Source organism: Microtus oregoni, unplaced genomic scaffold (genome assembly GCF_018167655.1).
Source record: "Microtus oregoni isolate MIOR12 unplaced genomic scaffold, Mior012 000203F_ref0000192, whole genome shotgun sequence".
Lineage (NCBI taxonomy): Eukaryota > Metazoa > Chordata > Mammalia > Rodentia > Cricetidae > Microtus > Microtus oregoni.
In genome coordinates this window covers 68,514-135,000 of record NW_024544862.1, presented here as the reverse complement: position 1 = coordinate 135,000, position 66,487 = coordinate 68,514, and the positions used below count along the sequence as shown (strand labels likewise).

Here is a 66,487-nt window from a genome sequence, read left to right as displayed (position 1 = left end):
ATGGACCAGTGGGTAATGTGACTGTTATGCCAAACATGAGGATCTGACTTTGGATCCACATCACCTACATAAAAAAGGCAGATGTGTAGGTGTACGCTTATAACCCCATCACTGAAGGGGGCGGTGAGAAAGGTAGAAATGGGGCTTAATGGCCAGCTGAAATGCTGAGCTCCAGGTTCGGTGATAGGCCTTGTAGTCCCCTTTTCCCCTCCAAAAGGTAGAAAGCGAGAGAGATCATGTGTATACAACAGATGAGTGTAAACACAGAAACACACACACACGCATGCATGCACGGAGTTAACATTATACAGTTTTGGTTGTATAGTAAGAGCATTCTCAAAGAGACTTAACCTCTCCTTTGTTGAAGGCATCTAGATATCACAAATGGTTCAAGTTTGAGAGTTGATTAGTCAGTGAGTCTGTTTTGGTGATTCATGTTAGATGTTGTTCACTTAAACTAGAACTCTCCCACTTTTACTGATCAAGTAGGAATTTAATAACCAGCCCCTCTACTTCTCTTTGGTCACGAGGATTAATCATGGCTGGGGGAGCTATATACTAAGGTAACATATCCTGACACACCCTTTTTCTCTGTTTCTTGTCTGCCATGATGGGAAATGCTCTGCCACACCCTCCCCACTATAACACTATAATGTACTGAACATATTAAACTCTGAGCCAATATAAATATTACCCATTTTAAGTTGCTTTTCTGGGGTATTTGGTCACAGTACTGCTAAAACAAAGGGAAATCAGTTGAATTTATCCTTGAGGGTCCTTTTCCTTTTTTTTTTTTTTTTTAAATAAGACAAGGTTTCTCTGTGCAGCCCCTGGTCTTGAACTCAGGGATCTGCCTGTCTCTGCTTCCCGAGTGCTGGGACTAAAGGTGTGCATGACCACTGCCTAGGGAGGGTCATTTCCCAAAGCTCCACATTGACAATCTATATAATACTTGATGATTGGCAAGTGTTTGGAAAGATCCCCATTTCTTCAACCTTGTTGCAGATTAAACAACTGGTTTTGTTTAGCACTCCTGTAGCGTGAAAAATCCATGTAGGCAAAGGCTAGAAACGCGTATAGGCTGTCGAAATACACTGTGAGAAGCACTCAGGAACTGAGATCACCTAAGTGAGCAGTAGCTTCAGGTCTTTCCAGTCTCACTCATTGTGGGACACACACTTGCTTAGGGGAATGGCAGGCAGATTCTCCTACATTATTTATGTGTTTACTTTTCACGTGCATGTCTAATATGACTGTACAGCCCCAGAGAAAGTCACAAGACCTCAAAAAGACATATTTAGGAACAGGTTTAGGAAGCAGTTCCTATGTTAAAATGATTAGGAGTCAGGAGGGGTTGTGCCCGATGGCTCATGCCCACCACCCTAACACTCAGAGGCTGAGACAGGAGGATTTCTACAAATCAAGGCCAGGCTTAGAGTATGTAGTGAGTTCCTGGCTATCCAAGGCTATACAGCGAGAACCTGTCTCAAAACATCCAGAGGAAAATAATTGTTACCCCTTATTCTGGAGATTATGAAAAAATAAAAAAGTAGCAATAACCCTGCCAATTTGTAATATGTGTTGTAATAATATTGTTGAGCAGCTGGCACGATGACTCTGTGGTTAAAAGCAATTGATGCTTTTGCAGAGGATCCAAATTCAGTTCAAAGTACCCATATGATGGCTCACAACCATCTGCAACTCCAGTTCCAGGGAATCTGACACCTTCTTCTGGCCTCCTTGAGGACCAGGTACACATAGCACCCATACACATATGCAGGCAAAACACCCAAAGACACAAAATAAAAATGAGTATGTTTTAAAAACAGGAATGTTACTCAAGCACTTCCCTGCAGTTCTATAAAGACTGTATGTCTTCTCAGCACAGGGATAACAGGGTTCTCCCAAGTTCAACCAGGTCGATACTGACGTGGAAACAACTGGAATGGGATTCATCAATTCATCGGGGGCAGGGGGAGCTATCTCAGTTCAGCTGTAATAAGGATGAAGTAATTGTTGTGTTGTCATAACAAAAAGAAAGTTTGCACAGAATCTTTAAGAAGTAGGGCCCACACCCAAGAATGCGTTAGTGTTCATTTGCTGTGTCACAGGGGAGTATTGTATGCAGTCGACCTAAATCTTGGTTCCTAGGGATACATATTCTGCTACAAATTGGGATCCTTGCCCAAGTCCCTTTATGTTTTCAGAAACTATTTGCAAAGATTATCCAGACTCTATAACTTGGACTCTAACTGCGGTCAGCCTTTCCTGGTGTCCATAGTAATAGCTAACAGTTTATGTGTATGTACTATGTGATAGACGTAATTGTATTTTGTTTTGATCCAACACATTAGCTGGGTGGCTAACCACTTTATTTCACTGCTTCTTCCTTTTGTTTTTAATCTATTCGTTCTCACTCTTAAGGGATTGAAAACTAAGAGCATTCAGAGAGAAAGCAGAGCCCTTTGGGACTTGTCCTAAGATTCACGCCCTCTGGTTCTGAAGAAAAATTGTTTGGCCATTGGGTGAATCCATTTTGGAGTGACTGCACTTCACATAGCTCATTAAACTGTCTCGCATTTTCCATTACTTTTCTTCTAAGGGGAGGGTCTTTGTAGTCTTTTGAGAAAGGGTCACTATGTAGTTCAAGCTGGCCTGAAACTCCTGATCATCTTGCCTTTAAAGATGGGCACTCCCACTCACGCTGTGGATGTGGCTTCCAACTGCTATTCCTACTTACATCTCTTTGCTGTGTGAAACCCTCCTGTATGCCGGGGATATGTGTTGCACTCACTGGTTGATAATAAAAGCTGCTTTGGCCTATAGCAAGGCAGAATATAACTAGGCAGGAAAGCCAAGCTGAATACAGGGAGAAAGAAGGGTGGAATCGAGAGAGATGCCAGCCAGCCCCCCGAGGAACAAGGTGTATTAGAGCACAGGTAAAGCCACGAGATATGCGACAAAACGTAGATTAATAGAAATGGGTTAATTTAAAAGTAAGAACTAGACTAGTTAGCAATAAGCCTGAGCTTTTTGGCCAAGCATTTTGTAATTAATATTAAGCCTCTGAATGATTATTTAGAAGTTTCTTCTTACTGGGTGGTGGTGGCGGCGCACACCTTTAATCCCAACACTCGGGAGGCAGAGGCAGGTGGATCTCTGTGAGTTTGAGGGAAGCCTGGTCTACAAATTGAGTTTCAGGACAGCAAGGACTGCTACACAGAGAAACTCTGTCTTGAAAAAAAAAAAGAAGCCTCTTTGTTGTTTCTGTTTTGAGATAGGGTCTCTCTGTGTAGCCCTGGCTGTCCTGGAACTCACTCTGTAGACCAGGCTAGCACACATCTTCTTTAGCAGCTTTTCTAGCAGCAGTTTCCTTGGGGAGATTCCGTGCTGTTGCTGAGCTTCAGGTGGTAAACAGTAGTGAAGGCAGTGCCTGGAGTATAAGGAAGCTGATTTCCCTGTGTGTTCTGAGGAGTAGACAAAAGGTGCTCACCATGGAGAAGGAAGAAAAAAAGAAAAGAAAAAACCCAACACAATAAAGACAATGAGTGAGGCTGTCTCTTGTTTGAGCTTCCGAAAACATTGCAATCTCCTGTTATAGTCCATTCCTGAGGTCTAGCAACATGCTTAAGCTTCGGTTTTACGAGGCATCTCTCACTTGTAAAGTACCATCTTTTAAGTTCAGTGTGGTTGTGCATGCCTGTAATCCCAGCACTTGAGGTAATCCTGGGCTACATAGTGTGTTTAAAGGCAATCTAGAATACACAGCCAGAAAACAAAGTAAGATGAAACAAAACAAGCAAACAAGAACTCATTATTTTTCATGAGGTTATACATTGACTTCTGCTATGCTTATAGCGGAAGAGTGATGGTATGGCCATCTTAGGATGACCATCATGCCTACATTGGTCTTTGGACAAATTTCTTTAATTTGTATTTCTTATTCTTTTCAGACAATGTCCAGTTAAGCCCTTTATACTGCTTCAAGCCCTTTCTTTCCACTGGCCAACAAGCTGTTGTTCGTTTAGTTACTGCTGCCAGTGCCTCAGGGATTGAGCTGAGGCCAAGTCACAAGTCAGTGCCAGTAGTTAGTGTATGTATTCATTCCCATTCTGTGGCAGTGGGTGATTTATATATGTATTTCAGATGAGTTGGAAGGCTGTCATAGATAAAGTGGAAAGGCAGAGTTCCAGATTCAACGTAGTGGGTGAAAGAAACATATTTACTAGGCAACCTGCAAAATCTCAGTCAGGGAGCTCAGCGAGGGTAGAGCCAGGAACTCTTGGCTAGGTCTTTGAAATTCAAACTGCTTTATGGTGCTTGGATTTGTTTTTTAGGCAGGGAGAGGAAGACAAAGAAAGAGATAAAAAATAGTGCAGGCAAGTAAGAAAGGCAGTGTAACACATGGAAATTCAGAGAAGTGGAGGGACAAGGTACTTAGATGACAGGAAGGGGAGATAGAAAGTCCTAGAGATAGCCCGGAGCATTCCAAAGTATCAAGTCAGGAAGCAGTTCATTTACTAGGAGGTCAGTCAAGCTGGCTAGGCTAGCAGCATGTGCTGATATAGCCGGCAGAACCAAGAGCTTTAAGGGCAGTGATGGGCTCGTCTGACCATTTCAGTGAAATCACCCTGCTCTCCCATATGTGTATTTAGTGAGTGCCTTCCTAATAGCCACAGCAGACCCTACAACCTCTGTAGAACGACCCTGCATGGCATCAGAGTTCTGAATTTCTGTCCTCTGTTCCAGGCCACCATGCTTCTCACCATGATGACAATAGCTTAAACTGTAAGCAAGCCCCAATTAAATGCTTTCTTTTATAAGAGTTGTCATGGTCATAGTGTCTCTACAGCAATAGAACACAGATGAAGACACACAGTGATGAGGACGTCGTGTGAAAGGTGGCTCAAGATCCTTAGCAGCTCTGCTTTTGTACTCTATAGGGAAAGCTCCTGTATGGGTGCGGTGTGGTCCACAAAAGACCGTAGCTGTGGGGAGTGACTGAAGTCCAGAGTGAATGTGTATTATTGACATGGGCACAGCCGAGTCAAGGACCTCAGTCCCTCAGAGCCATGGAAATCATAAGGTCTTCCTAAGGCTAGGCTCAGAGGAGTAGCAAAGGTTCTTCTGGTTCAAGTACAAGTGTTGAGAAATGATAAAGTTTTAGCTTTAGCTAGGACCAGTGTGATGGCTAATCTTTGCTAATCGACTTGACTATATCTGGAATCAGCTAAAACCCAAGCCGCTGGGTACACCTGTAAGGGATTTTTCTTGACTGGATCATTTGAGGTAGGGAAGATCCATCTTAAATCTGAGCCACATCTTTTGGTGGCAGCCTATATAAAATGACAGGAAGAAGGAAGATTTTGCATTTGCCTGCTGGTCCTCATTCCTCACTGGCAAGTTCATCCACCCTGCTGCGGAGGCACTCCTTTGCTGGAATTAGAACCCCTTCCTTCAGGATTCTAATGTACATCAAAGACCAACTGAGACACCCAGCCTCATGGACTGAACAACTATCAGATTTGTAGCTTTTCCACTGGAAAGACAGCCATTGTTGGATCAGCTGGACCAATTCTGTAAGCCACTCAAAATAAATCTCACATATATTAATCCTATCAGTTCTGTTCCTCTAGAGAATCCTGACTAATACAACCAATGTACAGAAAATATGGACCTCAGTCTCCTTCTCCCAGATACTTATATCCTGAGACTTCTCCCCTACAGAAACCTCACACCTAGATTAGCCAACTGTTATGAAACCATCTTGTATGTTTAGAATATATATTTAGAAATAATATGCTTAATGTGGGATTCCCCCTTTATATGCTGTGATTATCATTAATGAATAAAGAAACTGCTTTGGGCCTATAGCAGAGCTATAGGGGAACAGAGCTAGGTGGGGAAAACTAAACGGAATGCTGGGAGAAAGGAGGTGGAGTTAGGGAGAAGCCATGTAGCCCTGCCAGAGACAGATGCTGGTTGGAATCTTGCCAGTAAGCTACAGCCATGAGGCCATACATAGATTACTAGAAATGGGTTAAATTATGATGTAAGAGTTAGCCAATAAGAAGTTAGAGCTAATGGGCTGAGCAGTGTTTTAAATTATATAGTTTCTGTGTGGTTATTTTGGTTCTGGGCGGCTGGGATGAACAAGCAGCCTCCTCCTACACATGCTGCCTGTAACATAGGAGCTTGCCATCAGGAACCTCAAATCGGAACGCATCCCTCAGCATCAAGGTAATATCTGATGTGTTATGGACTGTCCACAAGGCAGCTAGCAACCAAATCCAAGACAGGCATTGATTATGCTAATGAGCTAACCCCAGGGTGGCATTAATAAGTTGCAGGAATATTGTCTGTGTTGTGGTCTGATGTTCAGTGAAGTCAGGCATTAGTTCGAGAGGTGGGGTTCATATTCAGCTGGTTGGAATGGATCAGAGAGCTCCCCAGTGAACTTGAGAAAGGCCTCCAGCAAAGAGGAGGAGGGGCGGAAGGTTGTGAGATCCCTTTCGAAATGGGAAGCAGATGGCGACAGTGTGCCTCGCAGTCATTGTGACTTGTCTTGCATAGCCTTATATTTTCCCCTGAATTTTATTATATAATAAACGTTAAAAGGAAATGCATTCTTAATATGTTAGAAAACCAGCCCTAAGCTGTGAGCCCCAATCGAGCAAAGCTACTGCCCAGTGAAATGATACAAAAATTGGATCTTTGGAAGTGCCCTTAGGATAGCACTGCTGTGCTCCTGAGATGTGGCTTCTCTAGTCTCTGCATTGATACCCATCAGCAAGACGATTTGAGACTGGAGTCCGTGGCTCTGGCTTCAGTGACTGTTGAACTTCTGGCACCATTGTCGAGCTCACACATGCCTGCCTGTCATCACTACTGCTGGTTGACACTTTCAAGGACCTTCTGGACCTTCCCCAGTGTCATCCCTCTGGCTTGCCACAGCTCAAGGAGTTCATTGCAGTCATGGATTGAGCCTGCAAGGCTTCAAAAGCATTCTCGCCAGAGAAGACTCCCCAGTGGAACTCTGCGGCAGCATTTTCTGAGCAACTAAGTGTTCCCTGCTTGGTGAGATGTTTAGTTTTTATATTAGCATGGTATTATAAATGTATGCTTATGTGAATAAAAAAAAACATATTTGAAAGACAAATCTTGTGTGCCCATCCTCACTGCAGAGTACCTCACAGACCATTGGCTGTGCTCTCCATACTAACCCCTCTTCCTTGTGCTGTACATAGTGAATTGGCTTAATTTCCCAGTAGTTTCATAGCTGCCCTTCATTAGAGTGAACACACAGACCACCTCATTATAGCTTTTCTGTATGTATATCTGTTCAGGTGTCCAGGACCAAGCCAAGCAGGACACAGTGCCTAGCTTAGCTCCGGTCACTTCCATGCTTCCATAGTTCTACACTACTGAACTGGTTCTGAGTCTTCTTTGGGGCACAGAGCAGGCAGGCAGAGGAGGAGCAGGTGCTGACTCCAGAAGCAGGAGGTAGACTTTCTGGGAAGCTAGGGGGTTTGCTTCTGTGTTGGTATTAATGAGTCCTGGCCTTCAGCTGCTTTTCCCTCCTAGAACCTTCTAATATAAGTTACTAGGAGCTGTGCCTAGTTAGAGAGGATCAGAGGATGGGATTATCACCTGTTGACCATTGACTGCAGTGTATTTAAGTCTACATGGTGTTACTAAAGAGGGGCATTCTTGGGGCTTTTGGTATCAGTGTTAAAAGGTCTGCATGTCGATCTGTCTCTGCGTCTGTATTCTCAACCTCCAGCCCCTTGCCTGAAGCTCGTGAACTGGGTTCTAGCGCACAGAGCACAGACATGGGGGCGCGGTGCGTGGCACTTCTGTTCTGTGAGGTGGGTCAGAAGGACTTCAGAGAAGAGGTCCAGAACCTGGAATTCACCCACCCTTTTCCAGGCCTCAGTTTTCCCATCTGTAAATTGGGTCCAATAGTTGTTGCCTCCCAAGGTAGAGGAAGGATCCAGTGTAGTGTGGGGGGACAGTGGGAGCTGTGAATGCTTGTCTACAGGAGAAGGAGCCTTGGCTGTCATGAAAGGGAGCCCCCATGTTTACACAGGGTAGAGGGATCCATGCATTCAGCCACTGGGGAGCAAAGGAGCACGTGCCTGAGCACTGACAAACCAGCAAGCAGCTGGCTGAACAATCTGGGAGGCAATCCTGGCTTTGCCCAAGCCCAAGACAGAGACAGAGGCAACCTGCAAAGCTGGGCTCCCAGGACAGCCAAAACCCTGGCCGAGATAGTGTTGGCAAGTGTGGGGACAGCTGGAGAGTCTGAGGGGCCTCCTCTACTAGGCAACTGGCTGAAGGGAGCCGGTCAGTAGTGATTTTGTGGGGGAGCATGTGGTGTCTTCGGGACAACATGGGACTTCCCCCTATTGCCAAAGCTCATACTGCTTTTGGATTCTCCAACCAGGCAAATCCTGTTTGCTCCCTCGAGGGACCTCAGAGCAGCTGTTCTGAGTGGGATCTAGGGAGGATCTGTGTGTTGGAGGACCTGGCCTGAGCTCCCAGAATTCTGGGGCACGCACTTGTGTGTGTGTGTGATGTGTTGGAGGCTTCAACCCAGGGTACGGTGCATGGGAAGCCATGCTGTAACACTGAGGTTCCCAGAGGGGACAGTTGAGGAGGCTGTAGTGGGGAGGCTGAAGGTTAGGTTTTCTGGTCTTCGGCAGAAGCAAGCCGCTGCCCTGACCCTGAGTGGAGAAGGTGGGTGTAGCTGCCTAGATTGGAGTTAAGTGAGAGGAGCTCATGGAGGATGTTGGCTGACTGTGGTAGGAGATTTGGTCCAGGAGGCCCTTCAGTGCACAGACCCCTTAAATGCCCTTTGCACTTTCAGCCGGGCCTCATTCAGGCCCTTTGCTAGCAGTGTCTATAAGTCACTCCTAGGACCTTTGAGACCATGCTCTTGCGTGGAGTGAGGAGCGGGTCCCTTGGAAGAGGGCCTCTAAAGACCCAACCAGGATCAGGCTGTAGGCTGGAGACATAGGGTGTGCGACCGTGGTCACCACAGCCACTGGTGGCGGTAGCAGGGGCATTGGCATCTCTGGGTGGAGGATACAGGGCATCTTGGTGTAGCTGAGCTAGGAGCAATGGCAGCTGTAATGTGTCCATCGGGCTGGGGCACAGCTGGACGAGTGCGAGGCTGCTCCCGGTCTCTCTTCCACAGGAGCGGGAGCAGATGCGGCCGTTTCGTTCCCTGGCACGGCTAAAGGGTTGTCATCCTTCCCAGACTGGGGAAAGGATCCAGGCCCGCCAAGCAGCCAGGACACCTGTCCCCGCCCCCTCCACGTGTGTGTGTGTGTGGGGGGGGGCGTGACCAGGACTCAGCCCTGGCCGCAGCCGGAGCGCTGCCTGCACCCCCAGGTGATCGCAGAGTGCGGGACTCAGGGGCAATGTCACAGAGCGACGTGCAGTCCCGGGTTTATGCGCCCGGTCACTGCAGGGACCGAAGGGGTGCGTGTGGTGGGAAAGGAGGGGAGGGCGAGAGTCGCCCCGCGGTTCTACAGTCTCTGATCTGGGGCAGCATCCGGGCAGCAGGGAGGCGGCGGCACGAGAGCACCCGCGCGCGACAGGTGCTGCGGGTGGGCAGCGGGGAGGGCGCCTAGCAGCCAGCTTCCCGCTCGACTCCCCCCCCCCCCCCCCCCCCCCCCCGCTGTACGTGGCTCTGACACTTTAGGATGAGAGCAGAGGGCTAATTTTATCCGACTGGGGCTCAGCAGGAAACCGACGCTAAGGTGCGGGTAGTTCTTCCGGGCGAACAGCCAGGGAGGCCTGGGGTGGGGAGCAGAAGGGGAGGGCGTGGGAGTCTCGGTCCCGGTGGGGGCGTGGTGGTCCCTGTCCTGTTCCCAAGAGGACCTAAGTTGGAGCCGAGGTTGGTATGCAACAGGTCACTTAGGCCCAGAGGAGGAAACGATATTTTGCGAGGAAGATAGTACAAATTCCTTGCATCTTAATCATTGTGTTCAATTCTGTTCCTTTCATACCTTAAGTTCTTGGGCTCTGCAGCGTGCCAGACACACAGCAGGTCCCTAGGAAACATTGCTGATACTGATATGACCAGAAAAACCAGGCGTGGAGTTGTGTGTCTGGTGACCACTAGAGAGAGCTGAAAGGCAAGCGTCTCAAGGCCTTTGAAATACAGCCTCTTCAGTTCTTAGGGGAAGTAGGTATCCGACCCCCTGCCCCCTCGTTTTGTTTTTCTGGGGTCTTTGCTACGTTTCAGTTTATTAGAGTTTCACAACTTGCTTCACAACTTGCTTCAAGCTTCTTGTTCTAAGTAGCACCCACCCTCTCCTGGTACCAGCTGTCAGAAGCTGGGGATTTCCCCAGAGTCAGCTGGCCTGCTCTGTTTCTGTGGAGAAGTGGTAGGGAGCTGCTGGCTGCCTTTTCAGACATGAAAAGGCCCTGGGGGAGAGCATATGCTCATAAAAAAATTATAGGATTCTACAGCTTTGAAATCTAATGATCCTTAGTGATCAAACACAGACTGAGCCCTGGGGGGTCTGGAGGAGGCACTGAGGGGGCAGAAGATCTTGGGTGAGAAAGCTTGGGGCCTGGCATCGGGACAGAGTAATTAGCCTTAGTGGGAGGAGGTGAGGAGGCCAGCAGCCCAAGGGCATCTGTACTGAGCAGGGAGAAGCAACAGCGCTGGGTGGTAAGGCCAAGCGCTGGGTGGTAAACCATCTTCTCTCAAAGGAAACCAATTCCTGCTCTTTGTTCCTGCTCTGTCCAGTATAGGGACAAAAGGAGCTAGATCCTCTTAGTACCTCTTGGGTTGTTGGGAGTGGAAGGACGTTTGGCTGCATAAAGGTGGCTGGGAGGGCGAGCCAATACTAGGGCTGTATGTTGGATGGGAGCAAGGATGATGCTGAAGGGATGGGGTATGCTGAAAGGGAAATTTTACTCAACTTTTAGTTTTGCTCTGAGCTAGTCTGTTGCCAGTGCTTTAGAAAGGAGCTTGTCACACAGCGAAGGAGGTAGGCATGCTCTCAGCTTTCTCTGTCCCTGATGAAGAACCCCTTTCCTAGCGCTAGGCCTCACTTTCCCAATTTAAAATCAAGGTAAAATGGAGGAAGACTAAGTTTGCTCTTAGCTTTACAATCTTGTCTCTCATCTGTCACTTTCCATTCCAGATGTTGTGACTGTGGCCTAGTGTAACTGAGCTACAGTAACCTCTTTAAGTACCTCTGCAATAAAATAAAGGGAGACAGATGGAGGTTCAGTGTATTTGCGGATTTACGGCCTTGCACTTTTCTATCGAGGTGGTGGCCCAGCCCTGACAGGACCTCCATTCCAACTCAGTAATTATGTTCTCGTTTTGTGAAGTAACCACTTTCCCCATTAAAGAGTACCATGAAACATTTCAACTGGAAACAGTTTTCTCCCAGCTTCTCTCTCCCACCGGTCAGCTTTCCCTGAGTGCAGAGAACCAGGCAGAAATACTGTTTGGAATGAGACTTCAATTGTGAAGCCAAATCTCCTGCTGTTAAGCAGGTTAAAACTATGACGCCCTTGTAGGCAGCATACGTACTCAAACCAAACGTTTAGATCTGTTTATTTTGTTCCAAACCCCTTGAGGATTTAAATGTCCCAGATCTCAAGCTCTGAAATTTTGTTCATTCTTTTAGTTTTAACTGTGGTGCCTAAGAGGCTGCTTCCTGCTCTAAATATTAATACTGTGATGCTTGAGCCAAACAACAGTCTCTCGGAAAGCACACAAGTCCACACGTGCACACACACATGCGTGAAAAAAGTAAATTGACACCCTGCCAATGTTAGGTGACACATGAATGGGCAGATCTGGGACCTGTGAATGTCTTTCCTTCATCTGGAGAGAAGTGAGTGACAGCCTGACTCTTTTTTTTTTTTATATTTATTGATTTATTATGTATACAATATTCTGTCTGTGTGTATGCATGAAGGCCAGAAGAGGGCACCAGACCTCATCACAGATGGTTGAGCCACCATGTGGTTGCTGGGAATTGAACTCAGGACCTTTGGAAGAGCAGGCAATGCTCTTAACCTCTGAGCCATCTCTCCAGCCCCCGACAGCCTGACTCTTAAGAGCCATCCGGGCCAGGAGCAACAAAGGAGGCCCTGCACACTCATTCCCCTGCCCCCAAAGTGGCCTGGAGGGGGTGGGGCAAGGAGGAATGGAAGCAGAGGCACTGTTGCTCCAGTATTTTCAATGACCTCTCATGGGAGTCACAGGGCTCCTGGGGCCCAGCTTCTCCTGTTCCACAGATGCTTGAGCTGACTGGACAGTAACTCCACCCCTTCCTGTCCTCAGAGCCAAGAACCAATAAGTTTTCCTTTGGGGAGTTGATAAGAGCTGGACAGGGACCAGCGGAGGGGGGCTCAGGACTTTGGCCTTGAATGAAACATCAGAGGCCAACTATGCCCCAGCTGCCTGTTAGTAACGGAAAATCTCATGTGTGGGGACCATTGTATTCTTTGGAGCCCCTCAGAGCAACCTCATCCTCCTGGCCTTGGGATGACCCTGGCTTGGGGTGGCAAGTTATCGTTGGGTCCAAGTAACAGCCAGGGATGCCTGGCAAAAGATGATGAAAGGTTGGGTACAGGAACACAATAAACAAAGGCCTAGAGAGGAGAGAGAGACACCCAAAGACAGGGAGGAGAGATGCTGAGTTCCTAATGAGGTGAGCTGTGCAACCGGACAAGGCTGACAGTGCCCTTTGCCTCTGGCTAGGGGCACTTGGAATGCTCTTCAGTAAGACTGTTACCCAGAGCCTGGCTATAGGGAAGTATCTGGCACCAACTTCAAAGGGATAATGGTGGTCCAGAGCCTACTTTCTCCGGCACCTGTAATGCTCACTCAGCAGAGTGGCCCAGGATGCCCAGAATGGGGGACAGACTGGGTGATAAAGGCTAAGGTAGCTTCCCCCTCCTAAAAGAAATTGTCCGACCCTACGTGCATTTGTTGCTTATGTCTTTTGGGGCTCTAGGAACACAGCAAGGTTTTCTTTGTTCCTAAGTCAGTTCAGTTCGTGGCCTGGCCCAGGTGAGAAGATTGATCTGTTATGAAAAGTGAGAGATGGAGGAGTTGGTTCTTCAACAAGTTGGTAACCACAGCAACGCCCCTCCCCCATCATGCCAGCGTGCTGTCATCATTCCCCCTGTGTCTGATGAGATGAAAGGAGTTTCTTCACATTTGACAGGTGGCTACAAGGATGGGACACTGGGAAGGTCTCTTGGTTGATTTGTCAGAGTCAGTGAGTGGTACGTGGAACTCCGTAGTGTTTAAGATCCCTTCCCTATGTGATAGCCTGCTCTTCCAGTCTATGATTGTATCAGTTTGAGCCCCAAAGTGAGATGTAGCTCTGCCTGAGATGAGCAGGATTAATGCTAGGGTTAGGGATGGTCTGGGCCGAAATGAAGCTGATTGGCCCAAGCTCTGGGTCCCTCCTTTCTTCAAGCACCTATGTAGCTATGACAGTAATAAGAAATAGAGGGGAAGAAAGTAGAGAGGAGGCAGTAGAGAGAAAACAGAAGGAAGGGAAAAGGGAATCAGATGGTTAACCAACCATACCATGGGGTGCCGCAGAGCCCTTAGGAACGCTGGTGCAAAGCAAGGTCCTTGTCTCTTTCAGCTTTCCTTCCCATAACCCCCAAATGGCTCCCAAGGATGGATGGCAACAAATCCCTCAGCAGAGGCTTGGGTCCCTCCCACTGGGTTCTGGGGACACAGTAGCACCTTTGGCAGTTGATTGTAGTGGGTAACTAACAAGCTGGGGCCAGAGGTCCCCTCTTCCTCCTCCTCCTCCTCTCCCCCCCCCAGGGGCTAGAAAGTGTATGGAGAGGATCCAAAGGCCAGGGGGTGATCCCACATTTTCCCAGATCCTGGGAGAAGGGCCTGGCAAGTTTCAAGGCATTCATGGGGGAGAATTTGCTTAATGAGTTTGGAACACTGAGAGCATTGGCTCAGAGGAGATGGTCAGGTGGCTGAAATGCTGTGTGCACAGGTTTAGGAACAAGTGTGCTGGTGGCAAAAATGTAAATGCTGAGCAGGGTGGGATGGAGGGGTGGGGTGGGGGAGGAGCACATGATGGCAAGCCAGAGGGATTAAATGGGCTCTTCAGGAGCGGGGGAGCCTGGCAGCAGTTCTCCGTTGGGGTCCGGATCGTGGGACAACATCTTATCCTTGCTGGAATCTCTCTGCTCTTTCTTGAACATCTTTTGATGCATCAGAGGGACGAAGAAGAGGATTACAGCCCCAATGATGGGGGGCACACCCGCAAAGTAGAAGGCCACATGGTAGTCACCAAAGCAGTTTCGAAGGAGGCCTGAAAGGGTCAAGAGACATGAGCTTAGTTTAGCTTTTCCCTGCAACCCAGAAATGCTCTCTCTCTCCTCTTCTAGGGCCAGCCCAGTGCCAATCAAGTGTGTTGGACTGTGCTGCCCTGATTCAGGAGCTCCCTCAACTTCAAGGCTAAATGCCCCTGAGGTGAATATTCATCAGCAAAGATGCTAATGAAGCTTCTTTTAAAGTTTCTGTGGTTGTCTTTCATTAAGCTACTAGCCACCTTTCAGTCACTCCTAGGGCTAGAGTTACAAAGGAATTGAGTTCAAAAGACTGAAGAGAATGGTTCATAGTGGAAGTCCCCAACCCCCCTCCTTCCTACCCTCATATTGTTCTTGTGCAGCAATTCAGCTGAATTCCTATTTTATTTTACATTTATTTATTATTCCTGCCTGTGTATGATGTGTGTGTGGGCACATGCATTACACGGTGATCACGCAGAAGTAGGAGGAGTTGTCTCTCCTTCCACTTTTACATATATTTCAGGGGTAACACTTAGATCAGGAGGCTCGCATGGCAAGCACTTTCTAGCCTTCTTGTTGTCCTTTTCCCTGAAGTTCCAGTTGCCCTAGGCGGAAGCTGAGCTGAATGTGTGTATCTTCTTCTGGCTCCTCTATGCACAAGTCCTTTGGGTTCTTCAGGCTGCCAATACTATGGGGTGTGTTTGATTTGAAAAGCTTACGTTGGAAGCTAAAGGAGGGACCGCACTGTAAAGATGAGTCCAGAAATACTACCTAAGAAAGGTGAGAAGATCCTTGTCCCTTTGTTTGCTCAGGAAATAAGCCAAGTGGACAGAATTATGACTCCCCTGGCACTCTTTGGATGAGTAGAGGCTCTTTTCCTGGTAGGCAGGACAGTGTTCCCACTGCACAAGAGCTTTGAGGGAAGATTTGCCACGGTCGCACAGACCTCTCACAATGCCTCATGCATAAAATGCTGTTACGGGAGGATTCTTTTTTTTAAAATATTACTTATTATTTTTATTTTTTTTAAATTTATTTATTTATTAAGGATTTCTGCCTCCTCCCCGCCACCGCCTCCCATTTCCCTCCCCCTCCCCTGATCAAGTCCCTCTCCCTCATCCGCTGGAAGAGCAATCAGGGTTCCCTGACCTGTGGGAAGTCCAAGGACCGCCCACCTCCATCCAGGTCTCTTAGGTGAGCATCCAAACTGCCTAGGCTCCCCCAAAGCCAGTATGTGCGGTAGGATCAAAAACCCACTGCGATTGTTCTTGAGTTCTCAGTAGTCGGGAGGATTCTTTTGAATTAGCTCATCTAACAAGCTTAGGGGAAGTGACCAAACAAGCTGACGTCTGCAGTAACTCCCTGGAAAGGAGACGGAGTTCTCTCTTCACTGTTTTTTTTGGTTTCGTGTGTCCCGTTAGTACTCACTATGCTCTTTTGGGAAGGGGGTGGAGGGAGAAATTTGCACACTGAGATGTCAACACCAGCATTTGGCCAGTCCTGGACTATTTCCTTCATTAAATCTTCACTATGGGTTCAGTTCCAAAGCCAGTAGAGGAAGAGCAGGAAGGGGAGGGTGTCTATAGTTTTAGTAAAACCAGGGCCAGCTTTCTCTTTTACCTCTTCCTTTACTCAATTGCCTTGAAATTAATCACGCCGCTGTGGAGAGAGTAAAGAGAAACTTGGACCAAAGTCAGTGTGATGTGCATACCTAAAAAAGTATTACAACTTGGATGGCTGAATCATGAAGAGGAAGAGTTGGAGGCCAGCTTCGTCTACCAGGTCACCCTAGGCTGCACAGTGATCAAGCAGGCTAACTTTACTTTTCCCTCTACTCTCTAGGAGCCTCGCTGTCTCCAGTGAAATGCGAGTGAAACCGATAGCCCTGGACAACCTATGCCCTTGTACGGTTAATCTCTTCCATCAGGGGTTTCATGCACTCTGACAAGGGTGTTTATACAGAAAATTGGGGGGAGGGGCAGAGGTCTCAAGCAGAGGGGCTCCAAAGAGCTAGGCCCTCCCCTTCGAAAACAGGACTCACACCTTCCTCAGAGATCAGCCTCACCTGCAATGGGAGGCCCAGCGATCATTGGCAGGGCCATCATGCCCAGGAGGTAGCCAATGGCCTGTGAAGCCTGCATTGGTCCCACCAGCTCAAATGCAATCGGAGCCATGATGGTGATGAAGAAGCCATCACATAGACCCAGGAAGAGGCAGACAACGATAAGGCCCCAGAAGTCCCGGCACAGAGGAATCATCATAGACATCAGGCCCAGGAGCAGGAATGAGAGGACCTAGAGAAACAAGAACCCGAAATCACATTTCTTTGCTGAGATCTTTGTTGCCATCATCTGAAAACGGGACTGCGTGGAGTGTCAGCAGAGAGAGCAGTTGGAGTATGTTTACTATGTACTGAAGCCCTGTCTAATTCTTTCCTTCCCTGAGGGGTTTGGCCTTTAAGAGAGCCCCTGTGTAGTTGAATCTAACAGGATTAAAAAAACAAAACAAAACAAAAAACCTTGTGAGAGTTTGCCTTGCCCATAGCCAAAGAAGTTGGCCTTTGCAATGGATCCTGAGCCAAGGGAGGAATCACTATTTCTGTTTTCTGATCCTGAGACAGGATTTGGGATCAAGCTATGTTGGTGTTTAAAGATCAAGTAAGGCTTGGGAGGAGGAAGGGAAGAGGCAAGGAAGGCCTGCTGATGATTACACAGGGGGTTCAATGCAAAGTGCAGTTTTTTAAAAATGAACAAGGAGCCAGTGTCCATATTTGTTGGGGTAGAATTTAGGAAAAACCTGGGCCTGAGAGATGCCATGGGGAGGTTCTCTCGGGTTTTCTTATGCTTTAGAATATGGGCCACATCCTCTCTCTCAGATATTTCAGACATCGTGGCTTTGAGAACCTTTGAACCGGGCAAGATACTCTTGAGAAGGCAACAGAGAGGCTGTGCAAGGGTGCTAAGCCAACATAAAGGTATCTGCAGCACCCAAAAGCAGTCCAGGAGCACTGACTAGTCACTGTGATTTCTTCAGGCTGAGCAAAATGACTCCAAACGGAAGAACCCGTCTTTCTAGAGACTAGGTTTTATTTTTTTCTTCTGGAACCCCCATCCTCTCTCTGGTTTTTAATTAAGGCCGTTTGCAATCTGCGTCTGTGAGCCAGACTTTTGAAGCCTGGGACTGTGGGCATAGAGAGGAGACCCCATTCCCAGCCCACTGCAGCTGGTTGAGTGAGGTCATCTCAGGGCCAGATCTAAGACCTGATCTGTTTACTAAGACTTTAAGATGCCCGCAGATTTTCCAAAAGCCTACAATTGACCAATAGGCAGGGAAACAAACCCAGGGACACATAGAAGAAACACATGTCAAATCTGTTTTATGCCCTCCAGCTTTTCTGTGTTGTTGCTGACAATGGCTTTGTTAGGTTAGGAGCCGATTTCTGGAAAAGATAATGGCATCTTAGAATGTTTTTATTGGGAGACTTTGAACTTGGTTCATGCCATTTTGAGGTAGTTACATAGAAGTTAGTAATAAGAACTGAGCCACCCCAGCTTCTCCTGTAGGAACATCACATGCAACCATGAGCTAAAATCAAACCCCCCTAGCAATTGAGCTGATCATGGCAGTTAAGAGTTAGTATTATTATATATGACAAAGGAGCCCATTAGCTGATCTTCATCAGCTGAAATTGCTAACTGTTGTATCTAGCTCTCTCTTATCCTCCATGAGGCCTAGTCAAGGCTTGGAAATTTATAATCCCTCCTCAAACTGGAGCACAGGCTTCAAAAATGGTCTCCAATGAGGTCATTTGGCATGCTGTTTCTATTTCCTTTCTAACAGACTTTCTAATAGTCATTCGGGGGCTAGATACCTGGCATGGCTGTTGGTTTTACCAACTTTAGGGAACCACAGGGTCTACAGGGTGAGTGGCTCTTGAGAATCTGAAGCCTCATGCCCTCCTCTCCTTACCCATGCCTAATTTCTGCAGCTGACACTGAGAGCAAAGGAGGTCACCAGTTCCCGAGATGGAGCATCTTGAAAAACTGAAAAGAAGCCAGTGGTGCACACCTTTAATCCCAGCACTTGGGAGGCAGAGGCAGGAGGATCTCTGAGGGTTAGAGGCCAGCCCGGTCTACAGAGTGAATTCCAGAACAGCTAGAGCTATTACACAGAGAAGTCCTGCCTTGAAAAACCAAAATCCAAAAAACTTAAAAGAAAGAAGCTCATTCATTGTCTTGTGCTTTGGTCCTAAAATGCTCAGTTTTCTTTTTGAAGAAGTGTGTGTGTACATTTGTGGATCCAGATGCATGCGCATGTGTAAACACATGTGTGGAGGCCAGAGGAAAACTCCAGGTGTCAGCTTCACTCAGGAAGACTGTTTACCTCTTTGGAGAAAGAGTCCCTCACTGGCCTGAAGATCAACAATTAAGCTACAATAGCTCGCTATCAGGCTCCAGAGACCCTCTTATCCTTCCCTCCCTGGGGATTCCAAGAGAGCACAACCGTGTGTGTGAGTGTGTGTGTGAGAGAGAGACAGTGTGCATGTGGAGGTCAGAGGACAACTTTGTAGTGTGGATTCTCTCCTTCCACCTTTATGTTGACTCTGAGAACTGAGAATTGAACTCAGGTCGTGAGGCTTGTGTGGCAAACACCTCTACGCACTGAGCCATCTTGCTGTCCCCTCTTTTGTTATTGTAAAGCTTTTAAAAACGTGGGGTCTGCCCAGAAAGACAAGTATCACATGTACTCACTCATAAGTGGTTTTTAAACATAAAGCAAAGAAAAACCAGCCTACAAACCACAATCCCAGAGAACCTGGACAACAATGAGGATCCTAAGAGAGACATACATAGATCTAATCTACATGGGAAGTAAAAAAAGACAAGATCTCCTGAGTAAATTGGGAGCATGGGGACCTTGGGAGAAGGTTGAAGGGGAGGGGAGAGGAAGGAAGGGGAGCAGAGAAAAATGTAGAGCTCAATAAAATCAATAAAAAAAAATAAAACAAAAACAAAAACAAAACAACAACAGACCCATGGGGTCAGATGATCAAATTCAGGCACCTATACTTACAAGGAAACCAGTTTACTGTCTGAAGCACACCCAGGCCCACACTCTCAAAATTCATAACACGAGGGAGTTAGGCTATATGGTGATGATGATTTCTCAGCTACGTTCTAACGTTATTTTATATTATTCTAAGTGGTGAAACTGGGTCAAGTATGAGAAAGGAAAATGGGGGAAGACAACAGAAGTCCCGGATTCTACCTAGCTCAGCCTTTAACTAGCTGTGCCTCCTTGTCCCTTGGAGCTCTAACTGCACAAGAGAAAGCAAAAGCAATCTAGGCCTTGGCTATCTGCTGGGAACCGTGCTGAGAGAAGCCTGTGAGGTACAGTACCAGGCAGGGGCTGCTGCCTCAGTGAAGAAGAACGTTCTGGCTCAGTGCCAGCTTGCCTTATTTTCTTCTCTCTCTGGCATCTTGAAGCTGCTAACACTGGCAGGGAGGGCCCATGGTGGGGGACATGTAAAAGGGGCTGGAAGCGCACATATTCTCCTATCCAAAAAGCCACTCCGATAAAGGACTTGCTGATATTTGCACCAGAATTAAACATTTCATAATTTCTTTATCCTAGTCATAAACCCTTGGTTTGACCTTGGCCAGTTCACGTATCTCTCAGACTTGGGCCTGCTATCCATAATTTAGAGAAATACAGGTATGCTAGTTAGGTGTTTTTATTTTTATTTTTATTTTTTTTATCAACTTGACACAAGCTAGGGTTATCTAAAGAAGAGGGAACCTCAATTGAGAAAATGTTCCCATCAGATTGGCTTTTAGGCAAGACCATGGGACATTTCTTTGGGAGGGCTGTTTAAGACAGGGTTTCTCTGTGTAACAGCTCTGGTTGTCCTGGAACTCGCTCTGTAGACCAGGCTGGCCTCAAACTCAGAGACCCACCTGCCTCTGCCTTCTGAGTGCTGGGATTAAAGGCGTGCGCCAACTCTACCCTGCTGACTATGAGACACTTTATTCATTGATGATTGATGTAGAAGGGTCCAGGTCACTGTGTGTAGTGTCATATCTGGGCAGATGGTTCTTGGTTCTATAATAAAGCAGGCTGAGCAAGCCAGTTAGCAAGCAAGCATTCTTTCATGGCCTCTGTTTCCGTTCCTGCCTCCAAGTTCCTGCCCTGACTTCTGGTCATGATGGAATATGTAAGATGTAGAATAAAATAAACCCTTTCCTCCCCAAGTTGCTTTTGGTTATATATGGTGTTTGCTTCTGTATGGTGTTTACCTTATCCGTAGAAAGCCAACTAGGACAATAGGATATGAGAAGCACGCTGTGCAGGAGCACAGGTCTGCCATTTCTGTGGAAGACGCTGGTCCCTCGGTTTCTCTTGCAGTGTGATGCTAGATTGGCCTGGGTGGGCTACAAGGGGACCCATAACTCTGGGGAAGCAGTCACCAGCTATTGCAACCAGAAGAATCAAATTCCACAGAAAGATGAATCATATCCCTATCTATGACACCTGACGGCATTTAGGAACTAATTTGGCACTGCCAATGACCATGGAATTCCCACTACAATTAGTCAGGGCCTCACAGAAGTAATTTTAGGGTTTTCCCAGGAGAGAAGGGAGTTCAAACTCAACCTCTTCCTGGTGCGTAATTTGTGACTGTTTGTGTTCTGTGGCTGCTTTTGGTCTTTTACAGGCCTTTACAATCTGGCATCTCCTGGCAAGCTTGATTGCAGGATCAGAACCATGAGCCAGGCCAGGAAGGGTACTACTGCTGTTAGAGAGACAAAAAACTGCCTATATTCAAACCAGACAGAACCCAGGTCACAGAAAAAGACGTCACTAGAATACCTGGGCGGTCACTGCCCACAGTGGGAGGAAACCTGTATCACTGTCAGAGGACTAAACTGGACCATCTCTCTATTTGTTTTGATGCTTGCTTTTATGCTAAGTTAGGAAGGGGGACAATTATTCTTGCTGCACAAATAGGACAGTGAGGGCTAGAGAGAAGGAATGAGGTTTGGCTTTTTCTGGCATGATTTTGGTGTCCATCAGTAGGATGGAATTTCAAGTTTGTTTGTTTGAAAAAGGGTATCTCGGGGGGCTGGAGAGATGGCTCAGTGGTTAAGAGCATTGCCTGCTCTTCCAAAGGTCCTGAGTTCAATTCCCAGCAACCACATGGTGGCTCACAACCATCTGTAAAGAGGTCTGGCGCCCTCTTCTGGCCTTCAGGCATACAGACAGAATATTGTATACATAATAAATAAATAAATAAATAAATATAAAAAAAAAAGAAAAAGAAAAAGGGTATCTCGACATAGCTCTGGCTGTCCAGGGACTTGCTATGTAGATCAAACTGGTCTTGAACACACAGAGATCTGCCTGTCTCTGCCAGGGCTGGCATTTCAGAGCTAGTGCCTGATGCTAACAAGGTAGCTCTGGAAATGTGCGAGGTGGTGGACCTGGGCCTGGAAGAGAGAGGCACTGGGCTGGAGAGTGTTTCAGATTTCAACATAGTATAAGGAACCCATGAACAAATCTTGCTTGGGGGACACATCTAACTCGTGGTCTGAGTTTTCCATTTTCATTTGTTGGGCTCTTATTAATATAAAACTACCTGTCAAATGTTTGCAAGGTTCCATACACACAAACTCTCATGGAATCTTGACTCCATTTTAGTGAAGGAGGAACAGGGGAAACCAAGTCACAGAGAATTTAAGTATCTCTCATGTGCAACGTTGGGGCTCAGAAAACTGCAGTGGCTCACCTTACAGCCTGTTGCAGAGCCGAGGGGTAACCTGTGGTAGACTGTGCACAAGTGACTACTCACCTGCAGGTATATCTTCTTCAGTCCAGGAATGGAGTCACTGATGTGGCCTGACACAAGACGTCCGAGGCCTGAGGTAGCCCCAATACACACCAAGAGCACCCAGGTCTCCTTGATTTCCTTGAACTCATCTTCCACATATTTCGTCTGAAAAGAATAACACCAGGATTCCCAGAACAGGAGAAGAAAGAGGAACTGACTGGTTAAATGCAGAAGTATCCAGGGTTTTCTACTACTCCCTTCCCTGGACCAGGACAGGAGTCTCCTATTGGAGTAGTACCTCCCAGCTCCTGGAAAAGCCCCCTGGCTACTTCTAGCAATCACAAAGGCTACTTATCCTAGACTCTCTGGAATTTGAACTTTTGAGAAACAGTTGACAGGGCTAGGCACTTCCAAGCCTTCTAAGCCCTGCCAAGACAAACTACCTAGAAAACCTAGGTGTTCTTCTATACTGTCTCCATACAATGACTTCAAACTGACAGGCCGAAATATCAGGTCACTAGAAGATGAGGTCCATTACCTTAGGCAACTCTTTAAAAATGTGCTTTACAGCCGGGCGATGGTGGCGCACGCCTTTAATCCCAGCACTTGGGAGGGAGAGGCAGGCGGATCTCTGTGAGTTTGAGACCAGCCTGGTCTACAGAGCTAGTTCCAGGACAGGCTCCAAAGCCACAGAGAAACCCTGTCTCGAAAAAGCAAAAAAAAAAAAAAAAAAAAAAAGTGCTTTGCAAAACATAGGGTCTACAGGCTAGGGATATAGCTCTGTAGTAGATCACATGCTTAGTAGGGACAAGGGCCTGTGGTCCATCCTTAGTGCGCATGCATGGACACACAAAACCTCATAGTCTGTAGAATAACAACTTCTCTACAACCAGCAGTTCTGTGGCCAAGTAAGTTTGGTAGGTGCTGGTTAAACAGCTGAATGGGCTTTTAAATTGCAGGATTTGTCACTAAGAGATTACTTACATACTATGGATCTAGAGAGTTCCCATACATGCTTTCTCCTGAACAGAATCACTTGACCACAGACAGCAGAATTTCTCAGAACAGTCTTTACAAAGCACGTCTTGGGTCATTTGAGCCACTCTTTCAGTGATGCTTAGCCTCCTAAACCCATCTCTCCAATTAAACATTTTGTTTTCAGTACTAGGGATGAAACTAGGACCCCGTGCATGCTAGGCGAACACTCCATCACTGATTTATTTGCTGCCCTAGCCCTCTTTTAGCCTTTTCTTTAAAAAAAAAAAATTTCGAGACACACTGTTGATAATTTCTCAGAATGGATTGAATTCATACTGTAGTGCAGACAGGCCTGGAACTTGCCAGCCTCCTGCGTAGTTGGGATTTCAGGCCTGTACCATCAGGCCTGGTTTCCCTCTGAACTGTTATCATGGGAGAAGCTATGGATCATGGGCCTTGCCCTTAAGGAACTACCCTCATTTCCCACTGAGGCTCTCTTTGAACCGTGCTCTTTACTTCTCTGCCAATCGCCAACTACTGTTTTGTTTCTTTAGTCTTTGTTCCCTTTCTGTTTATTTGTTTTGAGAAAGTGTCTTGCTGTGTATGTAGCCTAGGCTGGCATCAAACTCACAGCAATCTCCCTACCTCAGTCTCCCAATTGCTGAGTCTACAGGCCTGAGCTAACCATGCTTGGCTCTGTCTCCCCCCTCCCCAAAGCTCTGCCCTTCCAATGTCCTCTACCCCCACCCTTTGGCCTTCATATAAGTTGAGGTCAGCTTCCTCCTCACCAGGTGTACATAGGGGACGAAGTAACCAAGAGCGGCAGCAGCGATCCCAAAGGCCCAGATGCGGTAGGTGCGTTGGCGGAACACACGCATGTTGAAGTACTTCCTGAACTGAGCCACAAAGCGCTGTCGCAGGGTGTGGGCACCTCTCTTGCTGGGGGTGTCCTGGGAGCTGGGCAGGAGGGGTCGGTAGGTGAGTGAGAGCAGTGTAAGGAGAAACATGAAGGTGCTGAGCACCTGGAAGGTTTGGGCCAGCTTGATTTTATCCCCCAGCATTTTTATGAGTAAGGGGAATGACATGGAGAAGATGCTACTTCCTGCAGACACCACGCCATTGGCTAGACCCAGGCGACGTTGAAAGTAGTGGCCCAGGATGACGAGTGATGGTTGAAAGGCGAAGGAGCAGCCGCAACCAAAGAGAATCCCGTAGGTGAAGTAGCGCAGGCTTAGGGAGCTGTGGGAGAAACAGCAAGAGCTATCCTCAGTAGCCTGGTAGCAATTTATCTGCCTCCCTCTCGTGTCCTTGGCATTCCTCCAGCTTTTCCCACAGTCCTACTTGCCATTAATCTGCAGAGCAGATAGAGAACCTCTGAACTCCACTTTGCAGATGGGGATTCAGAGGTCCTGAGAGGGAATTTACCTAAAGTAACTCTAGATTAAAAAAAGTTCTTGGTGTTCTATTCTTTTTTTCTTTCTTCTTTTTTTAAAGACAGAGTTTCTCTGCGTAGTCTTGGCTGTCCTAGAACTCATTCTCTAGACCAATCTGGCCTTGAACTGAGAGATCTGCCTTCCTCTGCCTCCCAAGTGTTGGGATTAAAGATGCAGTTTTTTAAACCACTGCAGTTTTTAAGACTAGCCAACTGAGTAAGACTGTGAGACCAGACCCCAGCCAATGGGGAAAAGACATAGTTAGACTGAAAAACAAGTGCATGTTCTGTTGATGTATGCCAGCTCTTCCGAATGCACCCTCTTGATCAAGAATAAAATGTGCCTTGTCCAGGCACTTAAAAAAAAGCTTGGCCTTGGGACACATGTGGTGGCATGCACCTGTAATCCCAGCACTCAGGAGCCTAAAACAAGATTATCAGGTGTTCAAGGGCAGCCTGGTCTACACAGCAAGACTCTGTCTTATTTTTTTTTTTAGAAAAAGATTGGACTTTAATCCAGATCTATGTGATTATAGCATCCAATAAAAGAGGATTAAACAAAAAGAAAAAGAAAAGAGGGGCTACAGGAGACAGTCTGTGCCTTCAGAAGAATAGTTTCCCCTTACTTCCTACCTAGACACTATGAGTAGACTGGGGGACCAGTTTTATACCAAGTAACAACAAAGGCTTGCAAGGATCCAAGATTCTGGTCTTGGAAGGTTACACTGTTCTTTCGGGTTCTTTGGTGCATCATTATTCTCAGGACCTGTAATATTTCAAAGGCTGGTCAATTATCTCAGAAGAACTTCCTTTCTCCGCATCCTTGCCCAAGGTCCAGATAGCCCAAGCCTTTTTTCTCGAGCTCCAGGTAATGTATGTAGGAACTGTGAGTTAGGAAGTCCCTTTAATTTTCAGAATTCTGTCTCTGTTGCTGCATGAAACATGGATTAGTTCCCTTCGAGTAAGTAGCCTGCTTGATTGACAGAGAAGTGAAGCCTCAAGTTACGGGCCCGACTGAGAAAGGCTGTTGCTTAAAACTCATGGGCCCTGCTCTGCCACAAGCGTCTGTAACAGAAGGTAAAATGTGAGAAGGGGAAAGGTTATGCATGGGCAGGTCAGTATGGCTGGCATCTACCCTCACATAATACTGGCCCAACCTAGTGAACAGTTGTTTTCTTTTGCATGCTTCTGTATATTTTGCAATAGTTCTTATCTGACCATTAAATTAACCAATACTCTTCTTGTTCTTCAGACACAGACCCAGCTTTTATACTCACTACCAGTGGCCCCTTGATTCCAAGAAAACTATCATTATTATGGCCTCCCATCTGCTCATAGTCATTGGCCATGAGTAGGAGGTTTAGTTAACTAAATAGGAGGTTGTCTCTACTTTGAACTTGTAGCTAAGTTGATTGCTGCTCTTCTGTCAGACTTCTTGGGGTCTTCTCCCCTTAGATTGTAGGTATCCTATGGGATTGGCTGGGCTGGGCCCTTATCCAAAAGAGTCTTGAGTTAGTCTTGAGGAAAGGGATCTTGGGGGAAAACATGGGATTCAGTTTAGGGTACTGTGTGGTGAGTGTTTCTAACTGGCCTCCAGGATGGGAGACCCTTAGGCCCCTGAGGGCTGCCTGTGCTGTGCCCTGTTCCAGTCATCCAAAAGGACTCAGAGCTCTGATGTGAGACGATGGGAAGAATGACTTGAAGTTCTAGCCACAAGCAGAATCATGTTGTTCTCCCTGAACTTTAAACCATCCAGAGTTTCTTGGCTCTGAAAATGTTCTTACAAGAAAGAGCGAACAGAATAGGGGGCCATTGGCTAGAGAGAAAAATGCCTCCTCCAGTGGGCTGAGATAAGAGTGCCAGGAGAAAAAAACCACATCGAAGTGCATTCCCCCACCCCGTGCCCCAGCCCATGTGGGCTGCGGAGGAAATGAGATCCTTATGGTGCTAATTTGTTTACACTTTGCTGCGCTCTGCCTCTGCTATGTAGCATTGAGATTAGAGATACTTCAGAGGCCTAGCTCATCTCCACAAGAATCTGGTACCAGCTTGCTGGGGGTGGGGATAATGAGGCTGACCACCAGAAGGGTCCTCAGAAAGTTTAGAGCTGTTGTGTTGAGAGGGCCGAGAAGGTTCCAGGCAGAATATGGGTTCCTCCTCTCCCTTGTCCTAGTTGGATGGGTCGGAACCAACACACCACACTGCATGCCAAATCTAAGCTTTGCTGGAGGGTAGTCTGGGCAGCCGGAAATGCTCAAGTCATTAAGACAGTTGGCTCACTCCCATAGGGCCTAGCTGAGACAGAACATGAGTCTCATTCTCCACTGTGGATGAAAACTTAAGTCCAGAAAGCCATGGTTTTCTCTTGGGAGTCATACTCAGAAAGCAAGTGTCTTTCAAGTTAGCTCACTCTCCATTCCACACATGTTATTGTGGCCATGTTTATGGGTCCAGGTCATTATGCTCTTACATAGACCCAGGCAGACTGGAAGTAGGGGGGTACCACAGCTTGCGAAATGTATGGCAGAAAGTTCTCAACCTTGTTTGGGAATCTCCTACTTCTCTTGCTGTAGGATAGGGTCTGTATCCTTGCCTCCTCTGTACACACGCTTGTGCAGGGCTGCCAGGAGAGAAGGCAGAAATCCATGTGGATGGAGCCTTCTCACCTAGCATGAACAAGTTCTATGAGTGCGACCGATGAACCTAGGACTTGAGTTTCATCTGGGTGGCTGGGGTTTGGAGCTGTACTTCAGTGGGAGGATGTTGCTAAACATCCTTCCCATGCCTGAGACATGAGAGTCCCTATCTGTGTCATCCACCCATCTTTCCAGAGCCCGAGCCACCCAGAACAGGGCCAGACATGCTAACCAGCTGTGTGCTCAGAGTATCTGTTTTTCAGCTGAAGATTGATTTGGGAGTGCTAGGGCTTCACGTTAGCTCACTTAAGGAGTCTTCTGGGAGGAAAGGCAGGGTTTTGAGGTGTGTGCCACATTAGTGGGGAGCTTGGAGAGATCTGAAGCAACCACATGATCTCTGAAAGATTTAGAAAGTGAGGTCCAGACAGGAGAAGGATACTCATCAATTACTCCATAGCTATTCAGTGGTCAAATCAGGACTTGACCCGCTCTGTGAACTACCGGGATTTGGTTCCTCACAATATTTTAGAACTTTGGGTCTTTTGGGGGGTGGATATTCCTGGCAGGTGTATCCTTCAGATTCCACATAAAGTGAGTTGCAGTTGATCCTGAGTCCTGGGAGCAAGGTCTTTGAGGGCTCTCCATGGACAGAACCACAGGGGATTCTGCAATGAGAACAGTGTTTCTAGCTGAAGTCCCAAGAAAGAAGCCAATTCTCACCCTTGAAAAAGTGGCCAGCAACTCCAGGCCTTACCTGGTGAAGGAACTGGTGTGGAGGCCAATGAAAGCCACAGCAGCCCCGGTGGTGGCTGTGATCCGGCAGCCCAAACGGTCCGTGAATATACTCACAATGGGAGAACAGAAGAAGATCATGCCCATGGCGAGGGCTGCAACCCATGCTGTAGAGAAAAGGAGCACAGAGACACCGGTGTTACTGTGATGTCTAATGTTGCCGCCGCCGCCACATCAGGTCTTCTTTGGCCTTTCCAAGGTGACGCTGATATTCCGAGCGGTATGCAAAAAGAGATGAGACATGAAACAGATTTGAAGTGCGGGTGCTGGATTTGGACTAGTCAATTCTGCAACAGAAGGCAGGGATGCTAGGCCAGATATGCACTTTTAGGAATTGAAATGCTTCAATTCAGGGGTGAGGAGAGTTAGAGTAAGCTTTAGGATTGGGTCAGGCTTGTTTCAGTCCTTGGGATACAAATCTAAATGTCACGATCAAGGAACAGGGAAGATCACAGCCAAAAATGCCTCCCGGAATTGTGCTAGAATATAGAACAGATTTCGGGGGCCATCTGAAGATTTCCAGGGACTCTATGCGAGACAGGCAAAGAAGCCACATGCTGCCACCCATCACCGAAGCCCACGTCTGGCAAATCTCTGATCTCCAAACTCACAAGGAGTTGATTTTATTTCCAGAGGCGTCGTGCCTGTAACAGCCCTCACCAAGGAGGAACGTTGCCCTTTTACTCACATTCTTCCAGCCCATTTCCCCTTGCTTGGCTCTCAGAAGGAGCGCCCAAGTTTTTTGTTTGTTTAAAAGCTGTTATCGGGTTTCATCTTGAGCCTCTCTCTTCTAGGTTAAATAATCTTAGTTCCTTTAAACTTTTCTTTTCAGCTTTAATTTACTTTTGTAACTCTGTAATTATTTTCAGAGTCCTCCTCTGAACTCATTCCAAGACTTCATCATCATCATCATCAAAAAGCATATTCAACCAGTGTCACCTGAGCAAAGGCGCTGGGCCGGTTTCTTTCTCCTTCCAAGTGAACAACCCCAAGTGGGCCAGAGGGAAGGGCCACTCCACTGCCTGTGCCTGGCTGGGCCTCTTCCTTCAGCGCCAAAGAGTAACTGTTCTCAGAAATCGTCTTCACTTAGCTAGGCTGGTGTTCTGAGTTCTAGCTGCCCAGCTTCTAAACTCCTGGCCCAGGATAGCCGGGGATCTGGACATGCATTTCTGTTTCAGCCTTTATGATATGTGGGACCATGGGAAATCACACGAAGCTTTGCTAATCGAATTTCCCACTTGTGGGGTGCGGATTAAAATTCTTGTGCTTTTCTTAAAGTGCCCCCCTTTCCCTTAGCAGTGTTGGGGACAGAGCACAAGGACTCATACGTGATAGGGAAGCGTTCTACCACTCAGCCACAGCACTAGCTCAGCCCTCAAAGTGTTTTCAAATAAAATAATGATAAGATGTAATCATATATAGAAGAGAGCTTCGGAAATGTGAAGAGCTATACTGTACATAAAAATCAACGGAACTCTGACCTTAGACTTAAATGTAAAAGTATAAAACTTCCAGGAGAAAATATAGGAGAAAATCATTTTAATTTTTATTTAAACAAAGGTCTCATAGAATGCTCATATGAACTATGGTCCATAAGTGAAACATTGATGCTCTAGACTTTACCATAGCTTAAAATTCCTGCTTAAAAAACCAACCAAGATCTGATGGAGCCCAGGCTGGTCTCAAACTAGCCACCTCTCCCAACTAGTTATTTACAATTCTTCCCTGATTGCCCTTGGTCTTGGGGGAGGAGCTAGAGGACATAGGTGGGAGAGGATAAAAGGAGGGGGGTTTACCTACACAGCCACTAGGAAGCCATCATCCTTGCTAGGTACAGCCTTCAGTGTGGCCACTTTAAGGTCACCTATGCTCCTATTGAATCCCTCAGCCACTGCTCTGAAGTAAGCCTAATAACACCCTGGTTTGTTCCCCAGGGTGAACTTCGGTGGACTTGGTTTGTCAGTGGGACCTTAGGAAAAGGGATAGACATTGTTTACTCCTCTTCCAGGGAAGGAAATTTAGCAACATGGGATTACAGATTTGGATCGCCACATTCAGCTTAAAACTTCCATGCTTTAAGGAAAAAGAAATAGTTATGAGGTCCAGAGACATAGCTCAGCCAGGAAAAACATTTGCTGCACAAGCCTGATGACTTCAATTCCCAGAACCCACGTTAAAAAATGGACATCGTGTCTTGTGCCTGTAATTCTAGTACTCCTACAATACTAGAGACGGGAATAGGAGAGCCCCCTGAAGCTTATGGGCCAGCTAGCTTGGAGTATGCCGCATAGCCACAAACCACAAGAGAGACCCTGCCTTAAACAAGGTGGAAGGTGAGGACAGAGACCTCTACATAACTTCACACACAAACATATATACACACATCACACATATGCAAAATAAATATTAAAAGTTATGAAAACAAAAACGCAGATAATAGATTGCAACATATATATCTGGTAAAAGATACATCCAGCACAGAAGTCTGAGCTGATTATCACTACTCAACAAGAATGCAAATACTTCAATTTAACCAGATAAAAGACTTGAACATGAATCATACACACACACACATACACACACTGATTATCAATTAAGCACATAAGAAGTTGATAAATATCTTTAATCATTTGATAAGTGCATACTAAAATTACAATGGAGTCAGGAATTGGCTGGCACATACCTGTAATCCTAGAACTTGGAAGGCTGAGGTAGGAATTCAAAGATTAAGAATTTAAAGCCAGTCTGGGACACATGGTAAGACCTTGTCTCAGAACACCAAAACCAACCAAACAAATACGTAGGAAACATCACAATGAGACATCCCTTACACATCTACAAAGAAGACGACTTAAGAAATGTTAATACCTAGTACTGGAAGGACGTATAGGAGCTGGAAATCTCACACTCTGCTTGACAATTTTTTGTGAAGTCAATCATGCTCTTAACATGTTTCAGTGAAATCTCACTCTTAATATTTGTGTTCATACAAACCCTATACCTGGGGATGAGGGAGCACCTAGAGACAGTAGTTGGTGCCTAGCATGCACTACATCCTGCTTATATTATCAAGGTGGGGAAAGCAAACCGCCAAGCAGTCCAACAACCCTAGTTCTCAATAATTACAGAAGCTTCTTTTCATAGCTGCTGAAACCTGGCAAGAGTTCAAACATACGGACAAGGAATAAACAAATGGGTATGCATCAATACAGCACGCCCACAAATAGTATAAACTAGTAATATACACAGCCACTTGGATAATTCTCAAAGGTGTTATGCTAAGTGAAAGAAGACAAACTCAAATGACCCTACTCAGGAAATTCTAGAAAAGAACAAAATTATGGAGACAGAGAAAGAGGAGATGAAGGTGAGATTTATCAATGAGAGGCACTAGGGAACATTTTGGAGGTCCTTTTTTGAGAGTGTGTGTTTGCTGTGAGTGACTGTTCTCTGAGTGAAGCAACTGACATCTTGGGGCATTCAGCTGCACCCCTTTGAGAATGACCACCCCAGCTGTGGTTGTTGATGGTTTATACCCCAACAGAGAGGGGCAGGGAGGACAGAGACGGCCATGAGATTCCCATTATCCTGCTTCATACTACCTGGTGTATGAAATGCTACCTTAATTGTCCATGCCTGGAAGAGGAAAAAATATGTGGAGAGGACTAGATGATGGCTCCATTTATGTGGCTGTAGAAAAGCTCTTATCCCTGCTGGGTAAGGCTTTTCCTGCTGGGGAAAGGGACACCCAAACCCCTGTAAGTAACCCCTTACCTATACTCTGTAAGGAAGTCCAATAAACTCATTGGTTCCCCACAGTGAACTTTGGTAGGATTGTGTCTTGGTTTGTCATCAGGAACTTAGGAGAAGGGTAGACATTGCTTATGTCTCACCCTGGGAAGGAATTTTAGTAACAATGTTTCAGTGGTAGTGTGTGGCATGTGTTAACGCATGTGAGCACAAAATAGTGTGACTATTACCACATGTAAAATATATCTCTAAATCTTACATTGCTTTTAACAGGGACAGAGGTTCAGTGGAAAGAGCGCTTGGTTAGCATGTATAAGACCTTAGATTCAGTTCCTGACACTAAAAGTGGCAGGGCAGGAGAGTAGGGTGTAGCATTTTGAGGTTTTACTTGGGGTACATATATATTTTGTTCTAGCCCAATTTAAAAATGCCTCAGTTGTATTGTGAAAGAGGAAAAAACTATTTGAGCTCTTCTGAATATCTACAGTACAATGAAAACTGATAACTAAGTTCATAAAGTATCTTTTGTGTTGTACAAAAAAGCTTACACTTTATTTGACATAGCTTTTAAAATTAATATAACTTAAAAACTTAAAAAATTGAAATACCAATTGATTTACAGAAAACAGTCAAGACAGCTCAGAGGGTTTCATGAATTATTCACCCAAATTTTCTTTATGTAACTTTAGTACAATATTAAAATGAGGAAATTGACAGTGGTATGATACATACTTATAGTTCTATATCCTCTTATTATGTAAAGATTCCTATCACAAATTAAAGTGTACAACTATTTCAACATCACAAAGATCTCCTTTTTCCCATCCATTTATAGGCATGCCCGAAGTTCCTGCCACTGTCCCTGACTCCTAACGATACCCACTAACTTATTTTGCATCTTCATAATATTTTTATTTCATAAAAGTTATATAAACTGAGCATGATAACACATACTTGTCATCCTAGTACTTGAGATTCTGAGACAGGGAATCAGGAGTTCAAGGCCAGCCTAAGTTACATATTGAATCCAAGTTCTGCCTGGGATCCATGAGACTCTCTTTAGAAAAGAAAAATACTAAAAAGTAATATAAATGTAGTATGTGGTCTTTCGAAATTTGCTTTTAAGACTTCTGCATAACAAAGAGCACAATGACCAGGGTGAAGATAAAACCACAGAATGAGACAGAATATGTACTATAGATATATTATATGCATAATACATATTCTATAAATTCGGACAGAGGATTGCTATCTCAAACATATAAAGAACCACAAAAACTAAATGCCAACATTCAATCTATAAATGGACCAATGAGCTTAACAGTTCTCAAAAGAAGAAGTATAAACAGCCAATAAATACTTGAAAATAAGATAGGGTGGCACAAGCCTGTAATCCCTGCTCTTGGGACGCGGAGGCTTGAGGATCAGCAGTTCAAAGTCATTCTCAGGTACTTAGTGAGTTAGAGGGAACCTGAGACCTACATAAGAACCTCTTACCAACAATAGCAACAAAAACAAACTTGAAAAAGTGGTCATGATCTTTTGCCCTCAAGGGAATGCAAATTCAAATTACTTTGAGCTTTCATTTCCCCGTAATCCGAATGTCTATCATCATGAAAGCAAACAAATGCAGGCGAGGATATGGGGGAAAGGAGCTCCCATACACCACTGGTGAGAATGTAAACTGCTGTGGATAACATGGGAATTCCTATGAAGATTTTTCACAACCGAAAAATTGATCTACCATATGACCCAGTTCCTGGGAATAGGCTCAAATGACTCTAAGTTAACATACCATAGACAGACTTGCACATCCATGTTTAGTGTTCTAATAGTCACAAAACCTAGGAAATGGAAGCAGCATAGATGTCCATTAGCAGATGAATAGATAAAATATGTGATACATCTACACAATGGAATTTTATTCAGTCTTAAAAAAGGATGGAACTGAAAATGTTTGTGCTAAGTGAAATAGCCAGATACAGAAAAACAAATACAAATAAATAAATAAATAGAAAAACAAATACCATCATGACAGGCACGGCTGGGACTCGATTTGATTAGGGGTGCTTAGGAAATGAAGAAAAGATAGACAGCCAGATATGCATATAGAAAAGCTGGGGTCAGCTGGCCTGTGTGCACTCTGATGGAGATGCACCAACTACTACAGCAATCCAGAACCTCAGCGTGTTGATTCTATGTAACACAGAGAGGAGTTAGCTAGTCTCTTAGGATGCCTCTTTAGGTATTGTAAACACCTGGGAGGAGGTGTTTACCACTCTAGTTGGTGGTTTGAACCTGGGGGAGGTGTGCAGAAATGAGGTGGACTAAAGTCTCATACAATAGCTAATTTTATTCAGGGCATCAGGCAATTTATACTCCGAGGGTTAAGACGAATAACACGAGTAAGGTGTTCAATCAATCACAAGGACAAGACGAACATGGCAAAAAGCTGTTTTCTTCATAGAGGCATATGAATAATGACAGCTGGAGTCAACTCTCTGCTAGTCACTATATCTGATATGGGAGAAGGATGAAAACACATTCAGAGAACAAGTCTGTGTTTTGAAGAAACTGAGGTCACAAGACTCTTGTTTTCTCACAAGCACTCAGAGCATCCCGCACACGACTCCATCCTTGGACTGTTCTGATAAGGAGGGAGCTGCAGTTGCTAGCTTTTGCACACATGGTCAATCATTTGTAAACACTAGTACCTGTGGCTCGCTGCTCACATTCATACTCAGGCCCAAGGAAGGCTGTGCCATGTCTCTGAACTTCACTCCCAGGCGATAAGAACTTCGTCGTTCTCGTGGGAAAGAGGCATTGGTCCTTGACTTAACCGTGCCCAAGGCAACAATACACATTCACTCAGGGATTCCTCTGCTCCCCACACCTCCCCTTTCTACTTCTTAGATGTTCACGACCGGCCTTCATTTAGTTTGGGGGTGGTTCACTGCAATGTTTGGCACCCTACTGAAGAGAGAGAAACAAAACATGTGGTCTCTGGCTCAGGGTTATTTGAAGTCAAAAACTAGAAAAAACCTGAAAACCACTAAGATCTCCCCCTTCAAATGCACCTCTCTCAGGGCTGCTTTTAAGAACTGGGCCACAGCAAGCTGCCCAGCTTACCAAGGCAGTGGTCTGCATGCTTCAGCCAAGGAGTCCCCACCCAAAAGGGCATTCACTGCCAGGTTACAGCCAAGGGCACCGCTGCTGAGGTCTGGAAGGAGTTGGGCCACAAAACTGGGCACAATTTTTTTCTGGAAGGGTGAATTTCAGCAACAAGGGACCCCCTCCTCCTTGTTGAACATTTTCCCCCCTTACTCTTAAGACAGCTATGTTAATTAGTTGGTAAACTTGCAAAGAGTAATGTAATTGGTTGCCAGTCCCTTCACAACCCAAGGGGCAATGTCTAGAAGTGTCTAGAAGCTGGACTCCCCAGGGATCCAATTTCACGGAACTTGCCTTCCTGTGAGGAAACCACAGGAGTCTAAGGAATCACAAGACTCTACAAGCACAAAGAAAAAATGGGAATGCACTTGGTCCTTTGGTAATAGATCTATTCCTCAATCCTTCTCGCATTTCCTCTCAAGCAGTCAAACTGACTGCCCATCCTTCAGGAAACCAAAGGCAATTATATGTCTTGAGCGTAGTCTAAAATGATGAAGCTACGATGCTTTTACCCTACTTCCGTAGTTCCTTAAAATCTCCATGAACGTACATAAAATTTGAGAGTGCTAGCATCTATCTACCGATCTCTAGATGCTTCTTGTCCCATTTTCACTCTGCTGTTTACAATTGTGCTCCCCTTTCTATTTTTAGTCTTTCCTTTGTCTTTATTTGTGTGCTTCTCCCCTTGCGAGTTTCTGATGGTCCATCCATGTCTGACTCAGGTGCCACCCTCGCAGCCCCCACCGCCAGGTTGGTGCCTTGGCCTGACTAGGGCGGCGAGGAAATGAAGAAAGAACACAAGCAGAGATTCATGTACAGAAGAGCTGGGGTCAGGTGGGCCATCTGCATTTTGATGGAGAACACCAACTGTTGGCAGCAACCTAGAGCCTCATCCTGTTTACTGTGGACAGCAGAGCAGGAAGGAATTAACTACTTTCGGTACAAGGTCTCAGTAGGTGAGCAGGCTCAGAGTGTAAAAGTCTGGGAAGAGGAAGCTGCAGTTGCTGCGTTTTGCACGAACTGCTCAACTATTTGTAAATACTACTACCAGCATGCACTGTTAAAGTTCTCACTCAGACCTGAAGTAGGCGTTGCCATCGCTCTGAGATTCAACTGTACTGGGATAGCTTTGCCATTCCCACGGGAAAGAGGCATTGGTCCTTGACATGGCTGTCCTCATGTCAACAATACTCAGGACATCATCGATTCTTTGCACATTCACTCAGGGTTTCTCATCTCTGAACAAAATATCTCATGTTTTCTCCTCTCTTAAAAAGAATTTAGATGGAAGCTTGTTTAAATGTGTGTGTGCTCAGTTTTAAGAAGTTTGCCTACAATGTGGCTTAGCATAGATTGCTTGGAGTCTATCCTCTTTGGGATTTACCCATCTTTTTGAAACTGTGGATGTAAGTCTTTTTGTTACATTTTGGGAAAATTTAAGCCATCTTTTTTATTTTTCTCACCCACACTGTCTCTCTCTCTCTCTCAGGAATTATCTGATGACAATAATGTTAGATCTTTTGTTATAGTCCCATAGGCTTGTAGGACTCTGTTCTTTTTTTTTCTTCTAGTCTGTTTTCTTTCTGTTGATCACGATGCATAATTCTTAGTGTTCTACCTTCAGGTTCACTGACCATTTCCTCTGTCCTCTTTATTCTGCTACGGAGTCCCTCCAGTAAGACTTATTTGATTTTGGCTATCAGACTTTTCAATTCTAGAACTTTCCATTGTTTTGTGTTTAGGTTTCTATTTGTTTGTTGATATTGTGTATTTCTTATTTCACTCAAGAGTTATTGTTACGGCTTGTTAAGTACTTTTTATAACAGGTGCTTAAACATCCTTGCCAGATATGCGTCACTTTTGTGTCGCCTTTGTCAGTTAACGGGTTGTTTTCCACTAAAGGCAAAATTTTTCTGCCCTTGCTCTGGCAAATGATTTTTTGTTTTATCCTGGATATTTTTGGATATGATAAGTCTCCAGCTCTTATTAAAAGCAGAACACGTTTGACAACTCGCCAGTCAAATCCTATTCCATTACTGCCAAATGGGGATAGAAGTCCATGTGCTTTTCTCAGCTGCCATTATTAGACATCTTGGGGAAGAAAGGTGCCTTGTTATTGCTGAGGGGACGGTGTATGTTTCAACACCACCACTAGGCTTCATCTGGTACTTTTCTGGGAAGGACAGAGGTTCCTTGGTACTGTTTCCTGTGTGACTTCAACTGACGTTACACTAAGTGAGGGTTAAAGCCCTAATGTCTTGCTTGACCTTCATTGATATCACCTTGGTACTTGCCAGAAACCAGGGAGGTGTGATCAGAGGTTACAGTTTGGCAAAGGTGAAAGTCCACGCTTTCTACATGGTCTTCTCTAGCCCTGTAGGGGAGGAGTGGGTCTTATTCCTGCTGAAAGAGGACAAAATTCCTAGCTCACTACTCAAGTTTTCTCTGATCCTGCCTTACCAAGCAAGGCAAGCATTTTAGGGACACTATGACTATGTTACAGCTGAGAGTATAAAAGTCTAGGCTCCTGGTTAGATTTTTGTTCATAAAGGATGCGTGGGGTACATTTTTTTTTCCTGTGGCATTCAGCTGGAGTAACGGGGTCACTGTCGGACTAAGATGGGCCTTTCCTGGTCGTTTAGGGAGAAACTGTGCTTCTCAGAGAGCTTTGTCTGCTGTCATTGGCCTTTTTAGGTTGCTGGCTTCATAGCACCACATTTAAAATATATGACGATTCCATGCCGTTACTCCAGTTCTGAAGTCCCTCCAGCTCTGTTCCATGGGAGGAAAAGAGGAACGTGTCTTGACATACTTATTAATGTTAAATGTATTTCAAAACAACTCAGCCATATATGATATTACTTTATTGAACAGTGATTTAACATATTCAGATGGCCATCCTGCAGACACTAATGATGAATGACATAGAAGAACAGTCTTTGTCTTCAAGTACCTGGTGGTACAATAAGGCGCATACTTGTTCTTTCAGAACTGAATCAAAGGCTTTGTTCATGTTAGGTAAGTGTTCCACCCCCAAACTATTCCTCCATCCAATAATACGTTAAAAACCTGAGCAATATTGGATAATCAGTCAGAGGACTCATCCCTGGGAAAGACTATTCAACCTTGAATCCATATACATACAAACAACTAAAACTCAGTAGGCTACATTTATATATTTCTCTCTCTCTAATATATTTAAAATATACATATATATGTGTGTGTGTGCGCACGCGCATGCATGCGCAAGTGTATGGGAAAACACAGGAGGGGTTTTAAGGAGGGGACATGGGTAGGGAAGAGAAGAAAGAAAAGAGGGAAGTAATATAATTGTATTTTAATAAAAAATATTAAAAACAATAAAATTAAAAAAGAAATAAATTGGGCAATAAAGTCTATACAATGCATGTACATGGCCAGAATAAAGTTTCCTTCCTTGTTCCTTGAGACAGGCTTTCATGTAGTCCTTACACTGGCCTTGAGCTTGCTGTGTTGCTAAGGCTGAGCTTTTAGCTCCTGAACTTTCTGCCTCTACCTCCCAAGTGCTGAAACTGCAGATGTGTGTCACTGTTCCCAGGTAAAATTTCTATTTAAAGATTTTCAAAGAAGTCAGACATTTCAAGTGGAAAAAAAATAGTTAAGTTAAAGGAAAGAAATATAGCCTGCTAGGTCAATACCTGAAGAATAGCACAGTATGACAAAAGACTTAAGGACAAGAGTCATGATGATGATGATGACAGTTATGACCATATTGACAATAAATGGGTATTGTTTGTCCTTTGATGTTATGGCACTCAGTTTCCTTTATTTTTAAAATGCAAGGGGTGGCAAACAGTTTTTAGAATTCTGACAATCAGAGCTAGGGAGTGCCTCGCTATTGTTCCCCATAATTACCTCTGCTTTTATATGGGGAACACAAAGAAATTTTGACAAAGCAGTTGAGCTTGTGGGAGACTTGGGAAGGGTAAAACAAATGTGCCATCTTTCAAAAGAGACTTGGAAAAATTAGGGGTGGAGCCTATAACTTTCCATGAGGCACAAAGCATTATTTTCAACCCACAGCTGCATTGCTAAGCAAATGCCTAATTACTAAAATAAATGTTCTGTCCAACAGAGCCCCAGCCTTTGAAGACGAACTATATTTAAACCTACCATCTACTCTTTTCACCCAGAAGTTCCAAAGCTCTTTTCAACCTGAACTACCCCCGCCCCAGGTTAGTGAGAGTTTACCCCCCCCCCCCCCAAGCTCATACTTGAAGTGAACACAATGTCTGTATTCAGGAACAAGCTCTTTCCTTTTCTCTGCCTAACACCCTTGGGCCTCTGTTGGGCCTGGGCAGCACAAAGTCAGAACCTTGCCCTTTTTAGCTCCATTCTGGACCAAGTGGCCCTCAAAATTCTTTATCCTCCATTATTTTTTCACTTAACTACCCAATTTTGGATCCTTACCCGGGCTCTCAAGCAAATGTCTTTGAAGTCCAGGAGGACCACTCAGAAAAGAACTCAAATGTGGGAGCTGATTCTTCATTCCTTGCTTGACAAAACAAGCTTTTCAACTTCTCCTACTCCAGGAGTGAAAATAGAACAAGAGATATTCAAGAGTCAGACTTTGTAGACTGTAGGCTTTTGCAAATTCCTGCTACTGTGATAAATTAATCAGGGCTTTAAAAGGTCCAAAGCAGGGCAAGTGGGAGATGGAAGGAAAAGGTAAAAGGTGACATGGAGATAAAGGTGGCCTATTCAAGAGCCCCTGTGCCTTCTGAGAAGGTTCACAGTATAGTGAAAGTATAACAAATAGGGTTAACGGCTTCATAAGGCTTAGTTAGAGTCAATGCTAAATGAAGAGAATGTCACCATGGATTAGAGTCTATGTTATTATTTATATGTTGCCACTTCTGTTTTATCTCTCTACCTCGTCAAGTTCCCAGTACTCTGAAGAGTCGAAATGCAATGACAAAGTGTTTGGCCTATTAGCTCAAGGTTTATTACTAACTAGCTCTTACAACTTAAATTAACCCATTTCTATAAGTCTGTGTGCTGCCACATGGCCTCATATTTTGCTTCTCCAGCAACTGCTGGCATCCCCCTGACTCTGCCCTCTTTATCTTTTCTTTTTTAGGGGTTGTATGCAGCTCCTCCATTCTTTCTTTCTTTTTTAAAATTGATTTTTATTGAGCTCCTACATTTTTCTCTGGTCCCCTCTCTCCTTCTCCCCTCCACTTCAACCCTCTCCCAAGGTCCCCATGATCCCAATTTATGCAGGAGATCTTGTATTTTTCTACTTCCCATGTAGGTTAGATTCATGTATGTCTCTCTTAGAGTCCTCACTATTGTCTAGGTTCTCTGGGATTGTGATTTGTAGGCTGGTTTTCTTTGCTTTATGTTTAAAAACCACTTATCAGTGAGTACATATGATAATTGTCTTTCTGGGTCTGGGTTACCTCACTCAATATTATGTTTTCTAGCTCCATACATTTGCCTGCAAATTTCAAGATGTCATTATTATTTTTTTCTGCTGTGTAGTACTCCATTGTGCAAATGTACCACATTTTCCTTATCCATTCTTTGGTCGAGGGGCACTTAGGTTGTTTCCAGGTTCTGGCTATGACAAACAATGCTGCTATGGACATAGTTGAGCACATGTCCTTGCGGCATGGTTGAGCATTCTTTGCATATATACCCAAAAGCAGTATTGATGGATCTTGAGGAAGATTGCTTCATAATTTTCTGAGAAATCACCACACTGATATCCAAAGGGGCTGTACCAGCTTGCACTCTCACCAACCAAGTAGGAATGTTTCCTTTACCTCACAACCTCTCCAACATAAGTTGTCATCAGTGTTTTTGATCTTGGCCATTCTTACATGTGTAAAATGGAATCTCAGAGTTTTTTTTTTTTGCATTTTTCTGATGGCTAAAGATGTTGATCATTTCCTTAAGTGTCTTTCAGCCATTTTAGATTCTTCTGTTAAGAATTCTCTGTTTAAGACAATAAAAATGGACAAATTCCCAAAATTCATAAATCCCACACAGCAAACAACCAATGTGAAAAGATACTGACAGTCATAGGCCTGCAGGGCTAGTGGAAATTTGAAGGGAATTTAGAAATTACTCAGCTATTCAATCACTCCTCATTAATCCATCCACCAGTTAATCAAACAAATGTTTGGTAACTGCTTTGTGCTTAGTATTGCATAAGCTAATCATAATGTATCCTGCGGTAGACATACATCATAATAGCATTCTAGGAATATGCCACCAAGGAGATGCACACTTAGAGCTATATTGCACAATAAAATGGAATTTAGCTCAGTTATGTAGACACTAGAACTTTCCTTTTCTCTTAAAATATGTGTTCTCTGAAAAGTTTGTATATGCACACAACCAAACATGGTGTGTACAACCCCCAGGCTCCTATCATTCACCGATTTCTCAAAACGTATTCCCTTTCTACTTCGTGTTTTCTTTATTGTTAAATAAACCTGCTATGTCCAATTCGTGCTGCAAAAAAAAAAAAAAAAAAAAAGAATTCTCTGTTTAGGTCTGTACTCCATTTTCCCATTCTGTAGGTTGCCATTTTTCTATTTCTTCAGCAGTTATAGGTCTGTTTAATTTGCTTATCTGGTCTTGATTTAATTTTGGCAAGTGATATTTATCCAGAAAGTTGTCCATTTCCTTTAAGTTTTTCAATTTTGTGTAGTACAGGTTTTCGAAATATGACCTGTTGATTCTCTGTATTTCCTCAGTGTCTGTTGTTATGTCCTCTATTCATTTCTGATTTTGTTAATTTGGATATTCTCTCTCTGCTATTTGGTTAGTTTGGATAAAAGTTTGCCTATTTTGTTGAATTTCTCAAAGAACACACTCTTTGTTTCATTGATTCTTTGTATTGTTTTCTTTTTTATTTTGTTGATTTCAGCTCTCAATTTGATTGTTTCCTGCCATCTAGTTCTCTTAGGTGAGTTTGCTTCTTTTTGTTCTAAAGTTTTCAAATGTTCTGTTAATTCACTAGTGTGGAATTTCCTAGATTATTTATGTAGGCACTTAGTGCTATGAACTTTCCTCTTAACACTGCTTTCATTGTGTCCCATAAATTTCAGTATGTTGTGTGGTCATTTTCATTGAATTTTAGGAAGTCTTTAATTTCTCCCTTTATTTATTCCTTGACCATGATTCAGGTGAGCGTTGTTTAATTTCCATGTATTTGTAGGCTTTCTGGAATTAGTATTGCTGTTGAATTCTAGTTTTAAGCCATGGTGATCTGACAAGATACATGGGATTATTCCAATTTTTTTTGTATCTGTTGAGGTTTGTTTTGTTACCAAGTATGTGGTCAATTTTTGAGAAGGTTCCATGAGCTGCTAAGAAGGTATATTCTTTTCTGTTTGATGGAATATTCTGTAGATGTCTGTTAAGTCCATTTGAGTCATAACATCTGTTAGTTCCCTTATTTCTCTGTTCATTTTTTGTCTGACTGACCTGTCCAGTGATGAGAGTGGAGTGTTGAAGTCTCCCACTATTAGTGTGTGGGGTTTAATGTATGATTTAAGCTTTAGAAGTGTTTCTTTTACATATGAAAGTGTCCTTGGGCCGGGCGATGGTGGCGCACGCCTTTAATCCCAGCACTCGGGAGGCAGAGGCAGGTGGATCTCTGTGAGTTCGAGACCAACCTGGTCTACAGAGCTAGTTCCAGGACAGGCTCCAAAGCCACAGAGAAACCCTGTCTTGAAAAACCAAAAAAAAAAAAAAAAAGAAAGTGTCCTTGTATTTGGGACATAGGCATTCAGTATTGAGATTTCCTCTTGATGGATTTTTCCTGTGACTAATATGGAATGTCCTTCTTTGTCTCTTTTGATTGATTTTAGTTTGAAGTCTATTTTGTTAGATATTAGGACAACTATACTAGCTTGTTTCTTAGGTCCATTTGACTGGAAAATTTTTTTTATCAACCCTTTACTCTGAGATGATGTCTGTCTTTGAGGTTGAGGTGTGTTTCTTGAGTTTTTTTTTTTTTTGATTTTTATTGAGCTCTACATTTTCTCTGCTCCCCTCCCTGACTCTCCCCTCCCCTTCAACCCTCCCCCAAGGTCCCCAGGCTCCCAATTTATGCAGGAAATCTTGTCTTTTTCTACATCCCATGTAGATTAGAATGAGGACACTAAGAGGTGTGTTTCTTGTATGGAGCAGAAGGATGGATTCTGTTTTCATATCCAATCTGTTAGCCTCTGTGTTTTTTTTTTTGAGGTAGAAATATGATAGGATTTTTATTGTTATTTTGCTGTTGTTTATTTTCCCATTTCATAAAGAAGCTAAGTAAGAAGGTGAACCCAAGGAAAAACATATAGTTATCCTCTTGGCTAAGGGAAGTAGACCAAATTTCCGGGGAGAAAATGGGATCTTGGGGGTGGGGTGGGATGGGGGTAAGGGGAGATGGGGAGAGAAAAGGTAGAAGGGAAGGAGGGGGGACCTGGGGAAACAGGAGAATTGGGATAAAGGAAAGGTGGATAGGGGAGCACGGAACCACAATTCTTAGTTAAGGGAGCCACTTTAGGGTGGGCAAGAGACTTGACCCTAGAGGGGCTCCCTAGTGCCCAAGATGAGGTTCCCAGTTAGTTCCTTGGGCAGCTGAGGATTGGGAACCTGAAATGACCCTATCCTAGAGCAATACTGACGAATATCTTGCATATCATCAAAGAATCTTCATCTGGTGATGGATAGAGATAGAGACAGAGACCCACACAGGAGCACTGGACTGAGCTCCCAAGGTCCCAAGGAGGAGCAGAAGGAGGGAGAACATAAGCAAAGAATTCGGGACCACGAGGCGTGCATCCACCCACTGAGACAGTGGAGCTGATCTACGGGGAGCTCACCAAGGCCAGCTGGACTGTGACCGAAAAAGCATGGGATAAAACCGGACTCTCTGAACATGGCGAACAATGAGGGCTGATGAGACACCAAGGACAATGGCAGGGGGTTTTGATCCTACTTAATGTGCTGGCTTTGTGGGAGCCTAGCCAGTTTGGATGTTCACCTTCCTAGATATGGACGGAGGAGGGAGGACCTAGGACTTAACACAGGGCAGGGAACCCGGACTGCTCTGTGGACTGGAGAGGGAGGGGGAGAGGAGTGGGGGGAGGGGGAGAAGGGTGGGAGGAGGGGGAGAAGGATGGGAGGAGGGGAAGGGAAATGGGAGGCTGGGAGGAGGTGGAAACTTGTTTTTTGTTTATGTTTTTTTTTCTTTTCGCAATAAAAAAAATCCACAAGACAAGAAGAAAAATGAATAGTAGGAAAGTTGATTCTAAATAAGAACCAATAACTGAAGGACTTTTAGGACAGCAACCTTATATCCCTAAATTCCTACCATTACAACTTATCTGGCTCAGGCCTAGTCCCTCAGGGGTCCAAGACTTAGGCCTAGACCAATATGGGTCCTGATTCAGGTGTACTCCCTCAGAGGTCCCAGACTCACACCTGGACCTGCAGAGATCTCTGGTTCCTGCTTACTCCCTCAGAAGTCCCAGACTCATGCCCAGACCCGCAGGGGTCCTGGCTCAGTCTTCTCCCTTGAAGGTCCCAGATTCATGCCCTGACCTGCAGTGGTCTTTGACTCTGGCCCACTTGCTCAGCAATTACTCCCCTGTACCTGCTCCTGTGGAGTTTCCTGTGTCAGGTCTGCTCTGGCCCAGGTCATCGGCTCAGTCCTGTCTTCACAAATGTCCCTGGTCTGGATCCACTCCTGCTCCTGTGGAGCTTGCTATCTCAGGCTTGCTCCAGCCTATTTCACTGGCTCAGTCTTGCTTCTACAAATGTCCCCGGTCTGGATCTGCTCCTGTTCCTGTGGAGTTTACTGTCCCAGGCCAGCTCCGACCAAGGTTGCTAGCTCAATCCTGCTATTGTGGAATAGCTGCCTCAGGCCTGCTCTCTTCTCCATTCTTCCTTAAGTCTAAATGATCCTACTCTGGGAACACTTCCCCTAGGAAGGACTCTTGTGCCTATCAACTCTGCCTTCTTTTTCCCCATATCTTTGCTTGGATTTCCTGCCTGGCTCTGTTCTGCCTGGCTATTGGCCAAATCAGCTTCTTTATTATCCAATGGTAATAAAATATATTCACAGAATACAGAAGGGAATCCCACATCACTGGCTAGCTGGTCAGCAGTCATTATTAATCAGATAGCTGAAAGCATTGGTAAGGCACATTCTGAAGAAGTCAGTGAAGGCACATCTGGGATCAGCTGGAGCTCCAGAGGGGAGAAACACAACAACGATTTTCTTCTGGACCAAGCCCTGCCCTCAATTCTCTCTGTTTGACCAGGAGGGTGACCTCCCTCAGAGCTCCATATTGTCTCTCAAGCCTTGTGCAGGACCCACTGTTAAGAGCTATGTAATCATTTGCCCAGTGAATAAATGAAAATTTCTTGCTCAGGAAAGATGGCTCTAAATCTTGTTCATTCACCTCCTCTCCCTTCCTCTCCCCTCCCACTGCCTCCTCTCCCACCCCTCCCTTCCCTTCCGTCTTTCTGTTGTTTCTTATCTTTGCTTCTTTTGGCAGTGTTTGTGGTAGAATCTAGGACTGTCTGCATGTTCAGCAAGCACTCTATTGCTGAGTTCTATTCTTGGCCCCTTTATATTTTCTGACACTGTATGGAAAAGCTCTTTCTCCAACTCAGTTTCTCGAAGTCCGTTTAATCAGCATCTATTCATTGTGTCCAGAACTCAGCTCCAGATTTGCAGTGAGCCTGTATTTCAAAAGCCCCAAAGTACTTTCATATTTGATCTTTTAATTTGATCTTCCCAGTGGTTTCTGCGTTGGCGATTTTGTTTGTTTTGTTTTCAGAATGCATTGAGCTCTTTCTGATGTGGCATAATATACTGGAAAATAGCTTTTCCTGAACATTGAATATTTAAACAAATGCATTTTTATCCTTCTACACTTTGTCTCAACACAGCAAACTTAAATGGGCTACAAATTTTGTAGTCCCAAAGCCTTTCAAGTCAACACCACGACTGAAAGTGTATTAATCTGATATACCCTTATCTGGTTATTGAGCTTTTGTCGCCCCTTGCTGCAATCTACTTCCAGTTTTAGAGTAAAGAATGTAAGGAGGTTACTTCCTAATTTTCCACACCGAGACCCAGAGAGACTCACATTTAGGCCTATTCATGCCAAGTCTGAAACAACAGGACCAGCCTCAGTTCTTAAGCATCACTGGGATGTACTTAACAGTCTAAGGTATAATGCTTTTGCACCCAAGGCTTCATACAGTGGCCAGGTATCCACTCTAGCAGCTGAGGTAATACAAAAGTGATTATTTAACTGAGATTTCCCTTCTTTGGGCAAACTGTGAATTGAAGCAGTTTCCACAGTTTTCCTCTGAGGAAGCTGGCTTACCCCGTATGGACTCTGGCTGTCAGACATTCCTCTGACAGAGGGTATGAGAAAACGGAAGGACATAGGCAGGCAGACAAGTAATAAGCGAACAGAAGGAGAGGCATATCCAAAGCAGAAGGGGTCTTACTAGAACTTCAGAATGCTAAAGATGAAAAAAACTCTTAGGATTCATGGGGGGGGGGGGCGTGCAGATGCGGCGGATGTGGGATAGTCCAAGCATGAAACAGTAAAGCCCACACTGAGAGTAGATCGCCCCACTACAATTAAATCAAGTAGGTTTTGTGGGGCCAGGCCTCCAGACTGGTAGGCCTTTTATTGGCAAGGTCCACGGGCGAACGGGGAGCCTGGTCCTGTCCCTGAAGACCCTCCTGAGTGGGGAGAGTGTTATTGGCCTGCGGCGGGACACAGGAAACGGAGCGGGGGCATTCCCCGACCCGCTTGACTCCCTGGTTAGTCTGCTAGGGCTGGTACCCTCTGCTGGGGCTGCTCCTCCTCTGCTGCGACCTCTCTCTCCCTGACCCATCCCAGCTTGCGCCCAGTGGCCTCCTTCACTCCCCTTCCCAACCGCGGGGCCACAGGATCACCCAGTTTAGCCTGTTTGGGCACTGGGTCGGGAGCTCGGGGCAGAGGGCAGCGGGAGTTTCTCTGTTTTGGTGGCTGGCCTGCAGAGTGGTAGACCTTTTGTTGGCAAGGTCCCTGGAGAACGGGGAGCCTGGTCCTGGTCCTGAAGACCCTTCTGAGTGGTGAGAGGGATCTTGGCCCGCTGTGGGACCCAGGAAACGGAGCGAGGGCATTTTGTAAGTGGGGCCCCTGGCCAGCAGGGAAACCTGATCCTGTTTTAAAAGACCCATTAGATAGCATCGATAGGGGGAGATGGGCAGACGCCAAGGCAAGAATTCACCCAACAATCTGAAAAACAACATGAAAACACCAGAACCCAATGATCTTACAACAGAAGGACTTGAACACCCTAACACAGAAAAAGAGGAAAAAATTGACTTTATGAAAACAATAGAGTCCCTTAAACAACATGTAAAAAACGCCCTTATAGAAATGGATGAGAAGTATAACAAAAAGTTTGAAGAAATGAGTAAATACGTAAATGATACCCTGGGAAACCAAGAAAAAACGATCAAACAGGCAATGGAAACAGTTCAAGAATTGAAAACTGAAATGGAAGCAAGGAAGAAAACACAAACTGAGGACTAGCTGGATGTGGAAAATCTAGGTCAATGAGCAGAGACTACAGAAACAAGCATAATTAATAGAATGCAAGAGATAGAAGAAAGTATCTCAGATTCTGAAGACACCATAGAGAAAATATACGCACTAATCAAAGAAAACAGCAAAGCCAACAAATTCTCATCACAAAACATTCAGGAAATATGGGACACAATAAAAAGACCAAACCTAAGAATAATAGGGATAGAAGAAGGAGAAGAGTCATAGCTCAAAGGCCCAGAAAATATTTTTAACAAAATTATGGAAGAAAACTTTCCCAACATAAAGAAAGATATACCTTTGAATATTCAAGAAGCATACAGAACACCAAACAGACTGGATCAAAAAAAAATCATCCCCTCGCCATATAATAATCAAAACACAAAATATACAGTTTAAAGAAAGAATATTAAGAGCTGCAAAGGAAAAAGGGCAAGTAAATTATAAAGGTAAACCTATCAGACTTACACCTGACTTCTCTATGGAAACCATGAAAGCCAGAAGGTCCTGGATAGAGGTACTGCAGAAACTAAGAGACCATGGATGCAAACCCAAACTACTATACCCAGCCAAGCTATCGTTCACTATCAATGGAGAAAACAAGACATTCCAGGATAAGAACAAATTTAAACAATACGTAGCCACAAATCCAGCCCTACAGAAAGTAATAGAAGGAAAATCACAACCCAAGGAATCCAACATTGCCAACAATGCCTACAATAACTCATGCACCTAGCGACCCTTCACCAGCACAACTCAAAGAAGGGAAACACACAAACTCTACTACCAAAAACAATAAGAATAACCGGAGTAAACAACCACTGGTCATTAATATCACTTAATATTAATGGTCTCAATTCACCTATAAAAAGGCACAGGCTAAGAGATTGGATATGAAAACAGGATCCAACATTCTGCTGTTTGCAAGAAACACATCTCAACCACAAAGACAGGCATCTACTCAGAGTAAAGGGTTGGGAAAAGGTTTTTCAAGCAAATGGTCCTAAGAAAAAAGCAGGTGTAGCCATACTAATTTCTAACAAAACTGACTTCAAACTAAAATCAATCAGAAGAGATCGAGATGTGCACTTTATACTCATAACAGGAACAATTCATCAGGATGAAGTCTCAATCCTGAATATCTACGCCCCTAATATAAAAGCACCCACTTATGTAAAAGAAATATTACTAAAACTCAAGGCAGACATCAAACCACACACACTAGTAGTAGGAGACTTCAACACACCTCTCTCATCAATGGACAGGTCAATCAGACAGAAACCTAATAGAGAATTAAGAGAATTGTTGGAGGTAATGAAGCAAATGGATTTAACAGACATCTATAGAACACTCCACCCAAATAGGAAAGAATATTCCTTCTTCTCTGCAGCTCATGGAACCTTCTCGAAAATTGACCATATACTCAGAAACAAAGGAAACCTCCACAAATACAAAAAAATATCAGTGTCCACTTGTGTCTTATCAGATCACCACGGATTAAAGTTAGAAGGCAACAACAATGCTATCCCCAGAAAGCCGACAAACTCATGGAAACTGAACAGTCAACTACTGAACAACACCTGGGTCAAGGAAGAAATTAAGAAAGAAATCAAAGTCTTCCTTGAATTTAATGAAAATAAAATGACAACATACTCAAACCTATGGGACACGACGAAAGCAGTGATAAGAGGAAAGCTCATAGCACTAAGTGCCCACTTAAAGAAAACGGAGAAAGCATACATTGAGGACTTAACAGCACACCTGAGAGCTCTAGAAAAAAAAGAAGCAGACACGCCCAAGAAGAGTAGAAGACTGGAAATAATCAAACTGAGGGTGGAAATCAACAAAATAGAAACACAGAAAACAGTCCAAAGAATCAATGAAACAAAAAGTTGGTTCTTGGAGAAAATCAACAAGATCGACAAACCCCCTATCCAAACTAATTAAATGACAGAGAGAGAACATGCAAATAAATAAGATCAGAAATGAAAAGGGGGACATAACCACAGACACAGAGGAAATTCAGAGAATCATTAGATCTTACTACAAAAGCCTGTATGCCACAAAACTGGAAAATGCAAAAGAAATGGACATTTTTCTTAGATAAGTACCATATACCAAAGCTAAACCAAGACCAAGTGAATGATCTAAATAGACCTGTTAGTTGTGAAGAACTAGAAACTGTTATCAAAAATCTCCCTTCCAAAAAAAGCCCAGGACCAGGTGGTTTCAATGCAGAATTCTACCAGAACTTTCAAGAAGAGCTAATACCTATACTCCTTAATGTATTTCACAATATAGAAACAGAAGAATCATTGCCAAATTCCTTTTATGAAGCTACAGTTACCCTGATACCAAAACCATACAAAGACCCAACCAAGAAAGAGAATTACAGGCCTATATCACTCATGAACATCGACGCAAAAATTCTCAATAAAATACTGGCAAACCGAATCCAAGAACACATTAGAAAAAATTATCCATTATGATCAAGTAGGCTTCATCCCAGAGATGCAGGGCTGGTTCAACACACGCAAATCTATGAATGTAATCCACCATATAAATAAACTGAAAGAAAAAAACCATATGATCATTTCATTAGATGCTGAAAAAGCATTAGACAAAATTCAACACCCCTTTATGATAAAGGTCTTGGAGAGATTAGGGATACAAGGGTCATACCTAAATATAATAAAAGCTATTTACAGCAAGCCGACAGCTAACATTAAATTAAATGGAGAAAAACTCAAAGCCATCCCACTAAAATCAGGAACACGACAAGGCTGTCCAATCTCTCCATACCTCTTCAATATAGTGCTTGAAGTTCTAGCAATAGCAATAAGACAACATAAGGGGATCAAGGGGATTCGTATTGGAAAGGAAGAAGTTAAGCTTTCGTTATTTGCAGATGATATGATAGTATACATAGCGACCCCAAAAACTCTACCAAAGAACTCCTACAGCTGATAAACACCTTTGGTAATGTGGCAGGATACAAGATCAACTCCAAAAAATCAGTTGCCTTCCTATACACTAAGGATAAGGAAGCAGAGAGGGAAATCAGAGAAGCATCACCTTTCATGATAGCCACAAATAGCACAAAATATCTTGGGGGTAACTCTGACCAAGGAAGTGAAAGATCTATTTGACAAGATCTTTAAGTCTTTGAAGAAAGAAATTGAGGAGGATACCAGAAAATGGAACCATCTCCCTTGCTCTTGGATTGGGAGGATCAACATAGTAAAAATGGCAATTCTACCAAAAGCAATCTATAAATTCAATACAATCCCCATCAAAATCCCATCAAAATTCTTCACAGATCTGGAGAAGACAATAATCAACATTATATGGAAAAACAAAAAACCCAGGATAGCCAAAACAATCTTATACAATAAAGGTTGTCTGGAGGCATTACCATCCCTGACTTCAAACTCTATTACAGAGCTACAGTATTGAAAACAGCTTGGTATTGGCATAAAAACAGAGAAATCGACCAATGGAATCGAATAGAAGACCCTGACTTTAACCCACAAACCTATGAACACCTGATCTTCGATAAAGGAGCTAAAAGTATACAATGGAAAAAAGAGAGCATCTTCAACAAATTGTGCTGGCAAAACTGGATGTCAATCTGTAGAAGAATGAAAAAAGATATATATCTATCACCATGCACAAAACTCAAGTCCAAATGGATTAAAGACCTCAATATCAGTCCGAACACACTGAACCTGATAGAAGAGAAAGTGGGAAGTACTCTACAGCACATGGGCACAGGAGACCACTTCCTACGTATAACCCCAGCAGCACAGATACTATGGACATCATTGAATAAATGGGACCTCCTGAGACTGAGAAGCTTCTGTAAAGCAAAGGACACTGTCACTAAGACAAAAAGGCAACCCACTGACTGGGAGAAGATCTTCACCAACCCCGCAACTGACAAAGGTCTAATCTCCAAAATATATAAAGAACTCAAGAAACTAGACCGTAAAAGGCTAATCAACCCAATTATAAAATGGGGCACTGAGCTGAACAGAGAATTCTCAACAGAAGAAGTTCAAATGGCCAAAAGACACTTAAGATCATGCTCAACTTCCTTACCGATCAGGGAAATGCAAATCAAGACAACTTTAAGATACCATCTTACACCTGTCAGAATGGCTAAAATAAAAAACACCAATGATTGCCTTTGCTGGAGAGGTTGTGGAGAAAGGGGTACCCTCATCCGTTGCTGGTGGGAATGCAAACTTGCGCAACCACTTTGGAAAGCAGTGTGGCGGTTTCTCAGGAAATTCGGGATCAACCTACCCCTGGACCCAGCAATACCACTCTTGGGAATATACCCAAGAGATGCCCTATCATACAACAAAAGTATTTGTTCAACTATGTTCATAGCAGCATTGTTTGTAATAGCCAGAACCTGGAAACAACCTAGATGCCCTTCAATGGAAGAATGGATGAAGAAAGTATGGAATATTAGAGTACTACCCAGCAGTAAAAAACAGTGACTTCTTGAATTTTGCATACAAATGGACAGAAATAGAAAACACTCTCCTGAGTGAGGTAAGCCAGACCCAAAAAGAGGAGCATGGGATATTCTCACTCATATTTGGTTTCTAGGCATAAATAAAGGACATTGAGCCTATAATTCGTGATCCTAGAGAAGCTAAATAAGAAGGTGAACCCAAAGAAAAACATATAGGCATCCTCCTGAATATTAACCTTCATCAGGCGATGAAAGGAGACTGAGACAGAGACCCACATTGGAGCACCGGACTGAAATCTCAAGGTCCAAATCAGGAGCAGATGTAGAGAGATCATGAGCAAGGAACTCAGGACAGCGAGGGGTGCACCCACACACTGAGACAATGGGGATGTTCTATTGGGAACTCACCAAGGCCAGCTGGCCTGGGTCTGAAAAAGCCTGGGATAAAACCAGACTCGCTGAACATAGTGGACAATGAAGACTACTGAGAACTCAAGAACAATGGCAATGGGTTTTTGATCCTACTGCACGTACCGGCTTTGTGGGAGCCTAGACAGTTTGGATGCTCACCTTACTAGACCTGGATGGAGGTGGGTGGTCCTTGGACTTCCCACTGGGCAGGGAACCCTGTTTGCTCTTTGGGCTGACGAGGGAGGGGGACTTGACCAGGGGAGGGGGAGAGAAATGGGAGGCGGTGGCGGGGAGGAGGCAGAAATCTTTAATCAATAATTAATTAATAAATTAATAAATAAAAAATGTAGAAAAAAATAAAAGCAGTTTAGGTGTGGGGATTTAGCAGAACACAGGAAAGCAAGATAATGTACTTAATTGAGGATGTTGAATTATAATGTATGTGATTTTAGTTTTCATTAACACTGCCTACCAAAATAGACTTTATTCCCCATAACTTAACATGTGCATATGCTTTATTATATGTAGTTAATTCCACTGTTTTGTTTGTAATAAGATTTTGAAATAAATGAAAATTTGAAAGTAAAAAAAAGAAAGAAAGAAAAAAAGAAGAATCATAGAGGGGCTGAGCAAGTGATGAATCCAGATAACCTAACAACAAATCCAGATAAGTACACCACAAGTAAGGTGCAAACAAACAAATGTCCTTCATAAAAATAATTTATTTGGTCATGGTGACTCATTCCTATAATCCTTCCACTTAGAGGTTGAGACAGGAGGGTAATTATGAGTTCAAGGCCAGCCTGGGCTACAGAATGAGGCATTGTCTAAATTCCCCCTCAAGAAAATAACCCCCTGAAATCTAATAAAACACTTAACATTTTAGCTAATAGGATCAATGATATGTAAAAAGGATAAAACAGCATGTCAAGGAGGATTTATTCCTGAAATAAAGCTATTTCAACATCTAAGAATTAACCAATGAAATATATATTTAGACTAAAAATGAAAAGCATGTAACTATGTCAATAGATTAAAAAAATGTGACAAAATTGAATGACCGCTCAAGATCTAAAGAACAACAACCTCAGCAACCTGGAAATAGAGGAGAGCTTTCCCAAATTGACAACCTAGAAACAGAAGGAAACTTTTCCAACCTGACAAAATCGATTATGAAAACCCCATAGTTAATATCGTGCCTCATAGAAAGACTGAAAACTTGTGCAACAGATTGGAAACAAAACTAGGGTACCTGTTTCCCCTACTATTTATAACATTCTGCTGGTGGTTCTTGCTAGTGCATAAGATGAAGGACTAGAAAATACACAGAAAGGAAATGAAAAATTAAAACTGTGTTTATAGACAACACGATCCTCTGCCTAGGGAGTGCAAGGGACTCTATCAAGAAGCTGTTAAAACTAATAAGTGACTCACACAGGATCCCATCCAAACTGAATTATCTTGCAAAACTGAATTATCTTGTATATACCAACAATGAATACTTAAAAGTTGAAATGAAAATGACTTTTAAAATGTCATAAAAATTAAATATTGAGTTGGAGACTTATATCAGTGGCAGAACCCCTGCTTAGCCCCCACCTGCAAATGTACAATACTGTTGTATGTAATGCATGCCTGTTATCCCAGGACTCTTCATGCTGAGGTAGGAAGATTACAAGTTCAATACATAGAACACCCTGTCTCAAAATGAACTGGAATATGAACAAATTTGATAAGAGATATACAAGATCACTGAAAAAAAATCGCAAAATGTTGATGATGAGAGACAGTAAAGAAGACATAAATAATTAGGGACATACACTTTGTTTATGGGCCTGAATAGTCAATATCGTTAAAATGTCAAATCTCTTTAGACAGTACTGATGATACAATATGACCATAAGTAAAATTTCACCAAAGTTTTTATTTTAGAATTTGCCGAGCAGACTCTCTAATTTATATGTAAATGAAGATGGCATAAAAATGACGGACAGTTTTTTAGTCAGGTTATTGCTAAATAGTGTAGCCTGGCCTTGAACTCTTGATCTCTCGGCCTTAGTCTCCTGAGTGCTGGGATTATTAGCACATAACACCACACCAGGCTATTAGAAGACTTAAATTATGTTATTACAAGATGTATTATAGTGTTACAATAATCAAGAAAACATATTATTGGTATAAAAGTAGACATATAGAATAGAATTAAGAGTTGAGAAATGGTCCCATATATGTATCACTGATTGATATTTTTGACAGAAATGTCAAGACAATTCATCAGAGAAATAATAATTTTTCTGTAATAATTTATGGAGACTCAACTGTATGTCTACATTGAAAAGAATGAAGTTAAATATTTACCTTATATTATCCAGACTAGGGCTGTGGCTGAGGGTCATGTCTGGGTCCATGGCTTGTGGTATTATCCGGGGCCATGGTGTTGTTCAGGAATGGGCTGGTGCCTAGGACCAAGGCTGGGTCCATTGCCCTACAGTAGTCAGGGTCTGAGTTGGTGTCTGGGACTCCTGTTGTTACCCAGGGCCATGGATAGCTGGGGTCTGGTCAGCCACTTTGGACTATGTCAGTATCTGAGGACTGTATTATGCCCAGGGGTGATGTTGATCTGGGTGACCAGTGCTGCCACCTGGAGCCATGGAAATGTCTGGGCACAGGCTACTGCTTAGGGCCATGTCTGGGTTCCTGGCCCTGTGGCGGCCGAGGTCTGGGGTGGTGTCCAGTTGGCCACCGAGCTGGCAAGCCACCTGGGACCATGTTGGTGCCGGAGGGCCATGCTGTTGCTGGGTCCATGCTGATCTGAGTGTGCTGCCGCTGGGCCATGGTGGCATCCTGGCCCGAGCTGCTGCCGCTGAGGGTCATGTCTGGGTTCATGGTCCTGCTGCATCGGGGGTCTGTGGTGATGTCCATGGCCTGTGTTAGCACGGGGATCATTGGAATCATGCTGTGCTGAACCGGGTCTGCCCTTTACTGGCCCTGGGATGTTGGTCCTGCCCCTTACTGTATACCGCACTACAACCTCTCAGGGGAGAGCTCACCTCTGCACTCAGGAAAGATGGCCTCACCCCTCACCACAGGTGTGCACCTCACCTGGGAAGCACACACACTACAGTTGACCCTAGAGTTGACGGGAATGCAGGTGAGCTGATCCTGAGGGCATGAGAGCAGGAGAGCGGACCCCCTGGTCTGCCATGTGGTAGCATGGGCGAGGGAAAGATGCCCTTTCCCCTCACCTATTACCAACTCCTGCAGGTGAATGAGCTGGTGTTGGGGTCACAAGTGTGGGAGAGGTAGCCCTGACCCTCACCGGTGGCAGCGTGTGAGAAAGTAACCTCGGCTTCCCATCCGGGCAGCACACTGGAGCTGACCCTGTTGTCGAGGATGCAGGTGAGCCAGCCCTGCTGAGGGCATGAGAGCAACTGAGATGCCCCGCCCCTTGCTACCCGGGGCAGGCAAGAGTTTTGGTCCCAGGGTCGTGAGAATGAGAGAACTAGTTCTAATCTACACCAGCGGCAGCACATAGGAGAGCGGGTCCTGCATTCCACCTGGGCAGCACGCTAGAGTTGATACTATTGTCAAGGACGCTGGTGAGCCAGCACGGAGGGCATGAGAGTGGGAGAGCTGACCCCGCACACCCTCCTATACTCCCTATTACAATCTGGAGGGAGGGTCCTGCACCTTGCCTGGGCAAAACAGTAGAACTGGCCCTGGCAATATGAGTGACCCAAGAACAGGAGAACTGGCCGCTCTCCTTGCTGCAGGCTGCATTGGGTGGGCTAGCCAAGGCCGTGCTAGAGAGCGCGCAGTGATGATGAGAGGAAGCCGGTAGGCTGACCAATCCAGCTACCACCCGGGATCAGAACCTGGGTTATGAGTTGACCCACCCCAACCTCATCTATGAACTGTTGGAGCATGTGAAGGGTATGAACCTACAGATCCACAACAGCAGGATCTCCATAACACAGGACAATGACAGGATACAGATCCAAGAGCAGTCCCAGGGAGAACCCATTATAGGTGGTGTATCAGAAGCTTGAGCCAGACCAATGATTCCTAGCAATGAACACAGGCAAGTAAAGATGAATGGACTAAAGGGTGAACTGTGACTCAAGAGGCTACACTATAGCTTTCAAGACAAGAGATTTCTATTTCTTTTTTCTTTGTTTTGTTTTGCTTTTTCTTTCAAATTTGGTTTCGATCTGTGGGGGAGGTGGCAAGGGCAGAGGGTGGATTTGAGGAGATGAGGAGAATGCGATTGGAAAGCATGATGTAAAATCCACAAAGAATCAACAGAAGTAAAAAAAAAATTACCTTATACAATATATTATTCTTGACTCAGGGTGGTTCATAGATGTAAATATAAGAACTAAAATTATGAAATATAGGAGGAAGTCACAGTGATCTTAGCTCAGGCCAATATTTCCTTTCTTTAATTTTTTTATTTAATGTGTATGAGTGTTTTGCCTGCATGTATGTTTGTGCACCATGTGCACGCCTGCTGCCTGGAGAGGTCAGAAGAGGGCATCTGGTTCCCTAGAAATGGAGTTACAGATGGTTGTGAGCTGCCGTGTGGGTGTTGAGAATCAAACCCAGGTCCTTTGGAAAAACTGTCAGTGTCCTTAACCCCGGACCCATGCAGATTTCTTATAAAGGACACAAAGAATATAGGAAGGCAGAAACAGGCAGATCTTCATGAGTTCGAGGCCAGCCTTGTCTACAGAGCAAGTTCCAGGACAGGCTCCAAAACTACAGAGAAACCCTGTCTTGAAAAACAAAACAAAACAAGAAGTAAAGAATATAAAACATGGAATTTACTTCATCTAAGTTTAAGCGTTTACTCTTTAAAGACACCTTTGGAGAATTAAAACTGCTACGAATTTAAGCCTGGACTACAGGATGACAGTCTGTTTCCAAAAAGGGAGAGAAGAGAGTGGAGGGAGAGGAGAGGGACATGTACACAAAGTGGCTGTGGGTAGCTCACACTGGAATCTCAGTATGTACATCTACTGTTGAATTCTAGTTATGTAACTGTAGAAAATGCAAACTTATCTGTGGTGACAGAAAGAAGAAGAGTGGCTGGAGAGAGGTCTTTTGGCAGTGATGTATATGCTTGCCATCTTGATTATAGTGATGGCTTCACATACATGGACGTGTAAACCCTTAACATCCTGTGTTCTTTAAATATGGCTCTTTATGTCAATTATGCTTCAGTAAAACTGTTTTTAAGATGTGATATTTTCCTACTATGTATTTTCACAATTAAAAAATTAGGAAACCGAGAAGCAAAGAAAGTACATCTTTCTTTATCAAGTAATTCCAATCGCTTGATAGCAAACAGTGTAACTAGATAGGTATTCTTTTAGATGTTTCTTCATGCATCTGTATCATTTTGTTAAAGACAGTATATATATATATATATATACACATATATGGTAGGTACATGCTATTTATAAAACTTTGAAACTTTATGCATGTCTTAGAGACCTTTCCATAATAAAATTCAATACCACTTCTTCAAAATGAAGCTGGAAGGAAGAACAGAAGGGAGAAAGAAAGGAAGGAAGGAAGGAGGGAGGGAAGGAAGAGAGGAATGGAAGGAAAGAGGGAGGCAGGGAAGGAGGAAAGGGGGAACTATTAAAACATGTTGGAACACAGATGGATATCAAAACCGTATTCCATGATAGAAGCCAACTGCTGCCTAAAATGCATATTGTATTGTATGATTCCAGCTATGAAACCTCTAGGAAATACAGAAGCACCAAGTGGTAAGAAGAACCTCCGTGGTTGAGAGTGGAGAGAGGGTTCTGAGGGTTAGCAAATGCCACACTTACACATTTGCAGCCTCAGCACTAAGTAACCCAGGACTCCTACAGTGAGATGGGAGGCAGAGACAAGAGAGCTGCTTTGAGGGCCCTGGACTAGCCAGCTTGGAATACACAGCAGCAGAAACAACAGGGACCCTTGCCCACAAGGTAGCAGGTCAACCAACTCTAGAAAGTCCTCTGCCTTCTATTCATAGGGCATGGCACCCACAGGCACTCACTCACAAGCAAATAAACAAACACATGAACACTGAAAGGCTATCATCTCCGGGGGGAAGGAGGAGCAGAGAGTTGGGTAAAAACAAGACATTACTGAAAAAAAAAGAGGAAAATTTGAGGGGTGAAGCCTATGCCCATGACCTTGCTTATGGTGGTAATTTTCTGGTTTGTACAGATGTCAAAACTCATCAAATTGTACATTTGAAAAATGTGTGGTTTGTTGCATGTTAATATTTCCTCAATAATGGGTTGAAGAAAACCACAAAATTACAAACGAGGAAATTGAGGGTTAGAGAGGGCACAAACGATTCAAGGACACACAACGAGTCCTTTGCTGCGCCAGGACTAAAAACCTCATTTTTGGACGCCCAGTCCGAGGTTGCTTTTCCCAGCGTCTGATGGGCTTCTGCTAAGACTGCTCTCCTTGGATCTTCTTTTCTTCTGTCCCATCCATCTGAGTCTCTCACCTGGAGCTTGTGGGAAGTCACTGGCATTTCCCTACCTCTGCTCCAGACCTGTTTTTCTCTTTGCACCCACTTGGCCATTTACTATGACTTCTTTTTTCCCTAAGACGGTAAGTAAATCCTAAATTGCTTTTCCTGCAAGCTCGCTTGCTGCTTCTTCTTCTTCTTCTTCTTCTTCTTCTTCTTCTTCTTCTTCTTCTTCTTCTTCTTCTTCTTCTTCTTCTTCTTCTTCTTCTTCTTCTTCTTCTTCTTCTTCTTCTTCTTCTTCTTCTTCTTCTTCTTCTTCTTCTTCTCCTTCTCCTTCTCCTTCTCCTTCTCCTTCTCCTTCTCCTTCTCCTTCTCCTTCTCCTTCTCCTTCTCCTTCTCCTTCTCCTTCTCCTTCTCCTTCTCCTTCTCCTTCTCCTTCTCCTTCTCCTTCTCCTTCTCCTTCTCCTTCTCCTTCTCCTTCTCCTTCTTCTTTTTCTTCTTCTTCTTCTTCTTTTTTTTTTTTTTTGGTTTTTCAACACAGGGTTTCTCTGTTTTGAAGCCTGTCCTGGAACTAGCTCTTGTAGACTAGGCTGGTCTTGAACTCACAGAGATCTGCCTGCCTCTGCCTCCCAAGTGCTGGGATTAAAGGTGTGCGCCACCACTGCCGGGCGCTGGCTTGCTTCTTGGGGCGTTCTTCCAGTGCTCAATTAGGTGATGACTCCATGGCCTTGGTACTCTAGGGCAATGTTTCCCAGTCTGGTTGTATGTCAAGGTCTCTACTGCGGCCAGGATGTACCAATGCCTCTGTAGAACTCCAGATGAGAAGTAAATGTCACGATGACAAGCCCATCTAGCCTTAGACTGTAAGTGCATTGGGTCCTGCCCTAACCTTTGCGTACACGTCTAAGCTCCAGAAGCTGCCAGCTTTGGTTAGCTGATTCTAGCACTTAACCCCCATGGGCAGGGTGATCTTTCTGCTTCCAGAAGCAGCCTTCTCTACATTTGTAGTTCAGTGTTAGGTTAGAAAGGAAACCTGGAATGGTATGCCTGCAGCAGATGACAAGGTAATCTGTCTAGGAAGACCAGCTGCCAGGATCGATATGACTTTGATCTTTAGAATGAGTCAAGAACTCACAATGACTGCACAGTTACGGCCTGCTGTTGTGATTTCATGAAGCATCAAAGCCCAGAGAAAATTCCAAGAATCACTTAGGTCATATTCTTGCCTCTGATCAGGAGTCTGAAGATAATCGCTAACACCTTTGGTCTCCTTGTTAGAGCAGAGGGATGAGGTTAGGGGAAAGAAGACAGAGGAGCTGGAAAGATGATGAGCTGAGTTCAAAGGATACTGCCCCTTTCTCTTAAGTGTTTTCTTTAGACTTTTTTTTTTTGAGACAAGGTCTCATACAGATCAGGCTAACCTCAAATTCATTATTTAGTGCAAGATGACCTTGAACTTCTGATCCCTCCTGCTTTTGCCTCCCAAAATCTGGGATTAAAGGCAGGCACAGTATGCTGCCTGGTTTAAATGGCACCAAAGATTGAGCCCACGACATTGTGTATGCTGTTGTACTCTATCAACTGAGCCACATCCCCAGCACCAAGTTGAGTGTTTTCTGAGGGAAATGAAGAGAATGATGGAATGTAATAAAATTTTCTCCTGGACTAGAGGACATTGCAGTAGTTATCAACCCGTTACCCTACTGAGCTGTTTCTTTAAGCTTCTCATGTGCCGTCCTGGAGCCGGCTGGACTTGAACCAATACGGGAGGGTTTGGGGTTGAATTCATCCTTCTGTGTTTCTGTAATGATAAGGCTGTGAGCTCTGGAGTCAGACAGACATGGATTTGGCTTTTATTTGTCATTTTGTTAAGTCTGAGTGCTAGAGATGGAACCTTGCTGACACGAAGCACACCCTCTGCCATTGAGGGACAGTCACAGATATGGGTTTAACCCATTTCCTGACTATTTCACCTTGAGCAATTTACTTCACATCTCTGTGTACCAGTTTCTGCATCTGGAAACCTGGCCTCACCAAAGATTTAGCCACACAAGAAACCTCTGGCAATTAGAAATTAAAAACTACCCTGGGATAAACAGATGACTGTTGCGCGTCCGAGGCAGCAAATGAAGGAAAACCCATTCCCCCTCCCACCGTGACAGCCGTCCATTAGCTATCCAAGGTTTGTCGAGCAGCTGTTATGAAATAGGATTAATGATTTCTCAGAGCAGTAGGCCCTCACGGTATGACAAAGGTTTCAGTACTCTCCCAAATGTGAAGTGTGTCAGTGCCAAGTCTGACCATTGACAACTAGGAGCCTGGCTTCTTAGGGTCAACAAAAGTGAACCGGGCCCAGGCTGAACACTGGCTATTGGTCTGAGAAGTGCCTTGGCAGTAGTGGTAGGGTGGGCAGAGGGTTGGGGTGAAAGTTTGACTCCGCTCCTCTACTTCAGTTTCCTAAGAGGAGCAAGCCATCACGAGGATGGAGGAGCAGTAGCAGAGGAAGGCAGCAGCCACTGACACCATCACTGAGTAAGCCAGAGTCCAGAGACTCAAGAAAAACCTCTTGTCAGTGTGAAGAAAGGTCCTGACACCGTTGTATTTTAATGCTAGTTTCAGCTCTCCTTTGAATAGTCCTTTTGTCTTCTGAGATAACTTTCCAGTACTTATTTCAGTAGATTGTCTGAGCATACGCGTAAGAGATGCAGGCAGTCTATCTCCTGCGTGCTGCTCCTTCTTTGGAGAAGTACTTGCTATAGCACAGGCACCCTGTCCAGTTCTTCCCATGGTAGTTATGCTGTCTCATCTAATCCTCACAACAGCTTCATAAGGTAGGCAATGAGTGTTTCATACACTCCTAAATAGACTGAGGTTTGACCAGTAGATGCTGTAATTTAGATATATTTCTGGTAGTGCTGGGGATGAAACCTAGGCCTAGTACACGCTACACAAGTGCTGCAGTCCTGAATATTGTGGAGGGAGAGTTGTTTGGTTTTCGAGTCAGGATCTTGGTATGTGTAGCCTAGGATGGCCCAGAACTCACTATGTAGCCCATGCTAGCCTTGAACTGGCAATTCTTGGACCTCAGTTTTCCTAGTGCTGTGATTAAGATCTTTTGTGATTGCCTTGGAACCCCAAAAGGCTCATATGTTAGAGGCATGATCTGCAGAGTGGAGCTCCTAAGAAGTGGCAGAACCCTTAAGAGATATGGCCTGACAGGACTTCAAGTCACTGAGTGTATGTTCTTGAAGGGAACAACGGGATCCTAGGCCCTTCTTCCCCCCTGCGCTCTGTCTTTCACTCCTGTTCACAGAGTAAGTGGTTTTGCTGTGTCGCACAAAACCCATTATGGTATGAACTATCGCCACATATCCGAAATCAGTGGGGCCAATGCATAGTCAGGAAGTTCCAAATCTATGAACCGAATTAACCCCTTTCTCTGTAAAAGTATGTATCAGGAAACTTTTTTTAATAGTAGCAGGAAACTGGCTAAAACATTATATTGCACATGGCTCTTAGTGATAGAGCTTGACTTCCAATCTGGTTCAGATTGACATTAAAGTCCATGCTCTTAGTGATTATGCTGCATCTACTCCGAAAAAGTACTTTGGATTATGCAAAGGAAGAATTCAAATAGGTTAAGTGGCTTGCCCAGTACCAGTGGGCCTAACTTTGCATCTTCCAACCCTACCTCATGCTTATCCCCCTTATTCTCAACTATATCAACCATGGTGTGCCTTTGCATCCATGGAAACTATGTTCCACACACCTGTGGTCACTAAGACGTGAGAATGCCGTATTCAGTCAAGGTCAGAGTTAATTTTTTTTATGATTATGAGGCCCACTCTGTACAAGCCTAGCCAAGGTGGAAAGAAGGCAATCAGCTTAATCCCAGATCCCTGCTGTACCAGGATCAGAGAAATTCCTCGAAGTTCTTAACTTTCAAGTCTGGACTTGTTTCACTTGTGTATCTAAGCATGTGCCCACAAAGCAGCAATGAAAGCAATATGGGTCCAAAGAATTCAGACAAAAGAACCCTAGTCTACTCCCAGGTTCTTTTAAATTGGATCTATGGAGTCCTACTGGCAGGGGTAAAGGGAACTGACACAGAAGTGAGGTGGCTAAAGAGAAGGTTACGAGCCCCCAGGGATAAGATGCTTGAAAATTATATCTCTTGGGTAAATTGAGGGCAGATAATATCAGGGTTTTGAAGGCTAGAAGTGTATTTCTGTAGAGCCTCTGTGGGGTTATGGGAGTGGGGGTAGAATGAGGGCTATAGCACAGACAGAGCCATAAACACATTCCCATCCTAGCCCACAGTCATGAAGCCAACACTGGGTAAGAACCAGCCAGGCTTTGGGCCTGAGGTTCAGGGCTACCTGATGTTCAGGGTTACCGTGGCTATGGAGTGATGAAAGACAAAGGGTCTGGCCAGTGCAAGCAAGAAGCTGATGTGCATATGAAAGGAACTTTGTCAGTGATCCCAAATATCAGATTGTGGATAATGCTTAGCTACCCCATCTGTGCCACCTTTCTGGCTCTCACTGCAAGCTGTTGCCTTCATCTATATGGTTGGCCTCCCCAGGGGCCAGGGTGGTGGTAATGGAGGGTGTGAACAAGCTCCAGGGTGAAGGAAAATAGAAACTCTTTGTTGGAATGCATGTTCTTTGGAAGGACTGGACTCTGGGGCAAGAAAAACTTTCAGAAAAATAATATTTTGCACAAAAAATTAACTATGCATTTGAGTTTGAGGTCCGAAAGAAAAGAATATGGAGCTATTCTGGATGAAGTTTTGCAGTCGGTAATATCAGGCCATAGAAGGGAATGAATGAGATGGAGGAATGGCACGTCAGGATCAGAAGTAGCTGTCAGTACCTCCAGCACCACCTTCTACTTAGAAGGAGTCCATTTTACAAAAGCTGAGCTGCTTCAGAGTAGGGGTGGGACTCATCAGAGATGATAGCAGCAGCACTGAGTTTTGCCCGTGCACCTACTTATTCAAGGGCTAAAGCTGACCCCAACTTCTCCACTCCACTGGCTTGTATTGTTATCTTCAGCTCCCACGACAGCACTCTTCACTATGAGTTCTAGGAAAAGAATTCCTCTGTCCCCTCGTCCTGGGCTGCTTGCTCTCTGCAATTGCTTGCCAAGCCCAGCAAAATGGCATCATTGAAGACCAAGCAAACTGTTTAGTGCGCTACCCTGGCCTCTCTGGTGAGAGATGGGCATGGAGACACTAAAGAACACTATGACAATTGCGTACCCAGGTGAAGGTCCACACAAACTGAACCTGAAGGCTAGCTCCACCACCAACCATCTACATCCCTTCAGCTGAGTAACTTAACCCCTTTACACTTACTTTTCTGCTGTGAAAAAATAAGAGAAATAGTCACATCACAGGATGGAGTTAGTGGAAGGACCACATAATTTATCATCCAAAGTCTGCCAGTTCTGATAGGAAATTTTAATTTTAACAATTTGAACAGGACAAGGGCCATAAAGTGGAAAATCCAGTCCCTCTATTTACACGTTTTTTTTTCCCCTTGAGGAAACATAGATTTGATTTCTGCAATAGATTTCTACAGAACTTGGTACAAATGCCTCCCCTGGAGCTCATTTTGTCCATCTTCACTAAAGAGGAAATAGAATGCAAGGAATAGGCTGGGAATTGAATGGCGTTTAAGCCAGACCTCTTGGCACAGGCCTGCAATTTTAGCTGCTGTGGAGGCTGAGGCAGGAAGATCTTGAATTCAAGGTCAGCATGGGCAACTTAGATTCTGGCTTGAAACAACAGCCAGAGTGTTTAAAGGACTGGAGACGTAGCCCAGAGGAATATTTCTCTCAGTTGGGAAGAGGTGCTGGGTGCACTCCCTAGGAGCACACACAAAGGCATAAAAGTTGATAGTTGGTTCATTAAGGTTCATTAGGACTTGAATTTATTCCAATGAGCACTGTTTTCAATTACTGGTGACTGGGGACAATAAGGGTTTCCAGTCCCCGAGTACCTAGAACAAGGACAAGAGCCTGGTATTCACTGGTCCTCAGCTTCATGCAATGAGAAAGAAGAAGCTGGAGGCTCATTCAGAACTCTCCATCGCCCAAGATGTGACAGAGGTAGGCTTGTCATGTGAGAAGTTGAAACCCAGGTCCTGAAGCTCTAGAGATGTGGCGGGATCACTTTGTTCCACAAAAGAGGGGTTTTTCCTAGGGTCAGCAGCGAAGTTAGGCAATGGGGTAGATGGGCACAGGGCAGATCCAGTGCCTTCTCCCAAGAAAACACAATGTCACATCGAAGTGTTTACAAAGCAGCCTGATAAAAAAGACTCAGAGGCCGAGTACCGGCAGTCACCTGGCAGTTGAAAGGAGACAGTTATTTAGGGTTTTATTTCAATGAAAGATTCAGTAAAACATCTCTGTGTCACAGGGTTTAGTAAAAACAGAATCTGCAAGACAAACTTTCCATAACACACGCGGGCAAAGAGTCCAGGGAGGGGCAACACAACCCAGTGCCTGAACACCTGTATGTTAGATGCCTAGATCAATGGAAGCTAAACCACAGACACAGGTGTGAGGGAGAAAAAATTCTCGGCCTCAGTATTGAACCACTCACTGAACTTTTGCCGTTTATTTGGCTCCCGAATTCACATTACACAACTAGAGAGAAAGAGAGTGGGGGGGCATCAAGTTCACAGAAAACTAGTAGGACTGGAAGTACAGTCATTGGGGGGCAATTGACTAGCACACAGAAGGCTCTAGAGTGTATCCAGAGAAGGGAGGGAAGGGGGAAGGCGAGGAAAGAAGGCAGGAGAGGATGTAAGAGAAGGGGAAGAAAGGGGAGGGGGTAAAGAAGAGAAGGAATTATTTCTGCTTCCAAAAATCACAGGGACCTCAAAAGTGACCTTACAGGGCACAAACCTACTACTTGGGAAAGTGCAGGCCCAAATATGAGGATATTTGCCTTGTCCCCAAGACTCAGAAGCAGCCCAGTTCTCACAGATATGACAGTCTCTGAAGATCACCTACATCCTTGGCTTCTCTTGTCCGACCTGGATAGGGGAGACCAAATGCTCCCCAAGACTAATTACCTGACAATTAATTCAGAACTGACTCTTCCAGAGATGGCCACATCCTGGGTGGTGTCCACAGCACAGGACTGTCCCAGAGCCCTGAGACGGGCTCTTCTGGGTTCCCACTGCCTGGTGCCTTTCTTAAGCCTGGGGAGCAACTTGGTTTGCAGGCTCCTCCCTAGGCTGCCTCAGGCTCTGAGAAGGCCCACCTCTTGCCCACTGTGCACTGCCCAGCAACTCAGTCCCTGATGAATAAATGAAGCTGCCAGAGTCAAGCTAGAGTTCCAGCTCAGGCACCTGGTATCAGTATCTCATATGCTGATAGCCTGTTCTCCTGCTGTGCTGTGTGTATGTATGCCTGTGTTTGTGTGCTCCCCCCCCCCCGTGTGTGTGTGTGTGTGTGTGTGTGTGTGACTCCTTTCTCGCTTCTGGAGATTCCTGAGGTGGGTTTTACAATTTTTGTTCTTGGTTTTGAGATAGCTTCTCATATATCCCAGGCTGTCACAAACTTGCTTTGTGTCTGAG

At 44.5% G+C, this 66,487-nt stretch overlaps 1 protein-coding gene across 1 annotated transcript; it reads right to left on the bottom strand.

Moving 5' to 3' along the window:
* Nucleotides 1-11,955: 11,955 nt before the first annotated feature.
* Nucleotides 11,956-38,653, bottom strand: LOC121445549 (monocarboxylate transporter 8-like). Its single transcript, XM_041647664.1, has 8 exons — nucleotides 38,581-38,653; nucleotides 34,862-34,952; nucleotides 30,666-30,688; nucleotides 27,945-28,089; nucleotides 23,911-24,361; nucleotides 22,166-22,309; nucleotides 16,382-16,610; nucleotides 11,956-14,336 (listed from the first exon to the last, which is right to left on the bottom strand). The coding sequence occupies exons 1-8, from the start codon at nucleotides 38,651-38,653 to the stop codon at nucleotides 14,116-14,118; spliced, it is 1,377 nt and encodes a 458-aa protein (XP_041503598.1). The 3' UTR covers nucleotides 11,956-14,115.
* Nucleotides 38,654-66,487: the final 27,834 nt, after the last annotated feature.

Excerpts from the sequence above, each read along its gene's own strand:
- LOC121445549 (XM_041647664.1), bottom strand. The coding sequence starts at position 38,653 with ATGGTCATAACTGTCATCATCATCATCATGACTCTTGTCCTTAAGTCT. Across the intron at positions 24,362-27,944 it reads CACACCAGTTCCTTCACCAG|CTCCCTAAGCCTGCGCTACT; the intron begins GTAAGGCCTGGA and ends TTTCTCCCACAG. Across the intron at positions 22,310-23,910 it reads TCGTCCCCTATGTACACCTG|ACGAAATATGTGGAAGATGA; the intron begins GTGAGGAGGAAG and ends TATTCTTTTCAG.